This window comes from Mytilus californianus, unplaced genomic scaffold (genome assembly GCF_021869535.1).
Source record: "Mytilus californianus isolate M0D057914Y unplaced genomic scaffold, xbMytCali1.0.p SCAF_2, whole genome shotgun sequence".
NCBI lineage: Eukaryota > Metazoa > Mollusca > Bivalvia > Mytilida > Mytilidae > Mytilus > Mytilus californianus.
Window position 1 is genome coordinate 112075382 of NW_026262668.1, and position 72089 is coordinate 112147470.

General features: G+C 32.9%; 1 protein-coding gene and 2 long non-coding RNA genes across 10 annotated transcripts in view; 1 reads left to right on the top strand and 2 right to left on the bottom strand.

Moving 5' to 3' along the window:
* Positions 1 to 29743: 29743 nt before the first annotated feature.
* On the bottom strand, positions 29744 to 48727 carry LOC127728567 (uncharacterized). The gene is made up of 2 exons (XM_052236035.1): positions 47944 to 48727; positions 29744 to 36101 (listed from the first exon to the last, which is right to left on the bottom strand). The coding sequence occupies exon 2, from the start codon at positions 36069 to 36071 to the stop codon at positions 31296 to 31298; it is 4776 nt and encodes a 1591-aa protein (XP_052091995.1). The 5' UTR covers positions 36072 to 36101; positions 47944 to 48727; the 3' UTR covers positions 29744 to 31295.
* Positions 48728 to 53912: 5185 nt separating this feature from the next.
* Positions 53913 to 62088, top strand: LOC127728632 (uncharacterized). Its single transcript, XR_007994294.1, has 2 exons — positions 53913 to 54529; positions 60021 to 62088. It is a non-coding gene; the product is annotated as an uncharacterized LOC127728632 (long non-coding RNA).
* A 6385-nt stretch (positions 62089 to 68473) lies between these two features.
* LOC127728610 (uncharacterized) overlaps positions 68474 to 72089 on the bottom strand; it is an 8241-nt gene continuing 4625 nt past the window's right edge. For 2 of the 8 annotated variants that reach the window (XR_007994213.1, XR_007994239.1), the window contains 2 exons: positions 72072 to 72089; positions 68474 to 71951 (listed from right to left, as the gene is read on the bottom strand). The exon at positions 72072 to 72089 is cut by the window's right edge. This is a non-coding gene — a long non-coding RNA (uncharacterized LOC127728610). The other 6 variants (XR_007994234.1, XR_007994240.1, XR_007994212.1 and 3 more) reach the window with 5 other exon arrangements.

A 72089-nucleotide genomic window follows, 5' to 3' on the forward strand; every position in this document is an offset into this window, starting at 1 on the left:
TCAAACTATTTTCAACAAATTAGGCGGGGTCAGAATATGATTGGTTTTATAAAATGCAGAATCTTTTCTGTCGATTAGAAATTGTGCGGCTCCAATACGATCATATCCGATCCGCCATCGGATTATATGGGCGACTTTGCGTCTCATTTAAAACGACCAACGACTTTAAAAAAGAAATTAAATTTGCTTAATAGTGACTTGGCAATTTTTTAACGCGATCTAAGGAGGATATTTTCCTGGCCCCGTATTGTGACCCATTAACATGCACTGTACATTTTGCAAGATATTGTCAATAATAGAAGTATCTGTTATCTTCAATATTCGCATCTTGACATTGACTCTCTGTAACTCTCGTTTTTTTTACATGACATTGACGCCAGTTTGATCCAAATTTAAAACAAAATCTATATAATAGTGTTATGTACAGTGAGTTTGCCTCAACAGTTTTCTTGACTTAACCCATGAATGTTAGTCAAGAAGTAGGGAAATCATTTGACAAAGACACACACGAACAAACAATAGATATTTTATCTAATTAAACTATCTAATATATAATTACTAGCATTTGATTTTGTTTTGTAATGATTGCTTTGACCAAAATATAAAAATGAAAAAGAACCTCATTGTGATACATACAGCCATGCATAAAGAATAATGACCAATGACTTTTCTGACCTTTGTGGTTGTGGAGGCTCTGCTTACATGTTTTCAGTAAAAGAACATATGATGAGTTCACGACAAATTACTCTGTTTCTCCAATTTTATTGTATAAGATAAAATATAGGTATTTTTGCTTCGGATCTCACATCCGCACATAAAGAGTCATTATTGGTGATGTACAATCGAACACAATTAATGTGACATCTGGTGTTCCCCCAAGGAACAGTTTTGGGTCCTAATATGTCCCTTGTATATATAAATGTTTTCAGTGAATACATCAAACACAGCACCCTACAATTATTTGCAGATGACAGCATATTAAACAAAACAATACTAAACAGAGAAGACACACATACATTGCGAAAAATCAGCAGAAATATCGGAGAAGGACTGGCTCATGTCGTTCCATCCAGACAAGTTATCATTCTTTCAGATAACAACAAAGAAAACCCAATTAAGTTTGATTACATCAATTGGAGTAATTGCCTGATACGGACAATCATGTGGTCATTGACCTTGCTTATTTGTTGCAGTACTTGTTTTCTCAAATTTTTGCAGGGTTAACTGTATGTGGCTTAGCTTGTACTTCTGTCCTACCTTCAGAGGGAAAGACCTTTCGACAAGATATTTATGTATGACCAGCTACTTTACATCTACTACAGACGTGCAAAAAAATACAGAAACTTCTGGTATACCCCCAAATGGTATTAAAATTATTGCACACCTCCTTCCCAGAATGATAAACCTTTCTTCTACCAAACTTATCAGTATTGTCTACCTTCTTTGATACTTTCTCTGGGTTGTCTTGATACGCCATAGAGGTCTGAATAGGACAAAAAGTACTATAGTGTGATCAACCAAATTACAAATTTTACAAACATTTATTTTCTCACCGGCAACTATTAAGGAAAGAAGATCCCTATCTCTTTTACTCCAGTCAACCTTAATTCTTCTCTCCCTTAAAAGAACAGCTGATTTTGCAGAAAACAATTTGTGATAATCATAAAGTCTATCACTATAAAAAATACTAATGTCTATGATCTCATCTTCAAAAGTATCCAGCTCTGCTCTACGATCAGGATAAGCTGGTGACACAACACTTTTAAACTTGCCAAATCCCATAATGAATTCTTGAATCGTGAGTTTCCTATTTAGGCGGGAGTCTGGCTTCCCTGGGATATTTAAGTCTAACCCATTAGCCGCAACAGAGTGAACTTGGGGACTTTCATAGTTTGGGATATGGAGAGATGCCAAATTAATATCCATTCAGTCAATGGTTTCCCTCTGTATGGATAGTGATATAATGTCCACATTAGAAAATGCATCAAACCGCACTCCAAATGAAAAATTTCCCATGCGTGTTCCTGAGATGAAAGATGTACTCTCTGTATTTCCTTGTAAACCATGGTCTTGGTAACTAACTGAAAGCTCTTGAAGTCATGCAAAACACTGAGCTATGTTTTGTGATTCAGTCTTGCTCTTGTTTGTTCCACCATTTTCGTTTTCACTATTTGATACTTTGCTTTTGTGTTGATGCACTGGTTCTGCAAAGGTAGTTGGAACAATGATTTCTGGAGAGGAATCATCTGTGTTAATCTCATCATTACCAACGTTCTGTTTGGTGTGTCTCTATAAGTATTACTTCTTCACTACTATTATCTATAGAAAAAGTAAAATAACAAAAATTCCGGCCGAACTCCAAGGAGAATTCAAAACAGAAAGTCCCTTTTCAAATGGTAAAAGCAAAAGCTCGAACACATCAAACGAATGGAAAACAACTGTCACATTCCTAACTTGGTGCATGCATTTTCCTATGTAGAAAATGAAGTTGCTTTAACATTAGTTTTGACATTCCTGTAGGAGTCCTAATTCCTTTTTGTTTAATTCATCTTTCAGCTTGTTTATAGTCCAGTTAGGTGGGTTATTAAAGTCCCAATGGTTCTCATTAGGAGAAATCCTACTCCTACAATTAACGATTTTCATCCCAGAGGTTTTTTTTAACCAATTTGCACTCATTGAAAAATATTTCTACAGTTTATTTATACAAGGATTACTCCGGGGTTCTTTATAATTCCCATTATACAAGTTTTCTAAATTTGGAAATACATGTGAAATTCTATCTATTCATTGTAAGTTTATTTATGTATTATCCATTATTACGTAAATAAAGTTATTTGTATCAGGAAACTAGATTGCACTTCCCATTTAATCATTTTAATATTATGCTGTAAAGATCTGATAAGTGGATTTTGTTAGCTTCTAGATAAATGGCACCAAGCTTTAGCTGGTTAAACAATTTGAGTAGCGGTATAACTAGTTTTCAATACCCCATATTACATTTGTTAAATGCCTTCAGATTGTCAATTCCTACATTCATCTGGAAAATAAACAGTTTTTATACTATGGCTACGATTGAGAGGTAATTATGATTTCAAGTCTGTGGTTTTCCATTCCTATATGCCCGTATCATGTTAAAAGATTTAGGTAGTTTACTAAGAATTTGTTGTCACATCAACTTGTATGGAGTTCCACTTTAAGTACTATATATATAGTATATGGTTTTGTTTGTTTGTTGGTGTTTAATACTTTGGCTATATCAAGGCGGCAAATTTATTTGGTGGAGGAAATCGGAACACCCGAAGAAAACCGTATAGTTATTTATGTTTGTGCTATAAATATAATATACAGTACATATAATGGTACATGTAGTATTGGTATTAGCCACTTAGCGTTAATATAAAAGTTTCATACAAATATATTATTCGACCAATAGTCTTCATGTTACGCTAAGCTAAATGAATCCGTCTATGTATAAAGCCATTGACAGGGGATCGTCGGTACCGATTACTGAATATTGAACATAGAATTTCGTAAAACGAGAAACAAGGCTAGATTAGACATCCGTATGGAAATATCAACTGTTAAAATATTTTTTAAATACAAACCAAAATTAATTCCTGAAATATGTTCAATTGTCAAATAATAGCAAAAGTTTATGTCCGTGGAAAAATTCCAAATCACGGTAGTGCTATGTTTTCTTTATGTAAATAAATGACTTTTAACAAGAGCTGTCAAAATGACAGTAAACCGGATTCTTTAACATTTATTTGTGTTCTGGCATTAATCAATATCACAAGGACCAAAACTCCTAATAGGTAAAATTTATGATCATCAATATCAAACATGACTTCCATGTTGTCAACAATAACAACATATAAACTAAGATAGAAAATGACCCTCTAGCAGGACAAACTGTGTGCCCTTAATGCATAAAGTAAAAAAAAATTACTAAGTCCACCTACCTAGGATTTTGAAAATATCTAAAAAAAAAAAAATGAATGAATTGTATGGTTTTCAAATGGAAAGGCAAAAATCAAGCTTGACCTGTTTGACCATCTAGTTATCATAAGTGACATCATTTTGAAATATTAGAGAGCATATAAGTACACACACGTTTGTTCAGCAGGGGTTTGGTAGGCAGAAATCATGAAGTCAAACAAGGAAGAGATACGTTTATGAGACTTAAACCTTATAAAATATGAAACCATAGTATCTTGTGGTCACTCCAATAACTTTCTAGGCTCCCACTTTCAAACTGTTGTTGTCTTGTAATATAGGCATGGTCAATGGAAGAATGATTGTCTGTGGTTTCATCGATATGAGCTTGGCCTAAATTAAGTGCATGCATAGTACTCTGAAGTTTTTTCAACTGCGTAGTTTGTTTGAATTGGTCAATATTGATATCTCCAAGAAGAACTGTGTAACGATTGGGTGTCACAACAGAATGTATTGTATCACAAATGCTGTCCACATTGGTTGATGGATGACAGTATATTGATGTCAGACAATAGTGTTTTTCAGATAATGACACTATCAACTGTATTCCCTCTATCCCTTCTTCCTCAATGAATTCTATTGAATCAACATGTAGTCCTTCTTTTACATATGCAAAGATGCCACAATGAGGTCTGTGTAAATGTATTGCATGTGGGTAAAAGTCAATGAGATTAAAACCATTCAACATATAATGATCTAATGAATCTGACTTTTTAGCCCAAGTTTCTTGTATAAATATTACATCATTCTGATATATACGATCAACATTTCTATAGTCGTCTATGTGTTTGTGTAATGATCTTGCATTATGGCATAAGATAGCAAGTTTTGGCTTTGCAAGTGGCAATTGACTGTAAACAATCTGTTTCTCATTTCTAAGTCGGGATATCTCAATTTTGACATACTTGTCAATTGTGATCTTGTCCTTGTTGAAGTCGAGAAGATGGAGACCCTGTAGTGAGGTAACTCGACTTAATGCCACATATACCATGTGACTTTGGATGCGTCCTTTGAAGGAAACAACAGCATTAGAAAGTGAAATTCCTTGACATTTGTGTACTGTTGATGCTGCAGCTGGTTTCAATGGGAACTGTTTGCGAACGATTTGAACATTTTTGTATTTTCCTACTTGAAATTGTCTGGTTATGAAATGTATTGGTGTCCAATTAGGACTAATAGTTCCTTTGTATAGTGATTTGCTTTTTTTCCTTTGTGTCGCACCAATGCCTGTTTCCAGAAAAACAACCCACAAAAGTATCGGTTTATTGTTTGATATGTCAATATGCACAAGTTGGCAGGAAGCTCCATTGGTTAGACCATCTTTTATATCTACATTTTGAATCATCATGTAGTTTGCAGAAACTTTCAAAGGTAATTCTGATAGCAAGTTTTGAGTTTTTTGTGGTGGAAGAGTCTTAGATATGTTTAATATAGAGTCTCTGACATTTGTTGTTACATCTCCAATTACATAATCAGAGGCCTGAGCAACATATAAATGACCCTCTATCTTTGATAATGAATATACATTGTGCTCATCAACAAGTGCATTGGAACGGAACAAATGTATGTAATTGTCTATATTAGATTCCCTAGGTGATGAAACAAGTCTTGTGGATAATGTGAGAATGTCATTTTCTGTTTGTATCCCTTCTCGGACTCTATTGAGTATATGTGCAAATTGAGCATCATCTCTCTGACGCATAACAGTCTTCAGTTCATAAAATGTAACCAAATCTTGCCAAAAATTAGTTGCTAGTTGTCCATAATCTGCTGTTGACAATGAAAAAATCCACTGATCTAGAACAGGGCGAAACTGAAAAAGATCACCAACTAAAAGCAGTGATATACCACCAAAGGGCTCTTTTGATCCAAAGATATCTTGGAGTCGGTTACTTAGGAAATTAAACATTTGAATGCCAACCATGGACACCTCATCTATAATAAGGACTTTTAACTTAGCAAAATGACATCTCAGAGTGTTCAAAGTGCTGTGGTCTAATGGTATATAAGTTTTCAAAGACTGGCTAGCAGGAATGTGGAAAATCGAATGCAGCGTATTACCTTTAATGTTGTATGCAGCTTTGCCTGTTGGCGCTCCTATAACTACCTTTATCTCATCTGGATTTATGTCAAAATATCGCAATAAGGCTTGATAAATAGCTTTCAACACATGACTTTTACCCACCCCTGCTCCACCGGATAAGAAAACATAATAGGGTTCATCATTTGTTTTAGTTGTATTCAGAATGTAGTAAAAGAAACATTTTTGCTCTGGATTTAAAGAACGAACTAGTTCCAAATATTCTTGGTCTGATAGCTTATTTGCTATAACAATTTCAGTGGCTTTTTTGGCACTATTAGAGCACCCAATATCTTGTCCTATGTCATAATGTGTACAGGAACTATCTGCAGGCTGGAGTATAGATTCCATGTCTTGTCTGAGCTGTTCTGAATCATCCTCTGTTTGTCTTGCATTTGGAGCAATATCATCTATTTCATCATTGACTATCTGTTGGTTGGCATCTTCGAAAATTTCTTCAATGCTTTCATCTGAGGTAAAGGCGTCAAACATTGCCTTAAATGAAATAATGTGAGCTTCATGTATTTTAAACTCATCTTCATAAGTGGTACTTTGTCCTTTGAGAGCATTTTCCTCTCTCCATGGAAAAAAGAGCATTAATTGCTCTCGATAGTATAACTCTGGATCTTTTTTAAGACTATATCTCACTGAACGTAGTACCATTGGGACCCTTTATCTTGACCAGCCAACTTCCATCAGGCAAATGAATTTTCTTACCTGCAACTATCTCCTCCACATTATTGTCTACTCCATCTATTTGATCAACTGTGTCAGAGATACCTTTTTTCCTGTCAACTTGTTTTTCAAAAGAAGATGCAAATTGTGACAATATAATATTTTCCATCGAAGGTGGACGTTCTGAGTACCTATCAAGGAGTCCAGCACAAATTACTTCTGTAGATTCATCAGGGAGTGTTTTGAGCACAGATGCTGGCTTCAAAATACCAATACGCTTCTCTGGTGTAGAGGTGTTAATGAAAATGACATCTCTAGAACTCTGTGTCAAAGGAAGTTGGAGCAGCAGATATATTGCTTCTTGTGCAGAAACTTCACAGTGAGTCAAGAACTTGTTAGAAATAACTCTCATTTTCTCCCTTACACTGAAGTTTCCTCTTTATACTTCATCCACTGCATTTTGCAAAAGCATACTCATACCTCTTTGAGATTTCATAATATAGCTAGCTATATATATGCACACAGCATACGGGTCAATAACAAACTGGAGATCTGTGTTTGCTTGCCATATTCTTAATACTTGAAGATTGTAAGAGTTAATTCTGACATCATTCACAGCTCTCTTCAAGAACACCTTTTTCTTTGACAATGATGAACGAATAGCATCTATATACTGTTGGTTATTTAATTTACATTTAGTAAGGAAAGTTTGAAAGGTCATATCCTCATCACCTGTCAGGGTTTCTAATACTATACTAATTTTTTTGTAATTGCCCTTATGCTTGAGAATTTCTGTTTTTGAATGATCTGCAGGAAATGGTTCTAAAATCAAGGTTTCTGCCATGGGAGGAATAGGAAATCCAAAGCGACATACACGCTTGCCTTTCTTTTTGCATGATTTGGAATGTCGATGTTTTTGCAATTTTACAAACTGTTGATCTTCTTCTGAGACATTAGAACTAGAAGTTATGTGTGCGTCTATAAATTCAAGGATAATACTCATTTGGCTAGATCCATATATTGGTGAATTTTTAATCCAAAACAAGCAATGCAAGTGTGGAGAGCCTCGCTGTTGAAACTCCACTCTTATGTAATAGTCCTGTAATTCTCCTAATGGGGAGTTTTTACATTTCAAAATATTGTTTAGAAATATCTGAGTTCTATAGTGAAAGTGTCTGGCACCTGTTGTTGGGTGCTTTTGAATCAATTCACATCTCTGCATCCAATTCATTGCAATAGTTTCTTCCACAGAAATGTCCCGTTTATATTCTTTCTTAGCTAAGATACATAGTAAGTCTAACCATTGAGTCTCAGCTGCTGAAAAAGTAGCAAAGAAAGTTGGCAGGCTTAGCTGTCTCAATATTGCAAATAATTCCTTCTGCTTGTTTTGATAATAAGGTGGTGATGACCTTAGAGTCTTTAAAAATGTAAATCCCTGGTCATTTTGAAGTAAACTGTTTATATTTTCAGATGATTTCAATTGTCCAGCTGTATATGAATTATTGTTAGTTTTACGTAAAGCAGTAGTTGTAATGTCTTTGACTTGTAATGTTTGAAGTTTCTTAAGTTTAAAGAAAGTATTGGGTACAGATGTTGAAAATCTAGTGTCTGCACTCCTCAACTCTGCCTTGCAGATTGTGCTGAAAGTTACTGGAATTGTTCTCTGATGATTTTCAATTCTTTTTTGTCCAGCAAATAGCACAGGGAATGACTTTTCCTCTGCATATTTGTCAAGGAATAAGCTTAGAGGATGGTTTTTTTCACCAGGTGCAATTTGTAAGGCATGCCTACCATCATCTGTAAAGTCTAAATTTTGTAGTAAAGTGTCCTTGTTCCCTGAACCTGACACTTCTTCATCAGATTGTTCTACCCAGTTATCATCATTTTCATCTGAGATCAATTTATTCTTTTCTTGGTTCTGTTTACTGTGTGGTAAATTATTGCCTTGTGCTCTTTGATTTTTTGCAGACTGCATTTGCACTAATTTTTCATGGCTTTCGATCACTTCAATGTCAGTTTCTGATGCAAAGTTGATGATATTTGTATTTTCTGATGTCCAAGAGGTATCCAATTGTATTGCTTCCTCTTGATATAATGGACTATTTCCAATGAAATATTTAACTAATTCATAAATAACTTTTGGTCTCACAGTTTCATGGAGGATGGAGGATTTGTACTCAAGTTTTCTTTTAAATAACAGATGAATAGTAGCAGTGTCTTCAAATCTTCTAGGAAGCACAGATATAACATCAGACGGATCCATTGGTACATTAACTGTATTGCCATATATCCCAAGCTGCTTTCCTACTCCAAGTTCCTTCAGTTGCATGAACGGTATGCGCAATGCTACAGTTCTCTCCTCAGTTTGAGTTGGATACAAGTGATGTAAGTAGTCTGGTAAAGTGTTGTACTTAAATCCATTGTTGTAGGCCGTGGGTGGCATTTTTTTTTTCATTATATATTTATGGCATGTTTTGCACACCCATTCAATTTCTGAAACACTTTTAGTTCCTGTAAGAGTTTGATCCAATATTTCTTGTGGAATTCCTTTCTGCATATAATGTTCTTTAGAACAGGCATAAACACTATGCTGGTAAAATGTTTGCATACAACATGAGCAAATGAAATCATCACTTCTTTTGAGCAAGTCTCTAAATATTTGAATTTGGATTTCAATGTCACTTTTCTTTTTTATCCTTGAATGTCTGTTGAGATGTGTTTCTTTTTTGTTCCTGTTATAGGTATGTCGCCATTTTTGTCTACTTGTTTTTTCCTTATCTCTAACTTCAGGTATACCTCGTCTATTTTGACGAGTTTTTCTTCTTTTAGCATTACCCTGATCTCTAACTTCAGGTAAACTGCGTCGTTTTTGACGTGTTATATTACTCCTAGCACTTTCTTGTCCTTTAACTTCAGGTATACTGCGTCGTTTTTGACGTGTTATATTACTCCTAGCACTTTCTTGTTCTTTAACTTCAGGTATACTGCGTCGTTTTTGACGTGTTATATTACTCCTAGCACTTTCTTGTTCTTTAACTTCAGGTATACTGCGTCGTTTTTGACGTGTTATATTACTCCTAGCACTTTCTTGTTCTCTAACTTCAGGTATACTGCGTCTATCTTTACGAGTTTTTTGTCTTTTAGCATTACCCTGATCTCTAACTTCAGGTATTTTGCGTCGTATTTGACGAGTTATATTTCTCCTCACACTTTCTTGTTCTCTAACTTCATTCATGCTTCGTCTATGTGAACGAGTTTCATTCCTTCTAGCTTTTTCCTGATCCTTTACCTCAGTCATGCTTCGTCTATGTGAACGAGTTTCATTCCTTCTAGCTTTTTCCTGATCCTTAACCTCAGTCATGCTTCGTCTATGTGAACGAGTTTCATTCCTTCTTGCATTTTCCTGATCCTTAACCTCAGGTATGTTTCGTCGTTCTTTGCGAGTTAAATTCCTCTTCGCATTTTCTGTCTGTCTATTCTGAGGACACTGCCTTTTTTTTCGTCTAGATAAATTATTTAGTTCTTGTTGTGTAAGTCCTTGAAGAGAGGCATTTAGATTTTTAGAATGTTTTGGACTGTATAAACTTTTCTTATGGATATTTCTCATGTCTTGATCATTTAAATATTCACAGAACCAATTCAGTTCTTTGGTTCTAGCAGGTTCTGTAGGAATATCTGTAGCAGAAGTGGTCGCAAACAAATTAGTATCCTGAATTTTTCTCTTTTTCTGAAAAGATAAACAAAAAACTCTTGTGATTCATTTAGTTGAGGGAACTGTAATGATAGACAATATATAGTACAACATAATTTTGTATACCCCGTCTATTTTTTTCTTTTTTTTCTTGTCGCATTTATTCTTTTGTTCATTTGTTTTATTAGTTTTTCTCTCTTTTTTTTACTGCACTATCTTTTCTGTCTTTTTGCCAATAAAGGGACCAGAGTAACAGACTATTGGTCATATTGTATTATATATGTTTATTATTACAAATTGCCTACTCCATTTGCTTTAATATTATATCAATCAACTAAATCAAAATCAATCATATTATGTACTTTGTTTAACCTATTTTAATTTACTTTACATTATGTTTGAAAATTATATTGTAATTATTCTGCTCATTTTGGGCGCCGTGATTGGCAAATAAAATATTTGTTTGTTTGTTTGTTTGTCTTTTTGCCACTGTAATTCCAGGTTTAAATTGTATATAAATTGTACTAACCTTTTGACTGTCAATTTTAGAAGTTGTTGGCTGTTGAATTTGTGAGTTGGGATTGGCCACAGTAAATAGTTGTTGAGATGCTGGTCTTGGAATGTCAGTATCCTGATTTTTTCTCTTTTTCTGAAGAGATAAACAAAAAAATCTTGTGATTCATTTAGTTGAGGGAACTGTAATGATAGACAATATATAGTACAACATAATTTTGTATACCCCCTCTATTTTTTTCTTTTTTTTTCTTGTCGCATTTATTCTTTTGTTCATTTGTTTTAATAGTTTCTCTCTCTTTTTTTACTGCAGTATCTTTTCTGTCTTTTTGTCACTGTAAGTCCAGGTTTAAATTGTATATGAACTGTACTAATCTTTTGACTGTCAATTTTAGAAGTTGTTGGCTGTTGAATTTGTGAGTTGGGATTGGCCACAGTAAATAGTTGTTGAGATGCTGGTCTTGGAATGTCAGTATCCTGAATTTTTCTCTTTTTCTGAAAAGATAAACAAAAAACTCTTGTGATTCATTTAGTTGAGGGAACTGTAATGATAGACAGTATATAGTACAACATAATTTTGTATACCCCGTCTATTTTTTTCTTTTTTTTCTTGTCGCATTTATTCTTTTGTTCATTTGTTTTATTAGTTTTTCTCTCTTTTTTTACTGCAGTATCTTTTCTGTCTTTTTGCCACTGTAAGTCCTGGTTTAAATTGTATATGAACTGTACTTACCTTTTGACTGTCAATTTTAGAAGTTGTTGGCTGTTGAATTTGTGAGTTGGGATTGGCCACAGTAAATAGTTGTTGAGATGCTGGTCTTGGAATGTCTTTGGATTCCTCTGTACCTAGTTTCTGTGAAAAGTGAAGAAAAAATATAGCCTAAGCCAGATACAATGTCACATGATTAAGTATTATTAGTGAAAAATAAGAGAAAAAAATAGCCTAATGCCAGATGCAATGTCACAAGAATAAGTATAATTAGTTTCTGTCAGTTTAAAGAGAGAGAATTTGATTTTGATAAACAATTTCTGAATTAATAAAATTGAGAATGGAAATGGCGAATGTGTCAAAGAGACAACAACCGGACTATAGAGCAGACAACAGCAGAAGGTCACCAACAGGTCTTCAATGCAGCGAGGAATTCTCGCACCCGGAGGCGTCCTTCAGCTGGCCCATAAACAAATATATATATGCCCCTATACTATATATATGATACATACATGACGTTCAAGCCTCTTCCGTAGCTTGTCTTCCCTATTCTTCTGACTGGGTGATTTTTTGTTCTGCTTAGGCATTTTGATGTGTTTCAATGTTGCATATCTAAAAAAAAAAAACTTTATTACTTAAATTATACATAAGACAGTGAAAATAAATACAATTTAAATGTTAAATAAAATTTCTGTCCAAACAGTATACAAGAAAAAAAGATAATGATGATTCATAAAAAACATCAGATTTACATATATATGCATATACAACAATTAAATTAGTACAAAAAGTTTGTGATAATCAATTATTGTGAGTCTGTATTGGATGGTGGTTGTGCAGCAGCTGAATTATTTAAATCATCCATGTCTTCATCAAACGACATTGCGTGAAGAACTTCCTGGCTAGAATCAAGGTCTCTTTTCAACTTTTTGCATTCATCTTGTGCCTCATATTGGTCACGTCTTGCCTGAGAAATTTTTTTCCTTAAACTTAGGTTTTCATTCCTCAAACCCTCAATTTTCTTTTGAGCCTCCTTTAACTCTTCATCAGTTTTAGTTAAATTGGTTTTAACTGAATCAGCATTATGATTTACATCGTCCATCAAAGTTGTGATTTCATCTGTCAAATCACTGACAGTATTCATATGCTCTTCTGAAACTTTCCCATTTTTCTTTACTTTGAAAAGCATGCCTACTATTTGCAGTGATACCCCTTTTGCTTTGGTGGCAGACTTTTTAATATTATTCACCCTTTCCATTATCTGAATAAAGAAAAATGAATTAAAGTAATTTTATTTGAGTGCAACAACCCTGCTGTGATAGGGCCATAGGGGGCATACAAATTGCCTTATATAACTATAAACTACAAGAACTCTGAATTGCTCACATGGGAAATCACTATATTCAGGTATTGTAATAATTAATATTTTCTTATTCAATGTCTTTTAAGTGCCATTATTACATGGTTTGATTCAGAACTTGGTTGAAATTGACAAATCAGTTTAGGAAAGGAGATATAAATGTGAAATATAAACAGATGGATGTATACAAATGAACAAACATAAAACAGAGTCAAAGTGATGAAAAAGGCTTATACTAGTGATTGGCTAGGTGAGCTAAAATAACCAGCATCTGATGCCATGAAAAACCAGCTCACTAGAGCCATTAAAGTGTGTGTAATTTGCAGACTAATCCCTTCAGTATCTGCATTTGTAGAGGAATATACATCTGTATAACTCCAGTTATTATGATCCACTGTATAAAAGAAATAAACCATTATATTTGTCCATTTGCAGCAGGAACAATCTACATCTGTCAAGCTAATGTAATCAACAGTGTTACATTTATTAAAATTCAGAACCAGAATTTAATATATTTTATAATGATTATGCCAAGTGCATGACAATACATGTATTGCAAACAAAATATGTGAAAGTGCTAAATGAGAAACAGTATACATGTTCATATGTTACAATAAAATTTAAAGTATGATGATGGTTGAAATAAAGCATGGTTGGATGATATAAGCTTGACAGGTGAAGTGATGTCATTCATTTCTAAACAGGTAAGAAATAAAAAAAAATGTTAAGCCATATAAAGACATATAAAGCATGGTTAATTTGGCCAGTGATGCACATTCTAATAAAATAATACTATATATATAGCTATTTCTAACAAAGCTGAAGTAAAGTTAACATTACAATTTCTTAATTTTTTTTTATATATGAATGTGAAGGTGAATCAGTGTTACCAGCACCTTACCACGAGGAGGATCTAAATATGCAATACAATTAAAACTACATATTGAGACTTAACCATGCAATGTGATACCTGGCACATGTGATAGCATTGTATATAACATTTATGCATGCAAGTGTAAATAAAATAGTGAATAGTGACTATAGTTATTTATATATCTGATGAAATTTGAATATTAAGCAGGAAAGAAGGCAAAGTATCACATTCAGTAAAGCCTGAGATTTAATGTTTAAGGCCAAAATCCATCAGTCATGCAGAAATACACACAATTACCATTGAAGGAAATTTGTTTAAATCTCAAACTGTACAAGGTGCCACGATGGAGATTGCAAGCACAGTAAAAAGAAAATAAAAAAATAGTATTACCTTTATCAATCATAGAATGCTTCTAAAGGTAATGAATCCCATTTCTGTTGTATAATCTGCCAATAATACTCGGGTAACACAATTTTTCAATCTTTCAAGAACCGAAAGGTTTGGTTGAACGGTTCATGAGTAAATGCACGGACACGACAATTTTTAAACTTTCAAGAACCGTAACTCCTGAATGGTACAAGTCAAAATCGTGATTATTGAACTTGACCACCATTTTGTTGTCAGTAACAACATATCAAAATTTAAAAAGGTTTGGTTGAACAGTTCATGAGTAAATGCACGGACACGACATTTTTTAAACTTTCAAGAACCGTAACTCCTGAACGGTAAAAGTCAAAATCGTCATTATTGAACTTGACCTCCATTTTGTTGTCAGTAACAACATATTAAAATTTAAAAAGGTTTGGTTGAACAGTTCATGAGTAAATGCACGGACACGACATTTTTTAAACTTTCAAGAACCGTAACTCCTGAACGGTAAAAGTCAAAATCGTCATTATTGAACTTGACCTCCATTTTGTTGTCAGTAACAACATATTTAAATTTAAAAAGGTTTGGTTGAACGGTTCATGAGTAAATGCACGGACACGACATTTTTTAAACTTTCAAGAACCGTAACTCCTGAACGGTAAAAGTCAAAATCGTCATTATTAAACTTGACCTCCATTTTGTTGTCAGTAACAACATATTAAAATTTTAAAAGGTTTGGTTGAATGGTTCATGAGTAAATGCACGGACAACATTTGGTTGCCGCCCGCCCGCCCGACCGACCGACCGCCCGCCGTACATCCCCAAATCAATAACCGACATTTTTGACACAAAAATCCGGTTAAAAATGATATTTATTTTATTGTAGATGTTTTAATTTTTCAATGTAATTGCGGTATTTTTCTATTGTAACTACAACTTTTATTTTATACGAGGTGTGTTAAGCTTTTTTCTGGGATTTACAATTGTATCTTCCATGTCCGGCACAATATGGTAACTGTACATCTGTCGTTGTTTGGAATAATACTTTTGCCATATGTTGTAAACCGCATTAGATTGTATTGTCTCCAATTATTTCTTTCTCTAAAGAAATTATATTTTTTTGTTTGTGTGTCTATTTACAGAATGACCTATGATACAATTGAATAGTTCGGAAGAATAGTGACAGTAGTCATATTAAAAATCCGGCAAAGCAACACCATTTAACATAGAATTAATTACTAATAAAATGCTTCGCTGGGGCGCAGCTTGATACGACCGCAGAGGTCGAACCCTGAACAGTTGGGGCAAGTATGGACACAACATTCAAGCTTGATACAGCTCTGAATTTGGATTGTTATTAAATATTTGACACAGCATAGGTTTCTGACACAGAAAGAATGTGGTCTAAGAACTTGAATTTTTTTAATTTACCTATTATGGTCCAATGTCCAAAATCTAAATACATGGTTAGATTCAGCATATCAAAGAACCCCATATATTCAATTTTTGTTAAAATCAAACAAAGTTTAATTTTGGACCCCAACTTGGACAAACTTGAAAACTGGGCCCATAATCAAAAATCTAAACACATGTTTAGATTCAGCATATCAAAGAACCCCAAGAATTCAATTTTTGCTAAAATCAAACTAAGTTTAATTTTGGACCCTTTGGACCTTAATGTAGACCAATTTAAAAAACGGGACTTAAAATTAAAAATCTAAATACACGGTTAGATTTGGAATATCAAAGAACCCCAATAATTCAATTTTTGATGAAATCAAACAAAAGTTTAATTTTGGACCCTTTTGACCTCAATATGAACAAATTTGATAGGGGGGCCCACAAATAAAAATTCTAAATGCATGGTTAGATTCAGCATATCAAAGAACCCCATATATTCAATTTTTGTTGAAATCAAACAAAGTTTAATTTTGGACCCCAACTTGGACCAACTTGAAAACTGGGCCCATAATCAAAAATCTAAACACATGTTTAGATTCAGCATATCAAAGAACCCCAAGAATTCAATTTTTGTTAAAATCAAACTAAGTTTAATTTTGGACCCTTTGAACCTCAATGAAGACCAATTTAAAAAACGGGACCCAAATTAAAAATCTAAAAACACGGTTAGATTTGGAATATCAAAGAACCCCAATAATTCAATTTTCGATGAAATCAAACAAAGTTTAATTTTGGACCCTTTTGACCTCAATATGAACCAATTTGATAGCGGGGCCTACAAATAAAAAATCTAAATACATGGTTATTTCAGCATATCAAAGAACCTCATATATTCAATTTTTGTTGAAATCAAACAAAGTTTAATTTTGGACCCCAATTTGGACCAACTTGAAAACTGGGCCCATAATCAAAAATCTAAATACATGTTTAGATTCAGCATATCAAAGAACCCCATATATTCAATTTTTGTTGAAATCAAACAAAGTTTAAATACTGGACCCTATCTTGGACCAACTTGAAAACTGGGCCCATAATCAAAAATCTAAACACATGTTTAGATTCAGCAAATCAAAGAACCCCAAGAATTCAATTTTTGTTAAAATCAAACTAAGTTTAATTTTGGACCCTTTGGACCTCAATGTAGACCAATTTAAAAAACAGGACCCAAAATTAAAAACCTAAATACACGGTTAGATTTGGAATATCAAAGAACCCCAATAATTCAATTTTAGATGAAATCAAACAAAGTTTAATTTTGGACCCTTTTGACCTCAATATGAACCAATTAGATAACTGGGTCCACAAATAAAAAATCTAAATACATGGTTAGATTCAGCATATCAAAGAACCCCATATACTCAATTTTTGTTGAAATCAAACAAAGTTTAATTTTGGACCCCAATTTGGACCAACTTGAAAACTGGGCCAAAAATCAAAAATCTAAATACATGTTTAGATTCAGCATATCAAAGAACCTCATATATTCAATTTTTGCTAAAATCAAACAAAGTTTAATTTTGGACCCTTTGGACATTAATGTAGACCAATTTGAAAACTGGACCCAAAATTAAAAATCTAAATACACTGTTAGATTCGGCATAACAAATAAATAAATGTGATCAAAGATTTTACAAATCTAATGCGCCATACTGTGCAATTAAAGATTACTTCTTGAAATTTTTCAATATTTGAAATTTGAAAAAAAAATAATATTTGAAGAATAATTCTTTTTAATTTCTGATATCTGAAATGAGAAAAAATTGGCCCCCCACAATTTCTTTTTATTCCCCCCCCCTTTTTCCCCCAAAAAAATTCTTTCCCTCAAGATATGGTCATAATCTCAATTCAAATTTCCAATGGAGTTAGCAACCATAATTACCCATTTAAATTTACCATAGTGCTAACTTAATCTATTTTATAATAGAATTAATAAAAATGTAGTGTCAAATCTTCCATATGGATTTTTTTGTAAAAAAAAAAGATGAAAACATTTGCAGATATTTTTACTGGTCTTCCTTTATAAATATGCATTTCTTTAAACATAATTTAAAAGCAGTGTAAGGGAAGTAACCAAAACATTGTATTTGGATTACCTCCCTTACACTGTTTAAGATTATCTTTATTGTTCATTAACCATTACTTTATACATAATTTAAAAGCAGTGTAAGGGAGATAATTTCAATGATGTATTTGATTTATCTCCCTTACACTGCTTTAAATTATGTTTTGTACTAAAGTATTTGTCCATTAACCAGGACAACCTTGTTTTTCCCCCTTTTTTGCCCCTAATTCCTAAACGGTTTGAGCCATAACCCCCCAAAGCAAATCCTAACCATCCCTTTGTGGTATGGAAACTTGTAGTATAATTTCAGAGAGATCCATACACCGTTCCACAGTTATTGTCTGGAAACTAGAAAATGCTCATTTTTGGCCCCTTTTTGGCCCCTAATTCCTTAACTGTTGGTACCATAACCCCCAAAATCAATCCCAACCTTCCTTTTGTGGTATTTAACCTTATGGTCAAATTTCAAAAAGATCCATTCACTTAAACTAAAGTTAGAGTGCGAAAACCAATATGTATTCGGACGACGACGCTGGACGACGACGACGACGACGACGGACGACGACGACGACGACGACGACGACGACGACGCCAACGTCATACCAATATACGACCACAAAATTTTTTTGCGGTCGTATAAAAACGATAGGATCGAGTATTATGGACTTTGAAGGTGGTAAATACTGTGCAATATTGATAGGGAAATTCAAAAGATCATTTCTCAGTCAAACTCAATAAAGACCCGTCTAAATTCCATTAAATTGATAAATTTGATAATACTCAACGTTACCTTGACGATGTTTTTTTTTCTTTTAATAATCAAGAATTCTCTTATTGTACTGCTAAATTTCTTCAATGGAATTTCCTTTAGATAAATCTAAAATTAACAGCAACAATTGCCCTTTTCTAGGCGATTTTTCCACAATACCATTCGTTTACAAAAGAAAATATCGCTATTCTACATAAGAAACGGTTTTCTCGATTCGCACTTTCGATAGACTTGGAGTAGATAGTAATCAGTATGTCTGTCTATCACATACTTGGTTACCAATTGATATCTGAAAAAAAAGCATTTTGTCTAAATCTTATAAATGTTAACGCATTCTTATCGACCATAAAATACAGATAGCCTTTGATTTTGGTTGATTTGATATTCACACTTTAAGAATTACACCCCTTTATTTTGTGATATATTGTTTTATTTTTTCAGTTCCGAATTGCTGCGGGGGGGGGGGGGGGGGTATCTGTGTTCACTAGATCAACTCTCTATGTATACTAAGTGTGAAACTCGAATACCTAGTGGGATACCAAGTGGGAGTGTTCAAACTATAACGATGGTTTATATATGAGCAGAAAATAGGGTCTTCTGATAATACTCATTTCTTTCCGATCGTTTACCTTTATACGTACAATATTTGATTTTGGCAAGCCAATAGTCAACAATAATCTCTTCTGGATCTTTTAAACTTAACATGATTGATGATAAGAAGTTCATTTCCCAGTAACGGACCCTGATATTATATAAAGAGGACCTGCCATGCATCATACCTGTTTGGTTTGATTGAAAATCACCAGCTAGTTCCATAGAAAAAGAGATGTTCTTTGGTTTTGATTGACCAGCTTTTTTTTCTTTACCAGTTTTGATTTACGCACCACCATTGAGTCTTTTATAGACAAAACGCATGCCTGGCGTACTAAACTAAAGTATTAAATTCAAATTGTTTTGCAGACAGCATACCAAACGTTGTCATTTTGTTTTACATAATTTTATATATCTTAATTTATCTGCTTTTTGTTAATGTATACAATCTACGGGTTTCTGCTAATGGTTGCAGTAATTTTTTGGGTGCTTTCAACTTTCAAATTCAGGACAGCCCCTTTTAGCTCTTTATCGACTGACAATTTGCTTAACATTAGTCTGTATGTTTTGAACGTGCTATTAACATAGTATTATGCTTGTCTACCAAATTGACATAGGTTTCTGTATGTTGGCTTATTTAGACACACACAGAAGCTCTTGCCACATCGGAGTTTAAGTTCTCCATTTTATGTTTTACCCTTATGTTTCCATGTTTATATATTTGTGTGTAAAATATTTGCATGTACTGCATTGTTTGATTATTATGTGTTTTATATATTGGTCGTCCTGTTGGTATGTGAACTGGGAAGTTTTTTTGTGTTTTATATATTGGTCATCCTGTTGGTATGTAAACCGGGCAGGTTTTATGTGTTTTATATATTGGTCATCCTTTTGGTATGTAAACCGGGCAGGTTTTATGTGTTTTATATATTGGTCATCCTGTTGGTATGTGAACAAGGCAGGGTTTTATGTTTTTTATATATTGATCATCCTATTGGTATGTGAACAGGGCAGGTTTTATGTTTTATATATTGGTCATCCTGTTGGTATGTGAACTAGGCAGGGTTTTGTGTTTTTTATATATTAATCATCCTATTGGTATGTGAACTGGGCAGGTTTTATGTTTTATATATTGATCATCCTGTTGGTATGTGAACTAGGCAGGGTTTTATGTTTTTTATATATTGGTCATCCTGTTGGTATGTGAACTGGGCAGGTTTTATGTGTTTTATATGTTGATCATCCTGTTGGTATGTGAACTAGGCAGGTTTTATGTGTTCTATATATTGGTCATCCTGTTGGTATGTGAACTAGGCAGGGTTTTATGATTTTTGTCGAGCCTTCGACTTTTGTCGAAAAAGCGAGACATAGCGATCCTACATTCCGTCGGCGGCGTCCACAAATATTCACTCTGTGGTTAAAGTTTTTGAAATTTTAATCACTTTCTTAAACTATTCTGGATTTCTACCAAACTTGGACAGAAGCTTGTTTATGATCATAAGATAGTATCCAGAAGTAAATTTTGTAAAAAAAAAATCCTGTTTTTCCGTATTTACTTATAAATGGACTTAGTTTTTCTTCCAGTTAACATTACATACAGTCTGCAGTTAATTTTTTTAAAACATTTATTAGATTTATAAACTATCCTGGATTTTTACCAAACTTGGACAGGAGCTTCTTACAATAAAAAAATTGTATCGAAAGGAATATTTTTATTAAATTTTTTCCTCATCTCATTTTTGTTGAGCCTGCGATTAACAGCAAAAGTAAGCGAGACACTGGGTTCCGTGGAACCCTTACAAATTTTGATATATTGGTCATCCGGTTGGTATGTGAACTGGGCAGGTTTTATGTTTTTTTATATATTGGTCATCCGGTTGGTATGTGAACTGGGCAGTTTTGTGTGTTTTATAAATTGGTCATCCGGTTGGTATGTGAACTGGGCAGGTTTTATGTTTTTTTATATATTGGTCATCCGGTTGGTATGTGAACTGGGCAGGTTTTATGTTTTTTTATATATTGGTCATCCGGTTGGTATGTGAACTGGGCAGTTTTATGAGTTTTATATATTGGTCATCCGGTTGGTATGTGAACTGGGCAGGTTTTATGTTTTTTTATATATTGGTCATCCTGTTGGTATGTGAACTGTGAAGGGTTTTCTTTAGTGTCCTTTACTATTGTGACATATAGCTTAGATATGTAGAGGTAGGGTTTCTGTGCATATAAATCTATTTTTTGTAATTCCTGTTTTCCTATTAACATATTATTTATGTTGGATTAAATAGCTCATCACGACACTTAACAATATTTTAGATAATTTTTTTTTTTGACTTCTATTAACTTGTTATATCATTCCTGCCAAAGTTTGGTAAACATTGGTCAAGTAATTCAGATAAAACAAAGAAGTATGATGTTCTGTATAGTATCAATTGAAACAACGTGTCACCAATTCTGTCATGTTGCCTCCAGATCAGCATTAAATGAGGATGTCAATAGAGGGTCTGCCGCATTCATCCCATTAAGTTTCAAAACATTTTGCCTTGTAGTTTCTGGGATTTTTTTTTAAAAATTGGTCAATCATTATCGAAGATTGCCTCTGGTGGCCATGTTTCTCATCTGATTATAACCAAAAACAAGACCATTAGTAGACGACTTCTCATAAATCATTTCTATTAACTTTGTTTAAAATTTGCCTTATAGTTTCATAGAAAGAAAAAAAGATAGCTCACACGGGCCAATGCCTATAAAAAGCCAAAACTATAAATTTAGTAAAATCATAAATTTATGAACTGCAAATTTACAGACAAAATATATCATTGAAACTATGCAAGTACCAAAGCAATGTTGACAAAAGGAAGGAAAGCAAAACATCTCATTAGGCTAAAAGAACTGTCAGTAGAGGTCTCAAATGCACACCCCTGCTATCTTGTTTGTAAGCAAAGTTCATGTTCTGCTAGAATAATCCCCATAAGTATTCAGATTTAAAATACATGTTAGTAGTTGATAATAATGGCATTATAACAGAATGATCCTTTGAAAGTTGAATACCATAATTTTGTTAGAAAGGATTGGCAGATCTAAGATGTCTACTTTTTTGCAGATATGGCAAAGTCAATTTCTTGGAATAGGAAAACCCCAAAATAATTTAAATTTAAAAAGGAATGAAGTGGTGTACAATGAAATTAGTTACTGAAGATTCTAGGAAAGTTTTTAATAAAATTCAGTCTGTGGTTCAGATGGTGTTGTGGATAAAAAGTGCAGAGGGACACAACGATTATTTTACCACTTCAGTACTGTAAAAAAGGATCTAATTTATATTTGGGCTTCAGTGGTCAAGGATTTATAATTAACATACATCCTTGATATGGTGTAATTAAAAAAAACTTGATAATATACAAACAATTTTATTGCATCCAATATCAATTGTCCAACAATTCAACAGTTTGCCTTTGGCAAGCAAAACAACATACAACAATGTACAATTGGCTTTAAGCACTCATAATCATGATTATGATAAATGTGATCATGATGGACGGTTGATCCTATATGCACTAACATAAGGATCTATGATAAGCACTACTCTATGGATTTCAGAATAACTGTGTATGATTCATCTCAACATATACTTCACAGCTTGTTAAACAAGCAATAATATACTTTAGCTACTACTACTAAAATTATTTTCAAGAAAATGTTTCAATTATTGAAAAATTAATTTGCATGGATGTCCTGCTAGGCAGAATATGAGTAAATTCAATTTGACTAGTGGATACACAGTTTCAAATATTTGTTAAGTTAAGCCTTTTTTCAAATACAAAAAAAAAACACCTCATGTACAAATTCCAACTTGCAAAAATTTAAACAAGTAATCATTGCTTAAAAGAATATGATCTTACCAAGAAGTAGAATGAAAATGTTTATCTACTTTCTGTATCAATCTTTAATGTAACAGCAAAAGTAGTGTACTCTTATAAGTGTACAAATCAAGTAAAGACAAAAACTGACTGATTATGTTTTGTAGTACAAAATTATAAACTGTTACTGTACTACATGTAGCTATACAGTTCAAAAGCATATTTACATAATATATTAGGAATAGTTTCATAATTTTATTTATGAAGGATAACACAATCACTAGATAGATGAGTGAGTAATTGTCTCCCTTGAGACAAAATGATGACTAAAAATGTGTGAAATATGTATAAACCAATTGTTATTCTAATCATCTCATATTAGAAAAGATTTGTATGGGCAGACCCTTTTTCCAATCCATTTGTTTAAATATAAATTATTTAAACAATAATTAAGAAACAATAAAATCTGTGAATTGACACATTAAGCTGTTATAAAAGGAACAGTTTGAAAATTAGCCTACCAACCAATGAGTATAGGGATTTGATTGCACTGGGTGCAATACTTACTCCAAACCCTAATTAGTGCATCTTGTTAAGGATTTTTTTATTTGTACAACCAAATTACAATAATCTAACATTTTATGTTAAAAATAAGGAAACAATTTGCTTCAATTTTGTCTTGTCTAACAAGACTGAATAAATTTTAACATGTTGAATAAAAATTTCATCATGAAATGACCATTAAATATCCCAAACAGTTTCTATTATTCCTGTTTGAATAGTCATATATATGCCATTATAATCCTTCTTCTAATATAAAGTTATGATTTAGGTCATGGATACTTATCATTTGAACAAAAAAACTATTAAAAGTTCTTCCACTTTTAACTGATAAAAAATGCAAACATGAATTTGCTTAAAATGCATTTACAATGAAACACATATGGCCTAAACCAGTATTTGTTTTAAAAGCAACATTTTTCACCTTTATGCTTGAATTTTTTAGTGCTATATTTTCCAAATTTGAGTATTTCAACATCACCATAATTATAAATTTGAGAGTAAAAGGTGCCTATATCAGCCATTTGGTTATTATATTTAGAACTTGCAAGCACACTGTTTAGAATAAAAAATCTAAATAAGGCTGTTATAGCAAAGTTATATGACTGTTTATTTAACAACAGAGATAACAAAGACAAATTTCTATTTTCTAAATTGAACATAAAAAGTAGGATTAGCACTTACTATTTGTATTGCTAAATTGGGTTTATATGAATCAATCAGTCTGATTCTTCAGTTTTACAGAAGATAGGAAAAATTTGGGTTCCCTTTGGGTTCAAAGGCAACCAATGAGGCATCATCTTATATCCCACAAGATCTTAGAACTTATTCTAAAAATCATCAATTAATATGGCATTGCATCTGGAAATATGTAAATTTTAAATTGAATTGTGATTTTTCAGATTGAAAAATGAAAAATCAATTACAATAAAGAAGGTACATTTTGTTTGTTTCTTTGGCCCTGTTTAGTAGGGCTAACAAAGGGATAAAAATGGTTCACAAAATCCATGAAAATTCAAACATGAAATTATAGCACTATTTTTACGTACAAATATTTTGATATACCTGAATTGAGCTATTTTACTAATTTTTTCATCATGCCATTATAAAGTCACAACAATATATATGATTTGGATTTCAGAAACATTGTTTATATGCTCTGACCAAAATGATTATTTGTGAGAATATGAAAATCTTAATATAAATAAATTGGGAATGTGTCAATGGGGACACAGATGATGCCCCCACTTGCATTTAATGTTATAAAGGGATATAACTCAAGAATTGTAAAAGCGACGCTACCCAAATTTGTACTTGATCTGAGATTTGTGGTAATAAGCATTGTGCATAAGTTTCATAACATTTGGTTGAGGCAAATTAAAGTAAGAGAACGGAATCAAAAAATTCAGCAATTCTTCCATTTGTGAAGGGGCATAACTCTAGATTGGTAAAAGTGACGCTACCAAAATTCAAACTTGATCTGTGTTTTGTGGTAATAAGCATTGCGTATAAGTTTCATAATATTTGGTTGAGGCAAACTAAAGTTAGAGAGCGGAATTGAAAAATTCAGCAATTTTTCCATTTGTAAAGGGGCATAATTCTAGAATGGTAAAAGTGACGCCACCAAAATTCAAACTTGATCGGTGTTTTGTGGAAATAAGCATTGCGTATAAGTTTCATAACATGTGGTTGAGGCAAACTAAAGTTAAAGAACGGAAAACAATTTTGGGATGTATGTACGTACAGACGGACAAGGGTAAAACTTAATGCCCCCTCCGCTACGGCGGGGGGATAAAAATAGAACACTGTTACTGCAAATTTGATGCTGTATAGCATATTGTCATTTTAGGGGCTACATATGGCATTCATTGACCTTTTCCTTGACCAATCAGAATCAAGAATTAATTCTAGCAACAATGATATTTTGGCTGACTGGACCAAAGAGGTTTTTATTTTTATATAGAAACTTTCATACATTATTTCTGCAATTTTGGTTCAATTTTTAAAAAGTAGTTTTAATGGAGATGTTAAAATAAAAAGTCAATGAATGGATGACATAACATGCTGTAAATATCTCAAAATAACCCTTTGGTCCATATGAGCTAAAACAAGTTATATAAATATATCTATAATCAATGAAATGAGCAACGCTTGTTAGCTTTATCTATTCAATAGCACCATATGAATGTACAATACCAAACTATAGTCTTTAAAGGAGCTTGTATTGCTCATGAGAAATCTATGCTTAAGGTCATGAAAAGATCATTAAAGGCATTCACCAAATATTACTTCATAAAAACAAACATATCTAATTTCACTTCAACGATGTTAGCCCTTTAAAAAAAATGCACAAAACTTTTTGGAACCCCATTACAAATTTGAAGAAAAAAATTGCAAGCGGACTTTAATCATAACAGTCTAATGAGCATTTCCCCAATTACCGATATACTATTGATAAACAATCTTGTAATGTAAAGTGGATGTTTTTCTAGGAGTTTCATGATTTCTTAAGATTGTGTACAAGGTTTATTTAAGGGTCTTTTCTAATCCTGTTTCTGATCTTCCTTAGAGGATGGAATTTAGGTAAGGGGACATTTTCTCCATTTTTTTCTAAATCTTGGAATTAAGAAAACTAATCTCCTCAAGAAAATTTCAAACTTTACAGAACATAAAATTAAAATGTGTCTTGAAACCTTTTGAACCCATGAAATGCAATAAGATCACTTTTTGAACCATATATTGGGAAAAATTTAGGTTTCCAATGACTATCTTTACCTGCAAGTCATAGGTAGAATAAAAGTCAGTTATATTGATATTCAATAAGAACTGTAAATGCTTATTACACAATTACATTACAAAATTGAATTCTGTTTTTGTCAAAAAATATACACAGTATTATAAAGGGCTATATAAAACAGTCACCTCCCAGAAAAAGATGCATATATCATAGAGAACACAAAAGCTATAGCAAAAACTTTAGACTTTGGCTCCTTTTAGCTCAGAAATGATTATAGCAACAGCAATTTCTGCTAAAAATGCAGGTTTTTTTTAATGGGAATAACATCAAATCAAAGTTCGTTGAAGGACTCATTCTTGTTTTTATACTGTATGGTGAAGTAGTAATTGGAAAGAAACAGGAAATATTTTTGAATTGAGTTATCTCCCTCTGTCCATAACTGTAGGATTCTTGCACTATGCAGATGCTTTCTGTAACTTTAACAAATTGTTTTCTGAATAAATATGGTAGTAACATATGCACACTAGTAAACCAATGTTGATCTGAAACTGTCATTTTGTTCTTAACATCATCTGAAAAGTCTGAACAATAAATAATCCAGTCATTTTAAGTCTTTCAGTCAATTTTCAGATTTTTACCACTGCGTTAAATTCAGTACTGTTCAGTAGCTTTTCAGACAATTCAGTGTGATGTTGGTGTGTACATGTGTACAGGTAAATAACTTCCAATGAACAGATATTAATTGACTGAGCAATAATGATTTCCCCACAGTTAATCGATCTGAAAATTGACTGAAAGACTGAAAATAACAAAATAATATACTGTTCAGTCTTTTAAGAGCTGTTCAGATCAAAATTAGTTGACTAGTGATTAAAGTTCAATTGCACTTTATGCAAACTTTACCCCCAACATCCTAAACTAACTTAATAACAAGAGAGGACAACTGGGACAAACCAGACTCTTAAAAAATTAGTTTCTACTTCTTTAACAATCAAGAAACAGCAACAGAAACCAGGGCATAAACTTGTTGGCAAGATGTCAGTATGAGGAGTAGTAGTCAGGTGAAATTTTTGTTGTTGTGAACTGTTACCATATTAGCTGGTATGATAAAAATCCAACTTGGCATGTCTAGTATGACCTTAAAATGCAATTGGTCTTAATATATATATTTACAATATTCCACTCAAGACATTAACCATCAATCAATACAGAAGAAAACAATTTTTTAGTTGACTTTCACATTAAGTCCTATTTGAAAAACGATTTAAGCAATATTTCTGCATAGAATACTTAAAAAAAAAAAGCCCTTGCACACTGAATTTTAATGATTGTTTTGTTATTTGCACTGCAAGTAACCTGTGTCTGTATGTAAGACACATATGTTGCACCAATATGTTTTACTTTATGTACATAAAGGAACAGTTGATTATTGACCAAGTTCAGGTATATTTCCATATTTTATTAACTAAATGATCCTGATAATATGCACATATGTTTCATAGCTGCAAACATTCCACTAATGAAAATATTCTAGCTTGGAAACTGTAGGAGTTGGGTGGAATAAAATCATCAATGAAAGCTCATTTATCACATTTCATTCTGTAAGAAATCAATCAAAATCTATATCCTCTTAATGTGCACATTATTGGTATAAATGAAATAACACCCCAACACTATATACCACCAGCCTTAATTAAAGGGGTTTGAGGTTTAACCTTTTTCTATGACAATTTTATTTCAGAACATTTTTCTTTTAATCCTACGATTTAAAATTGAGAATGGAAACGGGGAATGTGTCAAAGAGACAACAACTTTTGCCAGTTTCCATTAACGTTTAACGAGTAACAAAAAGTCACCTACATAAAAGCTTCAAGTCAAATAATAAAACTCTGGAAATTACAAAACTAAGCATAAAATATACATGTAATGCGCCACAGATAATAATCTAGTCCATAGCCTAAAACATAGGCATAAAAAAGAAGTCCTTTCACTTCTAATAAATTTCCCAGAACTATGAAATAATCACAATTATGAAGACAGTAACAACTTTCAAACATAACAAATGGTACAATCTAATCTAAACACTCATATATTTCGTTGTACAAAATATCACCTTGAGTACATACATCTATTGTAAGCCTATGTACAAATTATGCATTGTTTCATTCAAATAGATAACAGTACATGGTAAAAAATGGTCATTATGAAACACAATGAACTTTAACATTTTTTTAAAGGACAATTAAAAAATGTTGTCCTATATCTAATACATTCTGTTGTTACTCATGTTACTAGTCTAGACAATATAAATTAATATTTTTTTCTTGTTATTTTTGAGCATCTGACATCATGGATAGAAAATGTAACAAAACCATTGAATTTGAAAAAAAAAAAAACTTTGATTTATCTCCTAAATTAAATAAACATTGTAAATTCACAAGTTTTTGTCTGCATTTGTTATAGAAATTGTTAAACAATGCCTGAATGAGCAAAAAACGTGAGTTTGGTGATTAGAATTTCAGTAAATTTTCCATAAAAAAAATGATATAAATTTTAAATGCATTTTTAATTTTTACGTAACCTATCCAGTTGTAATTATCACAACAATACACACATCTAAAAATTTCAGAATTTACAGTAATAATCATATAAGGAGATAAATAGAAAGCACCAAAATCTTATGTAAAATCTATATTAATCTGATTTCCCATTGGCACTTAAATTCATTAATACAAATGAACTGACTGAGGTACAACATGGTAAACAGCAGTCTCAATTGAAATGAGCAAATGAACTTAATTCCAATAAATTGCTTCGCCGAGCGCAGCTGGATACGACCGCAGAGGTCCAGCCCTGAACAGTTGGGGCAAAAATGGACACAATATTCACGCTTGATACAGGTCTGAATTTGGATTGTAATTAAATATTGGACACATAATAGGTTTCTGACACAGAATAACTGTAGTCAAAGAACCTAGAATTGGTTATATATGATTTGAATTTATATTTAATTTTTTGCTTTTGTGCAATACACTATGCTGTTGCGAATTGACCACCCCCCCCCCCCCCCCCCCAAAATAAAATTAAAAAAAAAAATTTTAAACCCCCCCCCCCCCCTTTTTTTTGTTGCAAAAAAAAAAAAAATATTTGAAGAAATTTCTTTTTAATTTCTGAAATCTGAAAAAATTGTCCCCCCCCCCCCCCCCCAATTCTTTTTTCACCCTCCCCTTTCTTCTTCTTCAAAAAAAATCTTTCCCTCAAGATATGGATATAATCTCAATTCAAATTTTCAATGGAGTTTGCAACCATAATTACCCATTTAAACTTCTTATTCTTATTCTTAAAATAAATTGACTGCTAATCACCTCAAGACAATACAACATTTCTTTATACATAATTTAAAAGCAGTGTAAGGGAGGCAATCCAAACATAACATTGTACTTTTAAGTAATTGTCCATTAACCAGGAAACGCTTGTTTTCCCCCTTTTTTTTGCCCCTTATTATAAACGGTTTCAGCCATAACTCCCCAAAGCCAATCCTAACCATCCCTTTGTTGTATGGAAACTTGTGGTCTAATTTTAGAGAGATCCATACACCTTTCCACAAGTTATTGTCTGGAAACTAGAAAAAATCTTATTTGGGCCCCTTTTTAGCCCCTAATTCCTAAACTGTTAGGACCATAACCCCCAAAATCAATCCCAACCTTCCTTTTGTGGTTATAAACCTTGTGTTTAAATTTCATAGATTTCTATTTACATATACTAAAGTTATTGTCCGGAAACTAAATGTCTTTGGACGACGCAGACAACAACGACGTGATACCAATATATGACCGCAAAATTTTTTGCGGTCATATAAAAACCCACTAATTTACCTTGAAGTTTTAATTCCCTTTGAATATTTGAATATTCCTCTCAGGAAAAAATATAACTGACAGAAACCAGTAGCACTCATTTGGTATCTATACACATTATCTAATATTCCTGTCATATTTAAAAAAAAAAGCATAGTGCTTTGACAGTAGAAAGGGCAAAAAAAACATTCAAGTTTGATTACAGTGTGCCCAGTTGTATCAGTCAACAACAATAGATGACAGATGTCAAATGATGGCAATAGTTAAACACTGGCTTAGATGAGTTAAAAAAATATTAATATTCTAAAGTATTCTTTTTAATTGATCTGTGAAAAATTTTCAATATGTTCAAGCTTGTACGATGTTAAACTTGAAAAGAAATTCCTTTAATATATCTTCATACAAATAAATTTTGAAATTGACCATCTGACCATATAGTATAGGCCATAATAATTCTTAGAAACAAATATTAAAAGCCTTATGTTATGGATTCATTGTGCTCTTATAAAACAGCCATTTTGTTAATGTATAAATAAACAGCTGCGCCATGAGCCTATGATACGCCCGTCACTTTTTCAATAGCTATAAACCAGTCACCAAAGTTTCTTGAAAACTGCTCAAAGCATTTTTGAGTTATTGTCTGAAAACTGGAAAATCCCCCTTTTTTAATGAATAAAACCCTGTAACTCAGAAACGTAAAATCTACAATTTATAAAATTTCGAAAGGGAGCTCACATCAATAGATATAAACAATTCACCAAAGTTTCATGAAAACTGTTCAAAGCAATTTTTAGTTATTGTCCAACAACTGGAAAGTCCCCTGTTTTTAATGAATAAAACCCCAGAACTCAGAAACTTTAAATCCAAAATTTATAAAAATCAAAAAGAACTCACATCAATAGATATAAACAAGTTACCAAAGTTTCATGCAAATTGGTTAAAGTGTTTTTGAGTAATTGTCCGATATGTTGATGACAGACGGACGGATGGTATACCATAATACGCCCCGTAAACAGGCGTATAAAAAAGAAAAAAAAGAAAGGTTGACATTATCTGATATCAAACTGTTCGCCATCCTTATCAAATGACTTCATTTAAAATGTATGAACCGATAACCAACAATATCAAAAGATTCTAATTCAATTCTTTGCTGGTTTTCGTCCAACTTGACTGCGAGTTACCCGGTCCCATACAAACGGCAATTGGTGTCGAGCTTCAGTCTTTCCGGAACATTTACTTACTTTTGTATCATCAATACCATCCATATTTCCACTAGATATATTAGATTCTTGGTCAGATTCTGATTTAGTATCTGGCTGTTCTGAATCACAGCTATTTGTTGACAATACACTAGGACTTCTTGTATTCCCAGGACTTTTATCCTTTCTAAATACTTTTGGTTCGATGACATCACTATTTAAACTTGCTATAAATTTCCGTTTTGTACCAAACTTTTTATGAAGGTAGAGAGTATCACTATCACTACCATCATCGATTTTCTGTGTTGCTGAATCACAACTATTCTGACGTGAAATTTCCACTTTAATCTCCAAATTAGAATCCGATTCATATGACTGTTTATCAGATTGTGATTGTACATTTGGTGTAAGAGTCTGACTATCGACAACAGATAATGTTTTCTTTATCATATCTGAACTGCTGTCAGGACTAGCTGTGATTACCATGGAGTCTGCAGCACTTTTAGTAACACTTGTTGAAGATATTATCTCCTCTTGTTTACTTTCAAATTGACCTTTCTGAAAATCTCCGATAAGTCTTTTTTTCATAGAAACAGTAACTTCATTTATATCCTTGGTTTCTATATGACAACTTTTTATATGATTTTGATATGCAGCTTCATCTAAAAATTTATCGCTGCATGTTAAACAAGAATAAATTGTTAATTCAGGATGTATTGAATTCATGTGCTCCTTTAAAAAATCGGAGGAGGCAAACGGTATATTACATTCTTTACACACATTGTCCCCCTTAGAATCATCTCTACTTTTGATATCTTCTCCAGAATTAGAATTCATATTCTGTTGATCAGAAGTAAAACTCGGATCAAATGGATTGTTTATTTTTGGATGTCCATGTTGTCTGCAGTGGCGCTTGTATGCACCAAAATCGTTCAACTGAAAAGTCTGCCCACATTCATGGCATTCAAGATATTTCCTGTTTCCACTATCAGACTCTATTTTCTGGATATCACATGCACCATCTGAAGGCATATAATCCATGTTTTCCTCTTTTACAATAGTTACAGTCTCTGTATCACTTTGCCCTTCCTGACTGACTGGGACTCTCATGGTTTTAGTATGACTGAGAGCCCTTGGATTTTCAGCAACACTGATTTTATTTTCATCCATAGAATTGGCAGACAAAGTATTTGGGTGTTGTGCAACCAATATGGCTTGTTGGTTTGCTGATGGTGAAAGCAAAGCAGTTTTTGCAGTTTTTGTTTCAGATATTGTTTGAACAATTGTATGCTCAGCTCGTGGTTCAAATCCATGTTGGTTTCTGAAATGTTTTCTAAATCCATATGGACTGCCATAAGTTTGACCACATAAACGACAAATCAAATACAAAATATCTGTCGGGGAATGACTGCCAAGAATATTTTGTATTGGTTCATGCCTGGAAACATTTGGTCCTTTTTTCTGATCTTGCGGTAGATGAACTGACTGATTTATTGGACTTTGAACTTTAATGCAATTGTCAGCTGAAATCATTTCATCATTCAGACTTGATGTCTGAGGTGACATAGGAACTTGTACACGAGAATTTTGTCTAAATGTATGACAATCATTTGGACCTTGTAAAGACTGTTGTACTGGTATCTGACTGTAACTACGGCTACCTGTATCATTTTCAGATGGTCTGAGCAAGTTTCCTGTTCTGTTTTGAGCTTCATAATTAGGGTATGCAACCTGAGTTTGTGCAGAGTATTGTGAACTAACAGCTTGTTTATGTGGGTGAGGACCAGTGTTCTCCTCAAATACACCCTTCTCAAACTGTCCTTTAACAAGATACTCAAAACCAGAATAACATTTACTTGCTGGTCGAGTTACTGGAACTTCTTTTGGTTTATTTTTGACTTTACATGTTAAGTCTAAAGGCTGCATGTCTGGATCAACACTGGAATCCTCTCTATTTACAGAGAAGTCTAATGCATGCTCATGACGTGGCTGTCTATTTACTTTTTCTTCAGAACGACTTGGAATCCTTGCTGGTATTTCTACTGATTCAGGCTGCCTATATTTAGTTTCTGGTCGAACAGTTGCATGAGGTGGAGTCTGAAATACAGCTCTATTAGGGTTAAATTCACGAACAGATGGAATCGGGGGAGATGATGGAAAAAGCTGTGGTGGTTTCTGGGATTGCTGTTTAAAGTAATGTTGCGGTGGCACTGGACCCAGAGCCATAGCAGATGAAACTGATGGATTTCTATTATGTCCTTCTACGTTATACTGGGGTGATCGATGCATTGGACCTGCCATTCTAGGAGTTACCTGACTTATTTGAGCATTTCTCATTGGTGTGTCCACATATCCTGCACCATTATTTCTGTTATTCATTGGAGAATAACCAGGATGTGTTTGTCTAACATGATGCATGTTTGATGTTGGTGGGTAAATTTGATTATGATCAGAATGTGTTTGATAATGTTGTGGTGATGGCATCATTGCCCGTGGCATTTGCTGAGTAGCTTCATTTGAATAAGGAACGTGAGAAGATGGTGACATCTGTGGATGATTGGATGGATACGGCAGTTGTCGTGGCGAAGATTGTTGGTATGGTGGACCTGGAGACATTTGGTGCTTGGAATGAAGTTCATTTGAGTGAAAATTTTGTGAACTACTGACTACTGGTCGTGTTGAGAAATGTGGATAGTTTCGAATATGTTGTTGAGCATTAGGTGAAATCTGCTGGTTGCCTGTCTGGTAACTTGTTCTACTATCAGGTGAATTGGTAAGATAGCCTGGAACAGATGCAGCTTGGGGATAAGGCTGCTGAAATCCTCGATTACTTAAGGTAATTGGTTTCTGTGAAGCCTGTGGTCCGTTGCTGTATCTTAAAGGTGGATATCCAGGAGAAACAGGATATCGTGAAGACTGGTACACAGGTGATGGCACATTTTGTTTAGGTGATAAATTTGAAGGCATTACATGTTCTCTTGGTGAATGTCCGTGCCATGAGTTTGGACTATGACTGTAAAATGGAGATACAGGTGACTGATCTAAAGGTGATCTGGAATAACTTCCTCCTGGTGACATTGCACTTTTGAATGATCCTCGACTGTTCCCATCAAATGTATCTATTCTAGGTGGCTGAAGATAACGACTTTGATCTCTGTTGACATCAGGATAAATATCTGACACTTTTATCAATTTAGGAGGACCCAAATGTTCTAAATCATAGGCCTCTAAAGATTTATGACGTTTGATTTCTAAACTTGCCTCTTGTGCATTAAAACTGTGACTTCTGTCCCTGTAATGCCTTACAGGTTCTCCTACTAAACTTTGACTATGTTCCCTATGTATTGTCCGTAGATCATTTTCTTTATATTGGAAACGTTCATCTGGTAGTTTAGATGGTGTTTGATCCTGCACTCTAATTTCTTCAATGTCCTTCTTAGAGGAATTTTGAAAACTCTTTTCAAGAACCTTTTCTATGTGATCCTTTAAATACACAACTTTACTTTTATTGATTGACATATCATCTGATGGTTTTGACTCAGTTCTTGGTCTATCACTAGTGTCTTTGACCAATAGTTCATTTCGTATTTCATTTTTGATTGTATGAAGATGATTTCTATTTGGAATTCTATTGTCGGGTATCTGTCTAACATTGTCTGCCACCTGTTTACACCCATTGGAATTTGGACCAGAATCAACTGATTTAGTTTTTTGTAAGGAATTATCTAAAACTTTTTCAATTAGAGTTTGAAATGTTGTTGTCTCACGATTCCCTTCCTTTTGTTTTGATACTTTTTGTGTATTTATTTCCATTTTCAAATTGTTTTGATTTTCTACATTATACACATGTTCAAGATTTGCAGTTTTACAGTTTTGTGACTGTACTAAATTTGTACTATTATCTTGTACAATTTTGTTTACTTCTTCATGATTACTTGAAAGTGAATGACTTGTATTACTTTCAAATGCATCTCTATTTTCTTGTTTAATTAACTGTAAATTAGTTTGATTTGAATCCACAACTGATTTATTTTTCATTTCTAGATCAGATTCATAACTTTTGGATGATAAACAGCTTGTAATTAAATTGTCAATTCTATCCTTTAAAAATACAGTTTCTAAACTTTTAGGTTTATCCTTTGCATTATTTTTTGTTGAAATTTCTTTCAGTTTTTCATTTGCTATTTCAGTGCGAGTGACAGGTTTTTTACCAGTAGCAGATATACTTTCCTTCTCTCTAGTTATTTTGAGCTGATCCTTTTCCAAACATTCATTCACATCTGTGTCTTGCTCTTGTTTAACATTTTGTAAATTTGGTGCTTGAGCATTTTCAGTAGATTTTCTTAAATCTGATGAAACACTCATACCTAGGTTTTTGTTTTCCCTGAAATCAGCATGTGATTTTTCAAACAGATCATCATTAGGCTCTAGATGTGATTTTTTATAAACATCATCTGTGAGCTCTGAACCAGTTTTAGTATCAGTTAGCTCAATTTTCTCCTTGTCCTTTTGTTCATTTATTGTGCTTTGTTCAGAATTATTCACTTTCACTTTATTTTCAAGTCCTACATCTGAATCTGTAATAAACTTTTCATTACTTTTCTTGCCACAATTTACTTTTGAAGCATCGTTTTCTTCATCTGCCTCCTGTAGCATACGACTAATAATATTTTTGAATCCCTCATCCTGGTCATCAACAGACATCTGTTGTCCCATTAGGCTACAGAATGTTGTTGACCCACACTTCTGAAACATATTAAAATAATCAATTAAATATGCAGGCATTTTTGTCTTAAAAAACTGCAAACATCTGATTATTTAGAGGTAACATATTTAACTGATTGAGAAACAGATGGAACTACTGTAAATTCAGAAATTATTGCGTGCATTTATTATTGCGATTTTGTCATTTTAGACTAAAATGCGATTTTATTTTTTGCGATATTGAGAAAAATCCTGCTTAATTCATATAAAAAATTTCAAAATGCGAGTTTAAATTATTGCGATTATAACCCTGTCGCATTTTTCGCAATAATAAAAACATCGCAATAATTTCTGAATTTACAGTAATACATTTTTATTAGATACAATTAATTAGTCCCTTTTTAGTGTTTTTGTGTTGTATATTTTGCTTTAAATTGCAGATTTTTGTGTCAGACCCCATAAACTGACTGCAATATAGACATATGGTTATCTGGATTTCTCCTGTAAAGCAGTATTGCAGTATAATAAGTGCTGATGAGGTGTCTGTTAGGTTGTGTCAGATGTAGTCACATATGGTCAGAAAGAGGATGTTCAATCTGATGCACAATATTGGGGACTGCCACACTTTCTACATTGCAAGAACATATTAAGGGTCCATAATTTCTGACCCTAGCTAACATATCCACTCTCTCTAAATGCAGACAAACTACATGTATCTGTAATTCCCTGTCCATCAACTTTGCTGAACCTAAATTTTTGATTAATTATCAAACTTGTTCTTTCCCTGAATATGTAACTATTGTTTTTGTGAACAATTATCAACCTATTATTTTCTGTTCAATATTTTGACATCCTTTTCATTAAGTCCTCTGTATTTGATTATTTTCAACTTGCCTATGCTGTTGATATTTTCTTCACTGTCTATAGGATTTACATGCATTCTATTTCATAGTCATATACACATATTTTGTGTGTAACAATAAATTTATATTTTGAAACTTCATTGTCCCTTGATTTTTTATTGAATACAGAAGATTATAGTTATTTCATAATAATGTATTGTTGTAAACTAATGAATTACTTTAAAACTAAGTTTGCCTGTAACAAAATATGTTTGCCTGTATCAAAACTTTGTTTGCCCATAGAAAAACTATCTTTGCCCTTACCAAAGCTATGTTTGTTCGTAACAAAACTATGCTTGCCTATAATAAAATAACAAAAACTATGTTTGTTTATATCAAAACTATGTTTTCATGTAGCAAAACTATGTTTGACTGTAACAAAACTAACGTTTGACTGTAACAAAACTATGTTTGTATGTAACAAAACTATGTTTGCCTGTAACAAAACTATGTAAAAATAACAAAAGTCAAGGTCTTGAATGGTAGGATAACCATACTTATGGTTTGTAATTTGAATGGCCACATAAATAGTGACGACACTAGTATTTGATAAGGAAAACTGATTGATACCTTCTGATTTCTACAAATTAGAGTTCAAGACTTTCTGCACAAATCAAAGTGTGTTAGCCCTGTAAAGACAATTGCTATCTACTCAATGTTTTGTGACTTCTAATTTCCATTGTAATGAAATGGAATTACACCTGACTTGAAAATATATTAATTAAATTCAAAGGATTAACTTCATGATTTAAAATTATCTTTTTTTATCAGAAAAGACAATAAAAAAAGCTGAGATATAAAAATTAGAACTTCAAATTCAATGACACATAAAAAAGGAGCTTTACAAGTTTTTAAGTTTGATTTTATTTACTATGTAAATACAAATGTGTGCAAGTGTCCTCCTTTTTTTAACCAGTACAAATTTGTACCTCTAATCACAAGGCACAAAATAATGTCATAACAAATAACACCAGTAAAACATATATCAGCATATCAAAACACTTTTTACAAGTCTTAAATTAAAAATAAGGTGATTTACTGAAACTACATAGTCATAAGAAATGGGTTAAGGAAAATCCTATTTCATTCATTATTCATAATCATTTTGAAATTTACAGGTTTTTTTTGCTCTCTATGACTTGAGTAGCATTGTTATTTCTTGAGGAACTTGTAAGTGTATGTCATTAAAATCATTTCAATTTCAAGGTTCATCATTGAGTATTGACAAAAATGGCTATGTTTACACCACAAAATTTGCTAAGGAGTACAGACAAACCTGTACATCTGAAAAAATTTTAAGCACTGCTTGACATAGATATATAAATGTTATATGCATTGTGTGTTTCAGATAATTAAAAACTTTTAAAATTTTGTGATTCATTTTTTTTCAAGCCTGCAGAAGATGGTAAAATAAACAAACACCTGAATTTTACTTGATACATTTATACTGTCAACTCAGTTTGGTACACTTTATCATTAACCTACAGTATTGTTGTGCAGATATCTATTGTCCATGTAAATCATATATGGGATTTTGATATTTATTTTTTCCTTTATTGCAATTAGTTATGCTTTCTTATTTGTAGATCTTATTTAGTGGCATTTTGGAAGATATTATAATGATGATAATTTTTACTTTTTACACTTTATACCTATCTATTGAAGTTTTTGAGGCAATAAATATCATTTAAGGCAATAAATCCTATAACTAGTGCGATACATTGACCATATACAATGTCATTATTATAAATACTGTAAATTCCGAAATTATTGCGATGTTTTTTATTATTGCGAAAAAATGCGTTAGGGTTATAATCGCAATAATTTAAACTCGCATTTTGAAATTTTTTATATAAATTAAACAGGATTTTTCTCAATATCGCAAAAATTAAAATAGCATTTTAGTCTAAAATGACAAAATCGCAATAATAAGTGCACGCAAAAATTTCTGAATTTACAGTACATCATAATTGGAAATATTTGAAATTTTCTATAGAACAGATCAAAAGAAAAAAGTTCAAAAAAATATAAAAATCAATAAATAAATAAATAATAATAATTAACAGATAGGAGTATAGGAGTTGAAAATGAAGAAGAAGAAAAAGAAGGAAAAAAAAAAACAAAAGAATTATCCAGTTACATCCCTGTCTATATTTTTTTTTTTAAATTTTAAATGTAACATATTCATGATGAAAAATATTTGAAAAATTAACTATACTGTTTACATATTCCTTTCATAACAGCCAGCAACACAGATCAAGGACATAACATGAGGTTGAGGGAAACTTACGCTAGAGAACGGAAATGAAAAATTCAGCAATGTTTCCATTTGTTAAGGAGCATAACTCTAGAAAGGTAAAAGTGACGCCATCCATATTCAAATTTGGTCTGTGTTTTGTGGTAATAAGCACTGTGTATAAGTTTCATAACATTTGGTTGAGGCAAACTAAAGTTAGAGAACAGAAAATTTTGGGCAGTACAGACGTACGGATATACGAACATACAGACGGACAAGGGTATAACTGAATGCCCTCTCTGCTAGGGCAGGGGCATAAAAATTGTGAAATTTGCAAAAAATTGCCATTTTAAGGGCAATAACTCCGAAAAAGGTAGCTTTATTTTTCGGAAAATTTCCAAGGGATATACTTTGACCTACCAGTCAACTCTACTGTCAGATTTATTTATAAGGCCAACTCAAATTAATTACTGCGGATTCATTATTATTCGTTGGATACCAATTTTCGTGGGTTTCGTGGGTACAAGTGAACCACGAATTCAAATGTTCAACTAATTACAAATTTTCTATAGGCTTTGTATGCAGAGATTGGCAAATCCACCCAATCAAATATCCACGAAAATACAAGTTTTCCTCAATCCACGAAAATTGATACCCACGAAAATAAATGAATCCACAGTAGTAGATTTTCATCCTGATTTTTGAAAAAAATGGGGTGGGTGGGAGGATTTTATTTTTTAATTTTTATTTCCTACGAAACCCTTTTGTGACGTGTTATGGAGTTTATTATGCCCCCCTCCTGCTGCGGGATTTTCTCACTGTGTTGAAGACCCATTGGTTGCCTTCGGGTGTTTTCTGCTATTCGGTCGAGTTGTTGTCTCTTTGACACATTCCCCATTTCCATTCTCAATTTTATCTTCATGTAAGGGTAATATTAACCTTATATCATGTATATATAGGAAATTCTACATAATTTTTCAAATTCTTAAATAAATATTTCTGATTGCAACCACTGTTCTACATGTCATTGCCGCTTTATAAACCTATTTTTAGTAAATAGCAAAAAGGTGGAGATATGCTCTCATTTAGACTACCAACATCAAATTTATTTTGCTTTCTAAGCTATGGTTTGTAGTGCCCATAAAATGAATCATATGCATTGGTATACAAGTATTAAGAGTACAGAGTAAAATAAAACGCTTCGCTGAGCACAGCCTGATACAACCGCAGAGGTCAAACCCTGAACAGTTGGAGCAAGTTTGGACACAATATTCAAGCTTGATACTGTCTGAATTTGGATTGTGATAAATTTTTGACATAATATAGGTTTCTGACACAAAATAAACATGGTCAAAGATCTTAAATTTGGTTATATGATTTGAATTTATATTCAATTTTTTGCTTTTGTGCAATACATGATGCTGTTGCGAATTGACCCCCCCCCCCCCCCCTCCCATTTAAAAAAAATAAAAAAATTTGAAGGATTTTCTTTTTGATTTCTGAAATCTTGAGGAGAAAAAATTGTCCCCCCCCCCCCCCCTTTCCAATTTTTTTTAACCTCCCACCCCCTCTATTTCCAAAAAAAAATTCTTTCCCTCAGTCATGGTCATAATTTCAATTCAAATTTCCATGGAGTTTGCAACCATAATAACCCCTTTAAATACATGATAAAAGTCTTAAAATAGAAAATGACATACATAATCATAGCTAAAATTAATTTACCTTAATCAGCATTTTTAAAATTATGAAAATAGTAACTTCTAAAAATGAATTGACAGCTAATCACCTCAAGACAATACAAAAATTCTTTATACATAATTAATAAAAAGCAGTGTAAGGGAGGTAATTCAAAGTAGTTTTTGAATTACCTCCCTTACACTGTAATTTGTACTTAAGTAATTGTCCATTAACCAGGACACCCTTGTGGTATAATTTCAGAGAGATCCATACACTGTTCCATAAGTTATTGTCATGAAACTAGAAAAATGCTTATTTGGTCCCCTTATTGGCCCGTATTTCCTAAACTGTTGGGACCATAACCCCCAAAATCAATCCCAACCTTCCTTTTGTGGTTATAAACCTTATGTTTATATTTCATAGAGATCCATTCACTTAAACTAAAGTTATTGTGCGGAAATGTGTATTAGGATAATGCCGACGCCGACGCCAACGTCATACCAATATACGATTTTTGAGGTTGTATAATAAAAACTCAAACTGTGTTGAAAATACTAGGGTTGATGCTTTTAAGATTCTTGTGCAAGCTGTGCAAATATAATTACAATGTAAAACATGAAAGTTACCAAATAGAAGTTGTTTAATGACTCTATTAAGGGGTTGGGGACAGAGGGTGTCTGCTGTTTGTCCACAAAAAAACGACAGCATAGGGGTAAATCTAAGGGCTTGCTATAATACATTTTGTATGTTGGCCGGATTTTTATACGGTCATAAATCCCACAATTTCGTGCTTGTGTCAATTTCTTTACTGCAGTTATGATTTTGTACCAATGTGTTCCACGATTCTCACGCTTTGGATATCATTCACAGTCAAAATTTCCTTACACAAAGTCATTGTCTTAATAAAAAAAAATCCAGAGTTTTCTAATCACTGAAATTTGTGACATACTGCGATTTGCATTCTTGGACACCGTAATCAATCTCTATTCTCAGAAGATAATGTTGTCATCATAGAGCAGCAGCATATGTTGACTTAATCATTTAAGTTAAATTACTCAAAGAAATACGAAAACCGAAATTTGCTACTGGAAGTTTTGAATGAAACGAAATTATCGGCGGTTACCGGTAACGGAAATGAACAAAATCCGGAAATCATAATTTTTTTAAAAATAAACAAAAATAGGGGCGGGCGGGCGGGGATGAAAATCTATCAATTAATTTTAATTGGCCTAACTGCTTTATTTTCAAAAAGATGTAAGCCAAGAATTTTTAAATTTACAAAAAACTGACATTTCAGGAGCAATAACTACAAAATTGGTTGTCAAGATTTTTCTGAAAATTTCACAGGTGATAGACCATGGTCAGCTGATCAAATGCTTTAGATTTTGAGATATAAGCCAAAAACTATATTTTACCCCTATGTTCTATTCTAATAAAAATCCCTAGATACAAATTTTAAAATAGATACCCTAAGGAACATTTAGGTAAAGTGTGGTAACATTTGGCCCAGTAGTTTCAGAGGAGAAGATTTTTTAAACAGTTTACGACAGACGACTTATGACGATGGATGCTAAGTGATGGCAAAAGCTCAACTGGTCTTCATACAAAAAATGTAGGCTTAAGAGATCTTGCAATGCAATTTTCCAAAATAAATTCAATTCCAAGGGCATAACTACAGTAAAATTGGTTTTTATATTTTTTGACAACCATTAAGAAATCATAGGTATAAAATCTAATATGAATGTTATAACTTTCAATTTGTAAATAATTTAAAAATATTAAACAAAGGAGGCATAGCCTGATCATTCTCCTAGACATTCAAATGTGGGAATGCCAATGCAACAACATACCAATTGACTATCAGTAAAACTTCTTCACATGCGCACCTAATTAGAAGACTTTCCATCAAGTCATTAAAAAACATGTAAACTCTTTTATCAAAACCTGTTTTCACAGGAACCTATTCATTTGATAAACCATTGATCTTATAAAAGCTTTTTTGTTATCAAATTAGACAATACTGATTCATTTTGTCTGGTTTATCTTTATAAATTTTCCATTAGCTGTCTAGAAGACACAAAAGAGCATAATTTAAGAGTCACAGTCTTTATCATTATAAAAATCAGTCTTTCTAAAATTAGCTTTTATTGTAACCAATCCATTGTCTTGAGAAACTTTATAAAAGTTAAGACAGCCATTCTCAGTGAAAGAAATGATTTATATAACTACAGTGACGTAAACCTTTTAACATAAATAACATAAATTTCCTCAAATATTGGTGATGATAACTGTAGGTGTGAGAGGACAACTAATAATCAATCCGTTCTAAATTTTGAACTCAAACGAGATATTGCTTAGGGTTTTTCCAGGAAAAAATATATCCCCCTGTTGGAGTGCAGCTCTATTTTCTTAACCTGAGTTAGGGATTTGAAAGATATTATTTTTCTGGAGGTTGGGGGCGAGATTGTCAATTAAATTAGCGTGATGGTCTGTATAAGCGGTAACAAATTGTTTCTTGAGCGGCACGTGGAGTAGATTTCTCCAGTGTGATGTTGTCAGTTTTGGGTATGAACTACTGTAAATTAATGAAATCACAGTGTTTCCATCAAAGCTAGTTCAGTTCTTTGTCATTGTTTTGCCTTTGCTCGTGTTGTTATAATTACTGGTAACCAAGCACAGGTATATAAGACTCCTGATACTTACAGTATGGCTGCACAGAAATCAAATGCACTGCAGTGAACTACCGAAGCTGTTTGCCTTTGGCTCTTATGCAGACATATTCAGAGGTAATAAATCTTCATATAAACGTGTGTCACAAGTGGCTTTGGGGTCCCTGGACTTTTAGATGTCTTTGTATTCCACCTATCCAACTAGAGCATTTACGCCTCCGGCAATCAAAACTTGTAACCCAATATGCCCGACAGACTAGTAACAAAAAATTCTTGGAGTTTCCAAAATAGAAAGTGAAAAATCCTATCGTCACTATTCTATCTTAGCCAATCAGATTCAATTACGTCATCTGGGATTCCAAGAATTTGAATAACTCGAATAATTCAGCGCCCTCTATCGGTCAGTGTCCTCTTGAGGTAGCGATCGATAGTGAGTCAGAATACAACGACTGGATTAGTCAGGATAGAATTCTAACTGATTTTGTACATGTTTTAGGGTGGACCGGTATCATGTATTGATCACAATTCCTGTACATTAATATCGATTACTCAGTACAGGGGTATTGTCCATGCTTATTCCGAGATTTTTAATTAACGGTACTGGGGGCGGTACAATGCATTGATCGATTGACCTGTCTTGTCGGACAGCTGTTGAGAGCACAAAACCATGCAACAAAATATTTCTAAATATTTTAGTATGGGCACACCAAGGAACTTTGTCAGTTTCAAAATGGAAAACGGTAGATGAAGAGGGTAATGAGGCTGAAAATTCATCCCAAAAAATGCCATATACGACAGAGAAAAGCCGAAAAGAACATTTATAGTGTCATGGACAGAAAGATTCCCCTGGTCAAGGTCGGCTGTTGCTAATGATAAAGCAGAGACGATGTTTTGTGAATTCAATAAGGCTAGTGAAATCCTGCTACCAATAAGTCCTGGGCTAGTGAGCTGTAACAGATGCCCCAGCTTGTAAATATGCATGAGTCAACTTCCACATACAGATAGATTCACGTAGTTAAGACTATAAGCATTGTGTATAAGTTTCATAACATTTGGTTGGGGCAAACTAAAGTTTAGAGAACGGAAACAAGATTTAGCAAAACGGTAAAAGTGACGCCACCCAATTTCAAACTTGATCTGTGTTTTGAGGTAATAAGCATTGTGTATAAGTTTCATAACATTTGGTTGAGGCAAACTCAAGTTAGAGAACAGAAACCAATTTTGGGACGTACGCACGTACAGACGGACAAGGGTAAAACTTAATGCCCCAACCGCTATGGCAGGGGCATAAAAAAGCACTTTTATTTTGTTCTTTAAAACTTTTCATTAATATCTTAAGAGAAATGAAGGCTTCAGAGCAAATGCAATGTGATTTCCATTACAAGTCATATTTCCAAGGAGCATAACTCGTTAAAAATATTTGATCAGAACTTATTTTCAAAAGTGTCAAGACATTGCTGATTTAAACCTATGATATAGTTTTCATAAAATTCTGGCAAGAATTGAACAGATGAGAGCGATAATATTGCAATTTTTCATATAATTAATATTTTCAAGGGGCAAAACTCTTTTAATAAACTGCTTCGCTGAGCGCAGCTGGATACGCCCGCAGAGGTCCAACCCTGAACAGTTGGGGCAAAAATGGACACAATATTCAAGCTTGATACAGGTCTGAATTTGGATTGTAATTAAATATTTGACATATTATAGGTTTTCTGAATAAATCTAGTCAAAGAACTTGAAATTGGTTATATGAATTGAATTTATATTCAATTAAAGATATCTTGCTGTTGTGTAATACACTGTGCTGTTGCGCAATACTTAGTAAATCTGTTTTCAGACTATAAACAAATAAAGTTCAATTAATTCTCAATGTCATATTAGAAATTTATGAAAATCAAAAGGGAGCTTACATCAATAGATATAAACAATTTACCAAAGTTTCATGAGAATTGCTGACAGCATTTTTGAGTTATTGTCCGAAAACTGGAAAATCCCCCCTTTTTTAATGAATAAAACCCCCATAACTCAGAAATATAAAATGTAAATTTTATAAAATTCTAAAGGGAGCTTACATCAATAGATATAAACAATTCACCAAAGTTTCATAAGAACTGCTGAAAGCATTTTTGAGTTTTTGTCCAAAAACTGGAAAATCCCCCTTTTTTTATGAATAAAACCCTGTAACTCGGAAACGTAAAATCTAAAATTTATAAAAATCCAAAGGGAGCTCAGGTCAATAGATATAAACAATTCACCACAATTTCTTGCAAGTTGGTGAAAGCATTCTTGAGTTATTGTCCGAAAACTGGAAAATCCCCCTTTTTTTAATTAATAAAACCCCATAACTCGGAAACGTAAAATCTAAAATTTATAAAAAACGAAAGGGAGCTCACGTCAATAGATATAAACAATTCACCAAATTTTTATGCAAATTGGTTAAAGCGTTTTTGAGTTAATGTCCAACATGTTGACGACGGACGGACAGATGGACGGACGGACGGACGGACGGACGGACGGACGGACAGACGGACGGACGGACAGACGGACAACGGTATACCATAATACGTCCCGTAAACGGTCGTATAAAAATTATTGATTGGCACTGATTTTCAAATTCGTCCAAAACATTGCTAATATAAACCTATGATTTTAATTTCATACAAGAGGCTGTCAGAGTGACAGCAAACCGTATTTTCCTGCAGAGGTAGAACACTGAACAGTTGATCAAGTATGGACACAATATTTAAGTTTAAAACAGTTCTGAATTTGGATTGTGATTGAATATTTGACACAGTATAGGTTTGTGACACAAAATGAATGTGGTCAAAGAACTGAAAAATTTGAAATCGGAAATATACCTATCATGGTCTAATATCCAAAATCTAACAATATTGTTATCATTAGCATATCAAAGAACCACAAGAATTCAATTTTTGAATTGTTGATGAAATCAAACAAAAGTTTAATTTAGGACCCTTTGGACCTCAATGGGGTATTATATAATCAATAGGGATGTCAACGAGTACTTTAGTATCGCTCGGTAGTACCGAGTATCGAATACCAAAATGATACTCGACTAATCGGTCTCCTGTAAGAATGTAATTGCTTTCTTAAGCTTAAAGACTAAAATATTTTTATTGAGAGCGCATCCGGGGAAATAAAATATTAATCAAAATTAATAAGAATTAAGATACGATTCGAATGTTTGCGTTTAACTGTCTCCCAAACAGAGGTAGGCTATGAACAAGAGCACTTTTCCAAATCTTACACCTTTAGCTAATCTGAGTCATTCCCCCACTTCTATACCGTCAGAGCATATATATTTATCACCAGGACTGTTATTACCTTAACAAAGACGAGAAATTGCCTCGTCCCAGAAAAAGTTGTCAAAATGATACTTTTAGATACGTACAAATTAAATGCACCCTGTGTCGACCCTCAGAAAATGATTAAAGGCATCAGTAAGTTCTAATTATTACCCCTTTGTTAATTATTAAATGTGTTTTTTTTTTTTACCGTTCCCAAATACTGTCATTTTTCTATAGATATTAATTAATTACATGATTAGATTATTGCTAGTTTACATAATTAGTATGTAGTAAATGAGCTGTTAATTATGGTATAAAATTCCTTGGACTATTATCTAGTCCTAGGTAATTATGTTCAGGGTTTTACGTTCATAAGACAACGATCCACGATTCATAAAATAGGCATAATTTTGTGTTTTCATTTTGTAAATATTTTACCGAGCGAGTACTCGAGTATCGCTTGGTAAATCCAACGAGTACTCGATTAGTAAATCTTCACCGAGTTGACATCCCTAATAATCAATAATAAAAATAAATACAGGTTTAGATTCAGCTTTTCAAAGAACCCTATATATATTTAATTTATGTTAAAATCAAACACAGTATAATTTTGGACCCCGATTTGGACCAACTTGAAAACGGGGCCCAAAATCAGAAATCTAAATAAATGTTTATTTTTAGACAAACTAAGCTTAGTTTTTAAAGGAGTTTCCTTCATCAAATTTTTTTTTTTATACAGAATAACAAACAAACCAACCACAAAATTATTCAAACAATTTAAAAAAGAAAAGATATAAAATAAATATCACACACACTCTTCAATATCAATGTTATTATCATATTCAGATTTCTCAGCATGATATCAGACAATGTCAATGTGATAATCATACTCAGCATGACATCAGACAATGTCAATGTGATTATCATACTCAGCATGACATCAGACAATGCCTGTGATAATCATACTCAGTATGGCATCAGACAATGCCTGTGATTATCATGCTTACTTAGCATGGCATCAGACAAATTAGGGTTCACAGGACCATTGTGTGCAGTCTTATTTATTCATAAGAAATAGGATATACATACCAAACAAATGACAAACTATTCCATTGAGCTGCACAATATATCAAAGTCTCATCTTTATTTCTATTTAATACTTTATGAGGAGTATCTATGTTCATGATTTGAAGTAAAGTTGTTAACTCTTGATGTCTAAAAAATTAAAAAGAGAACAAACTGACAGCTAATAAAACAATAGGTTAACTATGTTGACACACATATATATATAATTCCCACAAAATCTGCTACCAGATGAACTCATCAACTAACTAACACATAACAACATACAACAGTCAGAGGTCAAAAGTGTTTAACATCTTGAAAATTATGCTATATATTTAAAAACACATTTAAACTAGACAAAGTGATGCCCGCCCCAAAAATAGGGGTACAGCAGTTAACATTGTGTTATCATCTTAATCACCATAAAAACAAGCACAAAAAGGCATACATCAAGTTTAACATCCTCATTTTGCTTTTTTATTGTACGATTTTATTTATCTATGTAAAATCCGCCAATTAAGGATGGAAGGTTTTAAGTACTGGCGTAAAATTGCGCGTTTGAAATTTGCACAGGTAAAGTAAATACTCCAAAAATGACAAAGTTCAACTATCTCTCAAAAAGAAATATTAATAAAAATCAAAACCCTGACCACATGCACACCTTCAGTATATATACAAACAGCCAGCAAAGTGAAGACTTCCTAGCATTCAAACTGTAACTGGAATAACTATAGACCCATAATGGGACGGAAGGACGGACAGACAGATAGATGGACGGACAGGGGTAAAACAATATGCCCCCCCCCCCCCCCCCCCCAACTTTCAGTTGTGGGGGCATAAAAAAAAACTGTCCTGAAATTAATTCTTGTCCAATTTGAATGAATGTTTTAATATTGAATACATAAATATGTGCAATTTCTTGGAATAGTTTTTGAAATATTTGTTTAAATTATTCTTTAAAAGAAATCACTGTTTCAAAAATTTGAATTGTGCTTGTTTTTTTTTAAATATATTTTTACATGAAATATACGGCATAATTTTCCAGTTGTGAAACACTTTTGACCTCTGACAATATATATTAACATTAGGTTAGAATTTGGTTGGCCTGAAATCGATTTTTGACATGTTGGTTGAAAATGATGGCCCTGCTAGTCCAACTTGTTCAAGTGAACACTTTGACCTTTTTGTGGTTATAGGCTGGGCAGCTGAAACATTGAATACACCACCCTTTTCATATATTTTGAATGAAAAATAAATTGCTTCGCTGAGCGCAGCTGGATACGACCACAGAGGTCCAACCCTGAAGAGTTGCGGCAAAAACTGACACAATATTCGCGCTTGATACAGGTCTGAATTTGGATTGTAATTCAATATTTGACACATAATAGGTTTCTGACACAGAATAACTGTAGTCAAAGAACTAAGAATTGGTTATATGATATGAATTAATATTCAATTTTTTGCTTTTGTACAATACACTATGCTGTTGCAAATTTACCTCCCCCCCTTTTTTTCAAAAAAAATAAATTTGAAGGATTTTCTTTTTGATTTCTAAAATCTTGAGGAGAAAAAATTGTCCCCCTTCCCCCCCCACCCAATTTTTTTTTTAACCTTCTCCTTCCCTTTTTCCAAAAAAAAATTCTTTCCCTCAGTCATGGTCATAATTTCAATTCAAATTTCCAATGGAGTTTGCAACCATAATAACCCATTTAAATACATCATAAAGTCTTAAAATAGAAAATGACATACATAATCATAGCTAAAATTAATTTGCCTTAATCAGCATTTTTGAAATTATGAAAATGGTAACTTCTAAAAATGAATTGACAGCTTATCACCTCAAGACAATACAAAAATTCTTTATACATAATTTAAAAGCAGTGTAAGGGAGGTAATTCAAAGTTGTGTTTGAATTAGTCTCCCTTACACTGTAATTTGTACTTTTAAGTATTTGTCCATTAACCAGGACACCCTTGTTTTTTCTTACTTTTTTGCCCCTAATTCCAAAACGTTTTGAGCCATAACCTCCCAAAGCCAATCCTAACCATCCTTTTGTGGTATGGAAACTTGTGGTATAATTTCAGAGAGATCCATACACTGTTCCACAAGTTATTGTCATGAAACTAGAAAAATGCTTATTTGGGCCCCTTTTTGGCCCCTAATTCCTAAACTGTTGGGACCATATCCCTTAAAATCAATCCCAACCTTCCTTTTGTGGTTATAAACCTTATGTTTAAATTTCATAGATTTCTATTCACTAGTACTAAAGTTATTGTCCGGAAACCAATGTGTCTTCGGACGATGACGATGTGATACCAATATACGACCGCAAGCGGTCGTATAAAAATGGGGAATGTGTCCCATGGACACAGATGATGCCCCCACCCCCCCCCTTGCATATAATGTTATAAAGGGACATCACTCAAATTTTACTTGATCTGAGTTTTGTGGTACATAAATGTGGATAGTGTCCACATGTGGACACAGCTGATGCCCCCGCTTGCATATCATATAGTTATAAAGGGACATAACTGAAAAACGGTAAAAGTGACGCTACCCAAATTTGAACTTGATCTGAGTTTTGTGGTAATAAGTATTGTGTGTACGTCTCATAACATTTGGTTGAGGATAACTTAAGTAGAAAACAGAAACCAAAAATTCAGCAATTTTTCTATTTGAAAACACGCATAACTCTAGAATGGTTGTGTATAAGTTTTATAACATTTGGTTGAGACAAACTAAAGTTAGAAAACTGAAACGAAAAATTCAGCATTTTTTATGTTTATAAAGGGACATAACTCAAGAATGGTAAAAGTGTCGCCACCAAATTTCGTACTTAATCTGTATTATGTAGTAATAGGCATTGCGTATAAGTTTCATAACATTTGGTTGAGGCAAAGTAAAGTAAGAAAACGGAAACAAAAAAATTGTACTTGATCTTAGTTTTGTGGTAATGAAAATTGTGTATAGGTTTCATAATGTTTGGTTGGGGCAAACTTAAGTTACAGAATGGAAACTAAAAATTTTGCAATCTTTCGATTTATAAAGGGGCATAACTCAATAATGGTTAAAGTGACACTACCCAAATTCAACTTGATCTGTGTTTTATCAGTGGAAGTCAAAATTAAAAATTGCATTGTATAAAGCATTGATTGTAGTTGATTAAACTATAATCATGGACAAAGGAAGATAACTCAAATTTTAAAAATTACTTGATATTTAGAAGAAAATAAAATTTTTGCAATTTTTCCATTTATAAAGGGGCATAACTCTAGAACAGTTAAAGTGACGCACCCAAAATTCAGACTTGATCTGTGTTTTGTGGTAATAAGCATTGTGTATAAGTTTCATAACATTTGGTTTAGGCAAACTTAAGTTAGAGAATGGAAACTAAAAATTTGCAATTTTCCATTTATAAAGGGGCATTACTCTAGAACAGTTAAAGTGACGCCACCAAAATTCAAAATCGATCTGTGTTCTGTGGTAAAAAGCATTGTGTATAAGTCTCATAACATTTGGTTGAGGCAAACTAAAAGTTAGAGAACAGAAACCAACTTTGGGACGTATGGACGGATGTACGTACAGACGGATAAGGGTAAAACTTAATGCCCCCTCCGCTACGACGGGGGCATAAAAATAAGCATTGTGTATACGTCTCATAAAATTTGGTCGAGGCAAACTTAAGTGAGAGAACAGAAACGAAAAATCCAGCAATTTTTCCATTTGTAAAGGGGCATAACTCTAGAACAGTAAAAGTGACGCCACCAAAATTCAAATCTTATCTGTGTTTTGTGGTAATAAGCATTGTGTATTATTTTCATAACATTTGGTTGAGGCAAACTAAAGTGAGAGAATGGAAACAAATTTAGCAATTTTTCCATTTGTAAAGGGGCATAACTCTTGAACTGTTATAGTGACACCACCAAAATTCAATCTTGATCTGTATTTGTGGTAATAGGCATTGTGTATAAGTTTCATAACATTTGGTAGAGGCAAACTAAAGTTAGAGAACGGAAACGAAAAATTCAGCAATTTTTCCATTTGTAAAGGGCATAACTCTAGAACGGTACAAGTGATGCCACCAAAATTCAAACTTGATCTGTGTTTTGTAGTAATAAGCATTGTGTATAAGTTTCGTAACATTTGGTTGAGGCAAACTAAAGTTAGAGAACGGAAACCAATTTTGGGACGTATGGATGGACGGACGGACGTACAGATGGACAAGGGTAAAACTTAATGCCCCCTCTGCTACGGCGGGGGCATAACAAAGAGCATGGCAGGGTGGATGTTGTGAAGACATTTAAATAAACTGTTATCACAGAGGTATGTCTCGCCTTTTTGTAATTTTGATAATGCAAATGTTGAAATTAAAATTGCAATACTTTAACATGTAAGTAATGCAAATATTCAAAGTCAATGAACCATGACTGAAGGTACATGGCTAAACAATCTCCATGGAATGAGATGTGCCAATGCTAATACAACTGCATACCAAATACCATTGACTTATTATAAGTCGTTCCCTTTAAACAAACCTAAACACAAACATTAACTTGTAAACTATGTAAAAGTTTCAAAGTCAATGAACCATGATCAGGGGTGGAGCTATATAATCTCCATGGAAACGATACTTGCAGATGCCAATAAATTTGCATACCAAATATCAATGACTTAACATTAGCAGTTCATCTTAAACTGATCTAATCACAAAATAATACATGTAAACTAATCAAAAGTTTCAAAGTAAATAGACCATGACTGAGGGGGTGGGGTCAAATATTCTCCATGGAAATGAGATGTGCTCATGCTTATACAACTGAACACCAATTAACATTGGCCTCTCACTAATGGTTCCCCTTGAACTGACCTAATCACAAACTAATACATGTAAACTTAGCAAAATTTTCAAAGTCTATAGACCGTGACTAAGGGGGCGGACGACAGCGACGCCAGAAACAGCATACCTATGTCCCTCTTTTTGACTCCGTCAAGGCGAGACAAAAAGAAATCAGACGTTTTTGCACCAAAGTATAACCTAATATAGTGCCAAATTTCTATCGACCCTGCATACCCGAGATATTCACTTCAGGGATACTACCGTAGTTCAGATTCACCGGACGTTAGTTCACTTATGTTTATATTTAGTTCACTAATGTTTATATTTAATCAATGTCCATTTTTGTGGCAGAAAATTAATCCATTGTCCACTCATTTATAATATAGATTATGGAATGAAATATTGTTATGTCAAAACAGAGCAATATTGGTCATTTTCATTAGAATCCACCTGTTTCTGGCATAAAGTATTACATGTTAGTTCCAGCTTGAAATTTAGATTCCAGTTACCATACATAATATAACAGGCTCTTAATGTACACCCCTGTACATTAATGATCATACAATTTAAGTTACAACTGTTCCTTCTTTTTATGTTGTTTTAATTTTCTTGACCTTTTTATAATTTGTCTATCCAATAACAGAATCATGCATAATTTGCAACCTTTTCCCTTGAACTCTTTTCACTCCATTTATTTCACTTTAACAAAACCAACTTTGGTATTTTTCAAACTTCAGTAAGATTTTTGCTAAAATAAGATACAGTTGAACAGCTTAATACAACACTAAAATGGGTGGGCTATTTTGTCAGCGCTAAAACGTCCATTAGTAATTTAAGATTTTTTGTTAGAATGTCCTGCATCCTTGTAGATTGTTGATAAGTGTTTGTGGTGGTGCCATATATACTGAGATATTAATGAAACTGTATAATTGATATCAAGGTTTTAACATAAATGGACAAATCAGATGTATATATTTTGAAGGTTGAGACAGTAATTATCACAAGTGCCACAGCTGGACCGTGGCTGGTCTGATAAACTTAAACTAGCCTAGATTATTTTCATGCAATTATTCTGTTTTTCCATACTGCCATTTAATACATTACTTTTGGTAATGTTTGATATTTTGTTCCAAGGAAGTATGGTGATATGGAGAATAGCTGAAAATGTTACCAATAGAAATAACAACTAGAGGCTCTAAAGAGCCTGTGTCGCTCACCTTGGTCTACGTGCATATTAAACAAAGGACACAGATGGATTCATGACAAAATTGTGTTTTGGTGATGGTGATGTGTTTGTAGATCTTACTTTACTGAACATTCTTGCCACTTATAATTATCTCTATCTATAATGAACTTGGCCCAGTAGTTACAGTGGAAAATATTTTGTAAAAATTTACAAAAATTTACAAAATTTATGAAAATTGTAAAAAATTGACTATAAAGAGCAATAACTCCTTAAGGGGTCAATTGACAATTTTGGTCATATTGACTTATTTGTAGATCTTACTTTGCTGTACATTATTGCTGTTTACAGTTTATCTCTATCTATAATAATATTCAAGATAACCAAAAGCTGCAAAATTTTCTTAAAATTACCAATTCAGGGTCAGCAACCCAACAACGTGTTGCCTGATTGGTCTGAAAATTTCAGGGCAGATAGATCTTGACCTAATGAACAATTTTTTCCTGTCAGATTTGCTCTAAATGCTTTGGTTTCAGAGATATGAGCCAATAAAATGCTCCGCTGGGGCGCAGCTTGATACGACCGCAAAGGTCGAACCCTGAACAGTTGGGGCAAGTATGGACACAACATTCAAGCTTGATACAGCACTGAATTTGGATTGCAATTAAATATTTGACACAGCATAGGTTTCTGACACAGAATGAAAGTGGTCTAAGAACTTAAAAAAATTTAATTTACCTATTCAAACCATATCATTATTATTTGCTTTTATATATAAATCAGAAATAACCAATTTAAAATGGAAAATTTTAAAGAAAAAAAAGGAAAAAAAAATCCCCCCCCCCCCAAATTTTTTGAACCCCCTTATGATTCATCACGCCCAAACTCAATCCCAGCCTTCCCTTTGTGGTATGGTACCTTGCAGTACAATTTCAGAGAGATCCATACACTTGAACACAAGTTATTGTCTGGAAACTAGAAAAATGCTTGTTTTTTGGCCCCTTTTTGGCCCCTTATTCCTAAACTTTTTGGGCAATTACCTCGAAACTCAATTCCAGCTTTCCCTTTGTGATATGGAACCTTGTAGTACAATTTCATAAAGATCCATACACTTACACACAAGTTATTGTCATGAAACTAGAAAAATGCTTGTTTTTTGCCCCTTTTTGGCCCCTAATTCCTAAAATTTGGAGGCAATTACCCCCAAAATCAATCCCAGCATTCCCTTTGTGATATGGAACCTTGTGCCACAATGTGGTACAATGTCAGAGAGATCCATACACTTACACACAAGTTATGTCTGGAAGTTACAAAAATGCTTATTTTTGGCCCCTAATTCCTTAACTGTTGGTACCATAACCCCCAAAATCAATCCCCACCTTCCTTTTGTGGTATTGAACCTTATGGTAAAATTTCATTGAGATCCAATCACTTAAACTAAAGTTAGAGTGCGAAAACTAATGTGACTTCGGATGACGACGACGATGCCAACGTCATACCAATATACGACCACAAAAATTTTTTTGCGGTCATATAAAAGGTGCGGACAATGATGGAGTAGTACTTCTTTATATGAAAAGATTAAATTAAATGTATTACTATTATTTATACACCGGAAATGGTACATTATGGTGTCATTACCAATCAATTACACTGTCTGAAAATTTGATACATATATTTATTTAATTTCACTTATATTAACGTTTTTTACTCTGTTGAAAAATAAACATGTAGAATATAATTTATGTTATTTGTGACCTCTTTCTTGAAACAAAAAAAACCACAATGTTATCTTTCATCAAAATGGGAGGTGTTTTAAATCCTGGAGAGCTAAATTTGCAGAAAAAAACCTGAAAAAAATCTGCATTTGTACAAATATTCTTATACAAACATTACCCTCCTTAAACTGGTAAAAGCCAAACTGATTTATAATTACTCTAATTTTAAGAAGTCAAGTAAATTTATCCATTACTTATACTTATCAAAGGGCAATGAATGACCCAATTGAACTCTGTAAAAATAATAAATCAATAAAAATAACCTTGTGATTGAAAGCTTCTGGTTAAAAAGATACCCTTTTTTGTTTTACAAATTAATCAATTTGAATTTTCCTTCCAGTCACAACTTGAACTGGACAAAAGGAGACAACTCTGGTTCTCTGACTATATCAGGATATTCAATGTATTTTTTTTTTATAATTTTAGTAAAAAATTTCCCTATTTATAGCTTAGTAAGAAAGCAATTTTGAAACTTCACAGGAAGCTTTATGAAAAACATTTTAGTTTTGATTCATGGATTATTTTGTAATTGTATTGTTTTGTAAACTTAGATAACAAAGAAAAGTCTTCTGACATCGGAAACAATCTTTTAATCAGAACATAGTTAAGATGATAGCTACATCCAGTGTCAGACTGCTGTCATAGGAAGGATATTCAATATATCCAAAAAGATTATAGTGTAGTATAGGGCATTCTCCAAAGACTTCTGCTGAAAAAATTTGTGTGAATATGTGATTGTGGTAAATTTTGTTCTCACAGATTTTTTACAGCCAAATAAATCAATGGCTTTCTCTGGTCATATAAAAGTGATCTAGGTGAGCTTTAGCCAAATCTGGTAATAAATTCTTAGCAATCTTAAAATAGAATGCTCTGCAGGGTACAGCTTTGTACGACCGCAGAGGTCAAACCCTGAATAGTTGGGGCAAGTATGGACACAACATTTAAGCTTCATATCGCTCTGAATTTGGATTGTGATTAAATATTTGACACAGCATAGGTTTCTGACACAGAATGAATGTGGTCTCAGAACTTCAAGTTTGAAATTGGACATTTACCTATTCTAGTCCAATATCCAAAATCTTAATACATGGTTAGATTCAGCATATTATAGAAACCCAAGAATTCAAATTTTTGATGAAATCAAACAAAGTTTAATTTTGGACCCTTTGAACCTTAATGTGGACCAATTTGTTAACAGGCTCAAATATCAAAATCGAAATACAGAGGTAGATTCAGCATATCAAAGAACCCCATATATTCAATTTTTGTCGAAATCAAACAAAGTTTAATATTGGACCTTTTGGCCTTAAAGTTGACCAATTTGGAAACAGGGCCCAAAATTAAAAATCTAAATACATGGTTAGATTCCACATATCAAATTAAACCCCATTGAATTGGTCAAGAAATAAGCAATTTATAAAAAGTATTAGAAAAGTATTGTTTTTGGCCTTTTTTCCTAAACCCAATATCAATCCCAACCTTCTTTTTGGGTATGGAACATTGTGGTACAATTTCGTATAGATCCATAGACTAATACTCAACTTATTGTCCAGAAACCTGAAAATTGAAAATCCTTGTTTTTTGGCCCTTATTCCTAAATGGTTTAGGCCATAACTCCCAAAATCAATCCCAACCTTCCTTTTGAGGTATGGAAACTTGTGGTACAATTTTATAGAGATCCATACACTTATACAAAAGTTATTGTCCTGAAACAAGAAAAAATGCTTGTTTTTGGCCCCTAATTCCTAAACAGTTAGGACAATAACCCCCAAAATAAATCAAAAGCTTCATTTTATGCGTTATTGTCTAGAAACTAAATGTCTTGGGACGATGATGACGATGACAGTCACAATGTCATACCATTATACGACGGCAAAAATTTTGTGGTCATTTAAAAGTTTATGTCAGTCATCATTTAACCTGTTGAAAAATGATTTTTGTGGGCTGGATCACTCAACGAAATGTTTATTCCTAGTGGCTTCCTTGTTTCACTTTTCAATGTTCACATTCTTTTCTTTTTAAATGAGAAACATGATGAACACATCTCTAAAGGTGAAATTAAAAAATTGCATGAATACGGATTCAAATGAGTTTAATCATTGACTTGAAAGTGAGTTTAATTATACACCAATGATTTGATTTTTTTTTTAAGCTTATTGTGACGAAATTGAACCAAACTGACCGCTAATAGCAAAAAATATTTTTTTATTCTGCTTTTACAAATGTTTGAAACAAAATAAATCACACTGAATTTTTTTTTTGTCGAATTTGTAGCTAATGAATGCCCCTTTAAACAGGCATGTTTACCTTGCAATGATTCCATACCAAAAATAGATGACATATTTATCCTAAAGTTTTGAACATGCACATACTTAATCATCAGCCAAGAGACTAAGACTTCACCAGTCAACTTACAGGGCAATTACCTGTACTTGACTACTTACACAACATGCATTTTTGTCTTGCTAATTGATGTATGTTTAACCTTTAATATACATGTCTAGCATTTTTCTTCATACAATATCTTGTACTTCTGTTCATTTTTCTGAAGGTAATTAATTACTAAACTAAAAAAGTAGGTTATTTAAAGCTTATGATATTATAGATCCTTGTTGGAGACAATAGCCAATAAAATATGTGGAATATTGCTATTCAAATTAATAGTCAAGTAAATCCAGTTTTCCTTACATTTATTCATTTCATTGTTAAAACAAACATGGGCATTAACTCCTGAATAGAAAAATTACAAATCTATAAAATCAAACTTCAACTCCATTTTTGTCATTGTAAACATTGAACACTAAAATGTGAAAAGAATTAGTAGAATGGTTCTCAAGTTACCATATGGAAACAACATAAAGCTCCATTTTTCAATAAATCAAAGACATAACTTTTGAACAGTAAAAGTAATAAACTGCTTCACCGAGCGCAGCTGGATACAACCACAGAGGTCCAACCCTGAACAGTTGAGGCAAAAATGGACACAATATTTAAGCTTGATACAGGTCTGAATTTGATTGTAATTAAATATTTGACACATAATAGGTTTCTAACACGGAATAAATGTAGTCAAAGAACTTGAACTTGGTTGTATGATTTGAATTTATATTCAATTGAAGATTTCTTGCTGTTGTGCAATACTTAGTAAATCTGTTTTCAGACTATATACAAAGAATTAACAAAATAAATTGTGACCCCCAATTTTTTTCTTTGGAAAATAGACAATTTCTTAAATCTTGAGGAAAAAAAAATTGACCACCCCCCTTTCCAAATTTTTTTTTTGTTTACCCCCCCCCCCCCCCCCCCCCCCCCCTGGAAAATCCCCCTTTTTGTAACGAATAAAACCCCATAAATCAGAAACGTATATTCTAAAATTTATAAAAATCAAAAGGGAGCTCATGTCGATAGCATTAAACATTTCACCAAAGTTTCTTGCAAATTGGTGAAATTGTTTTTGAGTTATTGTCCAAAAACTGGAAAATCCCGCCTTTTTTAATGAATAAAACTCCAAAATTCGGAAACGGTAAATCAGAAATTTATAAAAAACGAAAGGGAGCTCACGTCAATAGATATAAACAATTCACCAAAGTTTCATGCATATTGGTAAAAGCGTTTTTGAGTTAATGTCCGACATGTTGACGACGGACGGACGGACGGTCAATGGTATACCATAATACGTCCCGTAAACGGGCGTGTAAAAAATAAGTTATGATCTACACTACAGCCTCCTAAAGCCTGTATTGCTCACCTGACTTTTTTCATAAATTGATACAATTCAATAAGAATATTAGATATTTACTGGCAAAAAATAAACAAATGGGTAAAAATTGTTCTTCAAAAGCATTTATTCTGATGAAGAGTTGAATGACAATAAAACTTAAAAAGCCCTTGATTTATTAGTAGATCATGTCATGTCTATTATTTTTACTTTCAGCATCTCATCTACCTGTTTTAGTTTTGTCAACAAACAAACTAAAATGGTAGAAATCATCTTTCAAGGGCAAAAACCTTTATAAGAAGTCTATTGACAATTCAGCCATGTTGAATTATTCAAAATCTATCCTCAATGATCTTTTTTTGCTGTAAACACTTTCTCTTTATTAACAAAAAAACAAAAAAAATGTAAAAATCATCTTTCAAGGGGAGTAACTCCTATAAGGAAATGAATGACAACTTTGGCCATGTTGAATTCTCTATAGATCTTATCCTGCTGATATATTTTCTGTTCACATTTTCTATGTATCTACTACAGCTTCACTAAATAAAATGCTTCGCTGGGGCGCAGCTTGATACGACCGCAGAGGTCGAACCCTGAACAGTTGGGGCAAGTATGGACACAAAATTCAAGCTTGATACAGCTATGACTTTGGATTGTCATTAAATATTTGACACAGCATAGGTTTCTGACACAGGATGAATGTGGTGTAAGAACTGGAAAAAATTTAATTTACCTATTATGGTGGAATATCCATAAACTAAATTGTTTGTTAATTTCAATATATCAAAGAATATGTAGAATTCAATGTTTGATGTAATGTAATAAAGTTGAAATTTGGACCGTTTTTGTTCAATGTGGACCAATTTGGTAACATGTATAAATAACCAAAAATCTAAATACATGGGAGCCCATTTAAATACATCATAAAGGTATTAAAATAGAAAGTGACATCATAGTCATGGCTAAAAATAAACAAAAATCCTTAATCAGCAACATTTAAAGTAATATCTAAAAATAAAATTCCTTTGTAACCATAAAAGCCCATTTAAATACATCATAAAGATATTAAAATAGAAAATGACATCATAGTCATGGCTAAACATAGCAAAAAACCCTTAATCAGCATCATTTAACAGTAATATCTAAAAATGGAAATTACATCATAAAGGTATTAAAATAGAAAATGACATCATAGTCATGGCTAAAAATAAACAAAATCCGTAATCAGCATCAGCAACATTTTATAGTAATATCTAAAAATAAAATTCCTTTGTAACCATAAAAGCCCATTTAAATACATCATAACAGATATTAAAATAGAAAATGACATCATAGTCATGGCTAAACATAGCAAAAACCTTAATCAGCATCATTTAACAGTAATATCTAAAAATAAAAATTTCTTTGCAACCATAAAAGTAAAATAGAAAATGACATCATAATCATAGCTAAAAATAAACAAAAATTTTTTTTATTGGCAAATTTTAAATGGAGTTTATTATACTAAAACAATAAATTTGCAACCATAAACATGATAAAACCCCATTTAAACACATCATAAAAGTATTAAATAATTCAACTACATCATAAGGCTATAAAAATAGAAAATGACTTCATAGTCAAGGCTAAAGGTAAACAAAAAACCTTCATCAGCAAAATTTTATATTGGCAAATTTCCAATGAAGTTTATTACACTAAAATTGTTGGCAAATTTCCAATGCATTTATGAACAATAAAGTTATTGGCAAATTTCCAATTTACATAATTTAAAAGCAGTGTAGATGAGATATTTAAATGAGTTTGAATTACCAACCTTACACTGCTTTTAAATAATGTTCTTCACTCAATTATTTGTCTATTAAAATGGAAACCCTTGTTTTTTAACCTTTTTTCCCCTTATTCCTTAAACATTAGAGCCATAACCACCCCCCCCCCCCCCAAAGCCAATTATTACTTTCCAATGTAACCTAAATTTCCAATATACATAATTTTAAATTTCAGTTCCTCATGATATATAACCGTATCATTATTATTTTCTTTCATATATAAATCTGAAACAACCATCTTTAAATGGAAAATTTTAAAGAAAAAAAAAGGAAAAAAAAAAATCCTACCCCCCACACATTTTTTCAACCCCCTTTTGATTCATCATCCCCCACCTCAATCACAACCTTCAATTTGTGGTATGGTACATTGCAATACAATTTCACAGAGATCCATACACTTGAACACAAGTTTTTGTTGCAAACTAAAAAAATCCTTATTTTCGACCAATATTTGGCCCCTTATTCATAAATGTTTGAGCAATTAACCCCAAAACTCAATTCCTACTTTCTCTTCGTGATAAAAAATAACTAACTTAAAATGTAAATTTTAAACAAAAAAAAAATGAAAAAAAAAAAATTACCCCTTTTTTGACCCCGCCCCCCTTATGATTCATCACCCCCACCCCCCTTTCCCCCCAAACCAAGCTCAATAACAGCCTTGCCTTTGTGGTATGGTACCTTGTAATACAATTTTAGAGAGATCCATACACTTGAACACAAGTTATTGTCTAGAAACTAAAAAATGCTTATTTTAAACCCCTTTTTAGGCCCCTTATTACTAAACGTTTTGGGCAATTACCACAACACTCAATTCCAGCTTTCCCTTTGTGAAATGGAACCTTGTAGTAAAATTTCAGAAAGATCCATACACTTACACACAAGTTATTGTCATGAAACTAGAAAAATGCTTGTTTTTTGCCCCCTTTTGGCCCCTTATTCCTAAAATTTTGAGGCAATTAACCCCAAAATCAATCCCAGCATTGACCCTTAGTGATATGGAATCTTGTGGTACAATGTCAAAGAGATCCATATGCTAACACACAAGTTATGTCTGGAAGTTACAAAAATGCTTATTTTCGGCCCCTTTTTGGCCCCTAATTCCTTAACTGTTGGTACCATAACCCCTAAAATCAATCCCCACCTTCCTATTGTGGTATTGAACCTTATGGTAAAATTTCATAGAGATCCATTCACTTAAACTAAAGTTAGAGTGCGAAAACCATTGTGTATTCGGACGACGACGCCGGACGACGACGACGACGACGACGACGACGACGACGACGACGACGACGCCAACGTCATACCAATATACGACCTCAAAATTTTTTTGCGGTCGTATAAAAACCACAATAAACTGTTGGCACAAAAATATGTCATGTCTAAATGCAGTTTTGATAGTAAAATTCAAATGTTGATATTAAAATGGCATTACTTTAACATGTAAACTAAGAAAAGACCCAATATCAATGAACTGAAGGTTCTGAACCAATGCTTAAAATGTGATATGCTATAAAAATTTACATTTTTCCAATTTTCAAAGTATGGCTTCTTCAGATAAATTCTACCTCACAACCCTGTTTATCCACTCAAAGATATTTAAATGTTTAACAGGGTAAAATGAAATTAAAGTGACACCACCAAAATTCAAACTTGATCTTTATTTTGTGGTAATAAGCATTGTGTATAAGTTTCATTACATTTGATTGAGGCAACTTAAAGTTAGAGGACAGAAACGAAAAATTCAGCAATTTTTCCATTTGTAAAGGTGCATTACTCTAGAACGGTTAAAGTGACACCACCAAATTCAAACTTGATCTTTGTTTTGTGGTAATAAGCATTGTGTATAAGTTTCATAACATTTGGTTGAGGCAAACTTAAGTTAGAGAATGGAAAGGAAAAATTCAGCAATTTTTCCATTTGTAAAGGGGCATAACTCTAGAACGGTCAAAGTGATGCCTCCAAAATTCAAACTTGATCTGTGTTTTGCGGTAATAAGCATTGTGTATAAGTTTTATAACATTTGGTTCAGGCAAACTAAAGTTAGAGAACGGAAACCAACTATGGGACGTACGTACGGACAAGGGTAAAACTTAATGCCCCCTCTGCTACCGCGGGGGCATAAAAAAAATGTGTAAGGCAATGCTCTGAATGGATATCTTATCAACCCCTAGTCTATCAAAATTGATGAAACTGGTGCATACAGAAGTAGAGAAATATATGTTCAAAATTAATGCTGTTACATTTTAAGGTGTGACTAAAAATTGGTAAAATTGCTCACAATAGCAATAAACTGCTTCACCAAAGTTTTATGCAAATTGGTTAAAGCGTTTTTGAGTAAATGTCCGACATGTTGACGACGGACGGACAGACGGACGGACGGACAGACGGACGGACGGACATACGGACAGAGGTATACCATAATACGTCCTGTAAACGGGCGTATAAAAATCAGATATGTCAATATACATTACAACCCATTTAAACGTATGAAATGTAAATTTTGTTTAAATAAACAAACATCCCACATCTATTATAAAACTTACTCCCACATTTCTACGTATGAAATACAAGAAGGTAAAAAATTCACCTCACCTTCAATTAAACGTAAACCTAACATCCTAGCCCTAATCCATCAGAATTTGTAACTTGTACTTAACATTTTGTATATTTTTTGGTCATAAAAGTTAAATATATCATCCATAGCTTTGTAAATGATAATACAGGACAACAGTTACAAATGTGATTACGCTCTGGTAAATAAAACATCAATAAAAAAAGAAAAAGAAATGAAAACATGAAAATTGCAACACCAAGACCTAGAACTGCAATAAATAACAAGTTAGAACTGTCAGCTCACTTATGATAACATATAGCGAGTTATTTTTGCTTATTTTGGCAGATAAAGGAAAATCGTGAAAATACATTCTTCGAAAATTTATTCATACGTTCAGTACTTTCTAATAGCTAAAGCGTTTTTTTACCGGTCGATGGGTCAATTGATGTAATAAGGTTACCGGTCGATGGGTCAATTGATGTAATAAGGTTTATGTTAGTTTAAACAACATGAATGCAAAAGGACATTATTCACATATATTTTATAAAAGGGCTGTCAGGTGTTAATTAGTGTCATATAATATAAGAGTGCAAGGTACTCGGTCAGGTATATACCCTTACTAATTAGTGTCAAATTATATTAGAGTTGCAAGTCACTCTTGATAATTTTATAACCTAATTAGTACATCAGAGGTCTGGTCAATTTCGTAACTAGTCAACCGTAACTTTGACAAGAAGTTTTTACACCTGTGACAAATATGTAAGTACCAGTATTCTATTGATAACTGTATCAAAATATAATCAATTAATAAAATGTCATACAGGTAAAACAATCAACCATAACAATAGACACTTATTTTTTAATTTTTACAACTTTTTAACTGCATCCATTTAAGTATCCGTAAAAATATTTAATTGGGATTAAAGAATCCGCCAAAATAAAAACCGCCAACATTTTTCGTATACTTTGTTGCCCCTAAATCGCGAAATTTTACACCGGTGAAAATATCCCGCTATACGGTACATCCCATTTTAAGTATTTTTTAAACAGGAAGTTGATGAGTGATGGATGTAAAACACTTATCACACTTTATAGCATGCTCACATATCATGAAGGTTGATTCCAAATTTAAGAAAGCCTTGATTTGTAGTTCCTGAGATAAGAATGATAAAAATTCATATATGACCATTACAGTTCTGAGTTTACAGGAAGTTGGTGAGAGATGAATATAAAAATGCATCACACAATTAAGCATGCTCACATGAAGCTTCATACCAAATTAAAGGAAGTTCAATTTTGTACTTCTGAGAAAAATGCAACCATAATTTTATGGAATGATGGGACAGACAAATGCAAACAGGGACAGACAGACATAAACCAGTTTACACCCCTCCTTTGGAGCATGTTATAATAATCATTTAAATACACTGTTGAAACAGTAATATTTCTCCTCACTGTTTAAATCATGAACTGTTGACACAGAGATATGTCTCGCCTATCAGCATAAAATTCAGAAAAAGACAATCTGAAGGACAGCAACATTGCTTATTAATTCAGTCACTGGACCATGATCTAGTGGGCAGGGCCTGAAAATGGTCGACAAACTGATATGTACAGACAGTAATGTAACTTTATAGAAAATATCGTTGTTTATTGCAAGTAGTTCCTAACAATATAACTTAAGCAGAAAAACTTAACATTGGAAATTGCTAATGAATTCAAAGTCACTGGCCCATGTCCTAGGGGGCAGGGCCTCAAAATACTCGTCAAACTGATATGAACTGATAGTAATGGAACTTCACACAAAATATCATTGATCTATCACAAGTACTTCTTATCAAACTGACTTAAGCAGAAAAACTTAACATTGAAAATTGCTAATTAATTCAAAGTCACTGGATCATGACCTAGGGATGCAGGGCCTCGAAATAGTTATCAAACTGATATGAACTGATAGTAATGCAACTTCATACAAAACATCATTGATCTATCACAAGTAGATCCTATCAAACTAACTAAAGCAGAAAATTTAACATTGAAAATTGCTAATTAATTCAAAGTCACTGGACCATGTCCTAGGGAGCAGGGCCTCAAAATACTCATCAAACTGACGTGTACTCATAGTAATGCCACTTCATAAAAAATATCATTGATCTATCACATGTAAATCCTATCAAACTAACTTAAGCAGAAAACTTAACATTGAAAATTGCTAATTAATTCAAAGTCACTGGACCATGTCCTAGGGCACATGGCCTCAAAATAGTCATGAATCTGACATGTACTGGTAGAAATGCAACTTTATAATAAATATCAATCATCGTTGTTGCCGGATAAGCAATCCCTATGTCTCGCTTAGGCGAGGCATAAATGGCAACACTTTAACATGTAAACTTTGGAAAACTTTTTCAGCCAATTGACTATGACTGAAATGGCTTAATAATCCCAATGGAAATGAGATTTACCAATGCTAATACAACTTAATACCAAATATCATTGACTTATCATAAGTGGTTCCCCTTGAACTAAACATATCACAAACTTTTACAAGTAAAACATGGAAAATAAGCCAAATTTTAAAGTCAATAGACCATTACTTAGGGGTGGTGCCAAATAATCCACATGATGTGCCAATGCTAATATAAATGCATATCAAATATCATGGACTTACCTAAGGATGCAAGTTTTCTACAGAGACATTTGACTAACTTCTGCTTATATGCCTTCTGAATGTTCCATTTTATTCTGGCAGCAATTTCAATATGCACATGGTGGGCATATCATGTGCTATTGGCACTGCTGATAATTTCAGAAGAAATCAATTAGTTTCGTTATGTAGTGAGAAGAAAGCCTCAAAGACAAAATAAGTATAATGTTGTGCAGCTTCAAATAATAATATTTGACTGGTCTTATGCATAATGAAATGTCCAAAGTTAGGTGAGGCATAAACAAACTGAAACAGGAAGTGAAGGGGCTAATACAGCTTTTTCAGTATTGGACCAGGTCAAAAACCAATACCAACCTATGATTTATATCAAAAGGGCAACGTCATCAGTATTGCACAAGCTGGTTTAAAAAACTTACTATTTAGGGTGAAAAATACCATATTTACTGTGACTTTACATGCACTCTATACATTATAGATCTATTTCACATATTTTTAATTGATTTATCTCTGGAAGTATCAGACATGTGACAGAGTTGTCAAGCCACAACTGGAGATTTGGAAATTTTCAGCTGGAGTTTGGGCTTCATAACTGGAGATTTTTTATCGACCTATTTATCGACGTACGCAATGGTTTTTTGTGTGTTTAAACTGCATATCTTCTTTTTTGTTTGTTAAAAGAACAATAATTCCATACCTTTCAACAACTCCATATCTATTTTTACTTGATAAAAATAGAAGATAAGGGGTTTCAAATATTTATTCATTATATATAATTCAAGATAAAGCGATCAGCCATCATACAGAGTTGGCAAAAAGTACCCCTGATTCAGCTACATTGTCAACTTTGGTACTACTACTGAACATGCTTGTAACAGAAGGTGTTAATTGATAGAGTTGTAGGCTTGCTGGTGGGTAGCTGTCCCCATAAGTTTGGTCAAATCATAAGGGCCACCACAGTCAGCTTTGTATGAAGTGTAGTAAGCATGGTCTTGACCCTTGGTACTGGATCTGCATCATTTGAAATCAGATCTCCAGGCAGAGTTGAATTTGGCTAGATACTTGGTCTTCTTTTATTTGCTGCTGGGGTATTTGGTGATATAAAAATACGGTTTGCATTTTGTCAAATTCTAAAATTTTAGAATAATCCAAGACAACTGTACTTATATAGGTATTCCATTGGCTTGGATAGAAAACAAGCCATAAATATCATATTTGAGTTGATTTCATTTGTCTTTGAGGTTCAGTAAACGTTCCATGTTTTCAACAGCATCAAATTAAATTGTTGTTTATACAACTTGTACAATTTAATCCTTTGTCAGTATTTCACTTTTAATCAACCTTGCTTGTGTCTTAAACTAGCTAGTTGATCACTAGGTAATTGCCTATTATCTTTTATTTATTGTTGTATATACAGTTTAATCCTAAACACCTCAGGCTAATTTTACCTATTTTAACTTTTGACACAAAATCCATTACAGGAAACTTCCGTTTTTCTCGGACTTTTCCCATATCAATTTCGAGTTTCTCGGCCTTTTTCTCTGTCCGTATCGATTTTGTAAACAAAAATGTCTAATGAAAATTTTACGAGGTTGACATTTTCAAAAAGCGGAAGATTTCAAATTTTAACGGGAGGGACGGAAGAGGGTCTGAAATGCGGGAGATTTTGACTCCCGCCGGAAGAATCACATGTATGAAGTATAAATGCTACATATATTATTTTTTTTGGTATTCTAATGTAGTTCAACCAGATCTAAATGATTAAAAAAATACAGAAAAATCTAAAATATTTCCTATTTACATATACTTCATCATAATCTATGAAGAATATTGTTCTTATATCAGATGATAATAGATGTATGTGGGTACTTGATTTATTGATAAAAAGCTGAACAAGATTCAATAATAAGAAAATTATCTTGACTGCACTTTACCTTACACAGCAGGCTAAAATAATTTCCATAAAAACTGACATGCATTTTTTAATGCAATATGAAAATATCAAATTTAAATTTAATTGATTTTATCCCACGTGCAGTAAAAGGCTTAAATCAAATATGATATGGTTAAATTTCAATGGCTTTCATAAAGAACTACAAACACTCCTCAAGATTGTATTTCCCAATAAACCATAATGTATAAATCAGGATCATATGTACTGGGAATTCCTTATTTTTCTATGAATGAATTAAGAGGCCAACATTAACATTGCCAGGAATATTGCATGGGAAGTCCTGTATGAAAATTCTCCCTGTATTTCAATTGGTTAAGAAACATAGACTTCAGAGGCAATATTTATTTTCTGTATTGGTCAATTTTCAATTGAATGTTTCTAAGATACTGCAAGCCAAGATCTTTTTAAACTTAATTTAATAAGTTTGATTCCTGCACATTATTTGAACAATGAGGTTGTGAATTCAAACCCTGCTCATGACAAGGTGTGTTTGACTCCCAAATGTAATTGACTAAATTGCCAGTTTACCTGCCAAAGGTTGTTCAAAAGCCATTTTCTTTATCTATTCTTTCTTTTTTAGTTTCTCCCGTGCCCTCATTTGTCATTGAAACTATAATGAAGCCTCCAATAATTTACTATTATATATCTCATTGTTTGGGTTCATTTCACCTCATCCTCAAACTTCTTTTGTCTCTTTTTTACAAATTTCCAGAACTTAATTCTTCCTCCTCATTATACTGAGCAAAGTTCTGTTGCACAAGTTTTCACCTGAATTAACTCCAATCATATGACCAAAAAGAACTGAAATCCCATCAATACTGATATGTGTACAGGGGTGGAAAATTCATCATACCAATATGTTGTATAAACACTTTTATTGGTTATATTAAAATGTAAGAATGGCAGATGTCTTTTGTTTCTGCTGGATGTGTAAAGTGAAATAAAACGTATGAAATATTTAAGATTTTTAGCATGGTTTGAGAAAGTCTTTTAAAAGTAATAAATAAAATCTCCTTGACTTCTCAGCTTATATTAAACGAGCAATTATTGATACAAAAGTGATTTATAGAAAGAAACATGTTACAATGTATTCAAGAAAACCTTCTATAGAAGTAGTCCTTAAACATATAGAGGTGGTCATTCCCTTTCAGTAATATTGACAACCTCAACCAACGAGTATAGTTATTTCTGACAAATAAGGAGATGTGATATAGTTGCCATTGAGGCAAATATACCAACCTGTCCAAATAAAGCCAATTTATCATTTATCTTGTTTAAGAGGAATCTTCCAAAAAAAATATTGGTGTTTTGAAATTATCTGATTTAGGAGAATTTAAAAAAAATAAATATTGGTGTTTTGTAAAACTACAAGTTAATTTCAAAAGAATCATTTAAACTTTTAAAAGAAACAAAGAGTGCAAACACAGAAATGTCTTCCCTAGGTATAACATAAACTTAAAATGATCAACGATTCATGAAAAGAGGTCATGGTCGGATAAAAACTGTCAAATGGAAATGTACTCCTTCAATCATTCTATATAGCCATTACACTGCCAATTTATCATCTGCCATGTCGTGCATTCTCTGTCGAGCGATTTTAAAAGAGTACGGCCCTGATGTAAATGGCAGATATTGAGAAAATATATCTTTACAATACTTCCAGCAATACACATGGAATCTTTCCTAAAATATCATTATAGGTATCAAAAATACTTTTATATATACAAGAGTGCACACGCTGAAATGTCTCGCCTTCTTTACTAACTATTGATTTTATGTTGATAGTCCTAAATACAAAGTTTTACTACACATAACACATAAACTTAACATGATCCAAGAAAATGAGGTCAAGGTCAGATAAACCAAACGAGAAATACATGTACACCTTACAATCATTCAATAAACCAAACATAGTTGACCTATTGCTTATTGTTTCTAAGAAACAGTCTTAAACAAGAAAACTTAATATTGACCAATGAACCATGAAAATGAGGTCAAGGTCAGATGATACCTGCCAGACAGACATATACACCTTACAATCCTTCCATACATCAAATATAGATGATCTATTGCTTATAGTTGAAGAAAAACAGACCAAAACACAAAAACTTAACATTGAGAAATGAACCGTGAAAATGAGGTCAAGGTCAAATAAAACCTGTGAGACTGACATGTACATCATAAAATATTTCCATACACCATTTATAGTTGACCTATTGCATATAGTATTAGAAAAAAAGACCAAAACTCAAAAACTTAACTTTGACCACTGAACCATGAAAATGAGGTCAAGGCCAGATGACACCTACCAGTTGGGCATGTACACCTTACAATCATTCCATATACCAAATATAGTAGACCTACTGCTTATAGTATCTGATATATGGACTTGACCACGAAAACTTAACCTTGTTCACTGATCCATGAAATGAGGTCGAGGTCAAATGAAAATTGTCTGACGGGCATGAGGACCTTGCAAGGTACGCGCATACTAAATATAGTTATCCTATTACTCATAATAAGAAAGAAATTAGCATTACAAAAAAAATGTTGACTTTTTTTTCAAGTAGTCACTGAACCATGAAAATGAGGTCAAGGACAAATGGACATACGACAGACTGAAACTCGTAACATAAGGCATCTATATACAAAGTATGAAGCATCCAGGTCTTCTAGCTTCTAAAATATAAAGCTTTTAAGAAGTTAGCTAACGCCGCTGCCGCCGGATCACTATCCCTATGTCGAGCTTTCTGCGACAAAAGTCGCAGGCTCGACAAAAACCAGAAGATATGGTATGATTACCAATGACACAACTATCAACCAAAAAACAAGTAATGTAAGCATATCCTTCCAATAACTTTAATATTTGTCAACAAGTTTATTAAGTCAAAGGACAATCATTAGAATTGTTTGATTTGTTAAAGACACTAACAGAAAATATGGTGTGTGAATGTGCATAATGCTACAAAGGTGTAGGAATCCTGATTCAATAATAAGTATAACTGTTGATTAATTTTTCATATCAAAAATCCTTGATTTAAATGATTTTTTTTTTATTATTATAGAATGCAAGACATTTATCAATTCAGACACATGTAAAGTCTGTTTATTTCTGTCTTGTAAAACAGAAGATGTCTTCCTGATAGATTTCATATAAAGTCATTAACCATCACACCATTACCATAAAGTCGTTATGGATGGGGAAACAAGAGCTGAACGGATCACTAAAATTGTAACAATAAACAAACCATTTTTAATTATTTCATACTTTTTCAAAGTCAGGTATCCAAAACAAACCTGTCTCAAATCATAAAGTCAATCCTCCCTGAAACAAATCCTGCTTTCATGTAAAATATGTCTTAAACATCACTAATATCATAAACTGCTCTGTAATACCATTGAAACATTGACACCCTTAGTCAATTATCTACAAATGATCAGCTCTCCATTATCAACCATTACAACATAATTCTCAAACATACTGAATCAAATCAAACCACACACCCCTTCATTAGCCCTCATTACAAACCATAACATACTGAATCAAATCAAACCCCACACTCCACTTTCACTAGACCTCATTACAAACCATAACATACTGAATCAAATCAAACACCACACTCCCCCATCACTCGACCTCATTATAAACCATAAC

Excerpts from the sequence above, each read along its gene's own strand:
- LOC127728567 (XM_052236035.1), bottom strand. The coding sequence starts at position 36,071 with ATGGGACAACAGATGTCTGTTGATGACCAGGATGAGGGATTCAAAAAT.